Source organism: Protomyctophum parallelum (assembly GCF_964188405.1).
Source record: "Protomyctophum parallelum genome assembly, chromosome: 8".
NCBI lineage: Eukaryota > Metazoa > Chordata > Actinopteri > Myctophiformes > Myctophidae > Protomyctophum > Protomyctophum parallelum.
The window spans coordinates 23046148-23118236 of NC_139703.1; the positions used below are offsets into that span (position 1 = coordinate 23046148).

Consider the following 72089-nt stretch of genomic DNA (forward strand, 5'->3'; position numbering starts at 1 on the left):
CCCCCCCCCCCCCCCGACACGGTCGAGGCAGATGGCCACCCTAGAGTTGGGTTCTGCCTGACCTGACGTTTCTTCCTAAAGGGGAGTTTTTCGTTACCATTGTCGCAAATTCACAATGTTGCTTGACAACTTGTTGTGATTTGACACTATAATAAAATTGAATTGAATTGAATTGTGTCGGAACATAGGGTTTCAGCAGTTCAGATAAATAAATGGGTGCCAAACCATTTAAACACTTAAAAACAAAGAGCAAGACTTTGAAATCAATCCTGTATCGCACAGGGAGCCAGAGGCTAGTACAGGGCTGATATGGTCTTGCTTACGTGTGTACCTGTAAGCAACCGCAGCGGCGTTCTGGACTAAATGTAAGCGAGAGTGAAAACCTGGTTGACGCAAATATACAGGACATTACAGTAGTCAAGGAGAGATGTCATAAAAGCATGAATTACCGTTTCAAACAGAGCGGGATAGACAAGATTTAACCTTTGATAGCCTCCTAAGCTGGAAGAAGCTCTTTCTTACTACCTCATTTATCTGTTTGTCCATCTTTAGGTCAGAATCGATTTTAAAACCTAGATTTGTCACGGTGAGCCAAGGGGGTAGGACCCAAATGCAGGACAGAGAGGCCGAAGAGCTCAAATGCAAACAGTTTATTTAAACAGAGACTGGCACAGAACACTTACTATGACCATTTAAACAAAGATCTCACAAGGAACTGAAAAGACAGGAGAGTATAAATACACACAGGGATAAGGCACAGGTGAACAAGACTAACAATCAACACAGGGATTGGCTGGGAGACTAACAGGACACAGGTGGAGAAAACTAATAATCACAGGGAGGTGAGACAAGACAGGCAAACACAACTAGGCAGAAGAGGAAACACTAGGGCATCACTACATAATAAAAGTACACAAGAACAGAAAACATTAACCAAAACTAGGAACAAGGACCACTAGGTACCACGGATTGTGACAAGATTGGTGGCAGTTGGCTTTAAGAATAAGGGCTCAAGGGGGCCTAAATCACCAGGAGGAGACACATTTGTGGGCCCAAACACCATAACTTCAGTTTTGCTGTCATTGAAGTTTATAAAGTTTAGAGCCAGCCATGCTTTTACATCCTCGAGATAAGCGAGCAGTGGTTTTAAGGAGTCAGGATTGTTACGCTTTAGAGGCAAATACATTTGGTTGTCATCGGCGTAACAGTTGGAAAGAAACACAGTATTTTCTAAACATAGATCCTACGGGGAGCAGATACAACATAAACAGAATTGGTCCAAGAATAGAGCCCTGTGGCACTCCACACACAGTGGAGGGATACTGTGGAGGATGTGGCACGGAAACTTCTCCCTGACAGGTAAGATCTGAAAAACTCTAGTGCTGGCCCTTTAATGCCAACCCAGTGCTCCAAGTGAGAGAGCAAAATACTGTAATCTACAGTGTCAAATGTCGCGATAAGATCCACATGGTTACCAAACCAAGTCAATAAAACTTGGTTTGGTAACCAAGTTTTATGGTTGTTTTATGGTTTGGTAACCAAGTTTTAACCCTCCCCCCCTGCCTCCCCATTCATCCAGGAGCGGCGGATTCTAGAGCCGCAAGCTCCACCAGCAGGGAACGGTGGTGCCACAGGCTCCGCTTACGGCTCGAATGGCCCCCATCTGTTTAGCTCCAAGATAGATTTGTTACATCTGAACTCAAGTGCCACTTGGGAAATGGTACAGTTCGATCCTGGGTTAGTGTTGTCCGTGTCTTTGACACTGACCATTAACTTCCCTCGATGAGCAGGTTGGGACCTTGCATGGTTTCCTCCCTCATCGGTGTGTGTGAATGGGTGAATGTAATGAACATTGTACACTTTGGGAAAAGGCGCTTTTATATGCACCATTCACCATTGATTAACATGTAAACAGATTCACAAATTACTGTATTGTCAGCTAATTTGAATATGGTTCTGTTTGAATGCTTACACATGACAGTCTTCGGAAGTTGACTCAGAAGTTTCCTCTGCCTTATCATTTGCTGAGTTACTTTGTGTCTGACTATAAATAGCAGCATAACATGCTGCTGGGCCATTTTCTTACACAAGAGAAGAAACACCTCGACCGTTTATCCATGAGGAGCAGCAGGTAGCCACATAGATGTGTATGTGACTTTAGTATCTTTTGCCCTTGATGGATTATTAACTAACCCAAACTTTATAGACCTCTAGAAACATCAATGCATACGAGGCTCCTACCAGGAGCGGATAAGGGTTTTCATTGTTCTCAGGTAACCAGAAAGAGCAAGAGCTCTCTACAGGAAACAGGAATTATAACTTCTCTGTTGGACTAATGGAATCAGACTCAACGAACAACGCATGGGATATTGTTGTAAGTATTATACATAATCATTGTATAAACAATGTGTTATGATCTGACATAATGTAAATGCATTTGAAAACAATAATTGTACATTGTACATTTAGTATTTGATTTGATATAGCTCTCTCTTATGTTTATGCGTGTGTGTGTGTGTGTGTGTGTGTGTGTGTGTGTGTGTGTGTGTGTGTGTGTGTGTGTGTGTGTGTGTGTGTGTGCACACGTGCGTACGCGCGCGTGTGTGTGTGTATGACATAGCGCCCTGTTCAGTGACTGTGAAATTCAGTCCCGACACTGAATTGTGAGAAGACTTCCAAGTGGTGGATCGAGGGGAAATTAAACATTAGCAGGATTGCCTCAGACAGCAGACCTGTGGAATCGAAGTAGCCTATCACCTCATTCAGAAGGAGAGATCATAAAGTCGGTGTCGGCACCAGGAGGACCTTTCAGGTGAACTCGAACTATAACCATGGTTGCCACTGGAGGCCCTGTGGCTTCTTTCTCCGTGTGGGACTATGTGGTCTTCGCCGGAATAGTCGTGGGGGCTGCCTTGATTGGCCTGATCGCGGCCATTCGTGGCCGCAAGGAGTCCACCAGTGAGGAGTTCCTATTGGGTGGACGTCAGATGACGGCCGTGCCCGTCGCCATGTCACTCACTGCCAGCTTTATGTCCGGCATCACCGTAATAGGCACACCAGCCGAGGCCTACCGCTATGGAGCCGCCTTCTGGATATTTGGCATTTCCTATGCCATCATGTCCGTCATTACTGCTGAGATATTTGTCCCCCTTTTCTACAGACTGGGGATCACCAGCACCTATGAGGTAAGGAGACATAATTTGCTGGAGAGAAAAGGTTGACAAAACAGGAAAGGGCGCACACCAGTGTTGGTGAGGTGCTGGCCTAAGGCAGTAAATAAGTAAAATGGAGAAAAAGGCCGCACACTCGTAGCCACGATGCTGTATATTTATTATTATCCAACGTTTGGACCTATTGGCCTTCTTCAGGGTTGCCTTCACTGGTGGGTCATGGGAGATTAGAGGTAATCAACTATGACCATATTTGATTGCTTTTACTTTATTGAGACAGTAGAGAGGGGCAGGAATCCAAAGGCGGGGGTGGGTGACACGGGTAGCAAGGGAGGCATACTATCATCCGAATGCTCCGAGGTGCGCTGCGGGTCGGGAGAGGGTTGCGGTTAGGTTTAGGTGTCTGCCCCGGGGGAGGTTAGGGTTAGGGTGAGGGAGGAGGTAGGTTGTCGTTCGGACCAATGCTCCGTCGGATGAAAGTACTGCACTCGGGTAGCAGTAGTAGCACAGATCGCCCACCAGAATCGAACCAGGGACACAACAAGTAGTTGTACGTTTTGACGTAAGTAATGATTGATCTTGAGTAAATCTGGGTTAAAACTGACGAGGGCCTCAAGGCCATGAAGAGTTATTCAGTGTCCAAATGCCATACAACACGTTGTCTACAGTACACACACAAACACACACACACACACACACACACACACACACACACACGCACACACACACACGCACACACGCACGCACGCACGCACACACACACACACACACACACACACACACACGCACCTCAAGGAAATAGTTTGTTGTTTTGGAATTGGGAACATGGTTGAGTCATGGTTTTAGGTTATAAGACTGTTAGCCATGGTTCATGACTCTCGTATTCATACGAGAGTCATGAAGAAACTTCACCCTGTTTTTTGCGCTCGCTGCATTTACAAGATTTCCGTATATATAAACATTCAGATTTCAAATATAAAATACTCACAAAGTGTCCCACGGGTGTTCGTTAGTAGCAGCGCCAGCGATTAGAATTGCTGCGTCCCGCGTTGTTTAATAAAAAGCATTTTTATCCGAGGTGTTATTTTGCCATAGGCTTTCAACTACGCGCCCCTATCGGTCGGGAGGAGGGTGGCACTCGGTGTGTTCGATATAGGTACGCTGACCGCCCTGCCAATACAGACTAATAGGCGAGTGCGCTCCCGGTGTGCAACTGTGGATTTCCCAAACGAACCCCGTTTGAAAAAAGTAGCCGGGGAGCTCGGACAAAAATGCTTTTTATTAAACAACGCGGGACGCAGCAATTCTAATCGCTGGCGCTGCTACTAACGAACACCCTTGGGACACTTTGTGAGTATTTTATATTTGAAATCTGAATGTTTATATATACGGAAATCTTGTAAATGCAGCGAGCGCAAAAAACAGGGCAAAGTTTCTGCATGACTGTCATGATAATCATCATGGCAGTCATGTTCCAGGGCTATAAGACTGTGTGCCAAAAATAAAATAAAAACTACTTTCATCTTGGAAATGTAGATGAAAAAGTGCTATTGAATCAACTCAAAGCATCTGTTTAAATGTGTCTGGGCGCTCCCTTCCTTCCCAGTACCTGGAAATGCGCTTCAACAAGACAATCCGGATGATCGGGACAACCATGTACATAATACAAACGGTAATTAAAGTGTCCAGCTGTAAAAAAAAAAAAAAAAAAAAAGCCTTCTGTGTTTGGAATGAAAAGAGAGGGACAAACCCCCCAGCTCATAATAATGGCACATTTGCAATATTTAACGACATCTGTCTTTTTCCTTGTTGACTTTATAGTGTGCATTTTAATCCAGAAACCCAGAATCCCCACAGCTCATTAATGTGCATGGCATGTTTGTTTACATCCAATCATCTAATGGCTGGCTCTCTTCCATCCCGGGTCAGATCCTTTACACTGGCATGGTCATCTATGCCCCAGCTCTTGCGCTCAACCAAAGTAAGTCTTGAACAGGATTTTGAAGCAAAATGTACAGTATATTAGACATTTTTTCAAGCTAGTAGTACAGTATGTTATTTTTGTCCATTATGAGTTATTCTCAGTTGATGCCCCGCTGCTCTTGCAAACTGCTGAAGAGTTTGTCGAACCCCAAAGAAAGCCTTGTAAGACGATGTAACGATCATAAAATCAAATCAAATCATAATTCTGTCCAATCCTTATGGTACAGTATTTAATGCAATATAACTTTTAACACAATTGGGGTGCTTGTGTTTTTTCTCCCTGCTCTTCAATTGAGACATTTAGATCATATATCAAGTCAAGTCTCACCTACGTATAGACATCAGCACTTGTGCAGGAAACCGGATTAAAATACGGCGTAGACGTGGAAAGTTACATACACTATAGTGCAGCAAGGCTATAGAAAGATTTTTGCAAGTAAAAGTAAATACTGAATCACTGGACAGTTACCAACTACAGTCATGAGGCCCATTCAATTACTGGAAAGATCTTCAATGAATAATTTATCTTGAATGATAAGAAGAGTACAGAACGTACTGTCTTTTTTTACCAAGGCACTTGCTGACCGTCTGTGACTGTATGAGTATTAGTCATTTTGAATTAACATTAAATGTAATGGTTACTTGTCAGTGTCACCACTATTAATTAATTATTATGTGTCCAAGACAATAAAATAGTCTAAAGCCTAAAAATGTACATGACAGTTGCATTGATGAAAGAAATAATCTCTACTGTCTACACTTGTTCAACAATCTTTTTTGAATAGAATGTATTTACTGTAGCCCAGTTTATAGTTGTGTGAACTACAAGTTAGCAACAATCTGCAATTGTCAATCACTCACTCAAGTTATAAACATAAGTTGCAATATCGAACTAATATTTCATGTCAAGACAAACAATTACAATGTGCAGAAGGGCTATATAACAGCACAACCTTGAGTGTATCATTGCTTGAAGTTGTTCTGCAAATTATAAGTCTATGATTTACTTTATTTATTTTTTCACCATAGAAGTATCACTTCCACCTATGTGGCTAACATTTTCGAGCACAGTGAGACATCAGATTAGTATAGGCCTACTGTAATTCACCAGAAGTAAAGGGCAAGAATGAAAAAGCATAGTGGCATATTTCTGTGTACTGACATATGCCAGGTCACTATTAATTAGTGGAAGGAGTCAGAATAAGCATTACTCCTGAAAGTAAACGATAAGAGGACCATGACCATCACTCCCTAAGATGATAAGATCAAAGGCATGGCTCCTGTTTATGGTTTGTTTCTACATACTGTAGCAAGGTCACTTGTTTTGTTCTTTTTTTACAGCTGTCTTTTGAGGCAGAATCTGCTGAGAGATCTTGTGTAGTTTCTCAAACTCAAACTATCAAATTATCTTTCTTTCTTTCTTTCTTTCTTTCTTTCTTTCTTTCTTTCTTTCTTTCTTTCTTTCTTTCTTTCTTTCTTTCTTTCTTTCTTTCTTTCTTTCTTTCACAAAGTAGCCTACACATTGAATGTGGTTTCAAAGGAGTATCTAATTAGTAAAGTGCATCTCATCATGAATGTCATAAGCAGTTTTAACTCAAGCCGTTTTGATTTATTTATTACATTTATTTAATTGTATACTGTTTTCATGTATTTATTCAGTCACAGGGCTTGACCTGTGGGGAGTGTTGGTGGCTACAGGTGTGGTCTGCATCATCTACTGCACTTTGGTTGGTAGTATTTGATTGATTGATTGATTGATTGATTGATTGATTGATTGATTGATTGATTGATTGATTGATTGATTGATTGATTGATTGATAGCCATAGCTGAATAGGTATAGACTAGAGAGCACGCCTGGGAAACAAAAGGTCCCATGAGGTTTGAGCCCCTGAGCAAGACACTTAACCCTCCTCTTTCCCCCCTGTGCTAATTTGAGAAGCAAAATAGGATGGAATATGTATAATTAATATTATTTATTACTAATTATATGACCTCTCAGTCCAAATGTTGCTGCCGGCGGGGCACATACATGCCGGGCACATACATAATTTAGACCTACTGTAACATTGTATGTTGGCTTTATCATTTGAATTGAGCATGACACGATTTCAATCTGTCGATGGTTTAACTATAGTGAATAATTGAGACTGTCATTCTATTCCAGGGCGGTTTGAAAGCAGTGATCTGGACTGATGTGCTGCAGATGGTAATCATGCTAATAGGGTTCATTGCTGTCATAGCAAGGGGAGCCGTGCTGCAGGGAGGCCTGGGGAAGATCTGGGAGGATGCTGGTGACGGAGGCCGACTCAACGCATTCGAGTAAAGTACACACAGCTACACTGGTCAAACTGCTCCCCCCCACCCACAGTGTTTGTTTTAACTAGCTTGTTGAGTTGTGATAAGTGTCAGCGGTGGGGGCAGCGGTGGTCGAACGGTTTGCGGAGCGGTCTTGATATCGGAAGGTCGCTAGTTCGTATCCCCGGACCGGCACGTTAAAATTACCACCGCTGAAGTGCCCTTGGACAAGGCATTGAAACCCTACCATGAAATGTTCTATGAGCAGGGCCTGGCCGTTCTTGAGCTTAGTCCAGTTACCCTGGGTAAACACTACCTTTCCTTTCCTTTTCATATGATCTATACTCATCTTTCAGTTTCATTTCCTGACAACAACAACAACAAAAAACAGTGGAAAGTATTTGAAAATAGAGTATGGTTTCAAAATGAATCAAAATGACCACAGCAAAGGAGAAGGATTGATTGATTTTTTGAATAGTTTATTAGACAGAAATGTATAAACAGCAACAGTCAAACAGATCAGTCCAAAGGGGACAGCACCTTGTTTCCATTTAGGCCAGGGGTGTCGAACTCAACTTGGGGCGAGGGCCACATTGGTCAAAAGGTCACTTGATGGGGGCCACAACCAGTTGCGCACGCATGCTCGATGTCTCAGTCAGTCACTGCTATAATATCTATCTATCTATCTATCTATGTATGCTCAGACCCAGCCAGCAAGCCACACACATAGTGCTCAGACCCAGCCATCCAGCCAGCCACACACATAGTGCTCAGACCCAGCCAGCCAGCAAGCCACACACATAGTGCTCAGACCCAGCCAGCCACACACATAGCTCCGTAAGGGAGTGGTTGCACCACTCAAAAAATCTTCAAAAAACTGGAGATTGGAGAACCTGATTTGGACATGCAGGACAATGTCACTATGACAGAAAGAGAAGATGGGTCTGGCCACATTCGTTCACCCCATAATCTCAGTGGAAATTGGGGAATATGTTGACAATAGTCGACAGCTCTGCCGATTAATAATCGATTCATTGAACCCACCCCCCATATTAATCAATATCAGATAAAACTTATAAGATTTAATATTATGCACATGCCATGGTCACATAACCATTATATGTTGAGTGCATGCTTTTATTTATTTTTTTATGTTCTGTTTATTCATTTTTAGTTTTTTACAAATATAGAGGTAAATTGAGGAATAAAAATATGTTGAGTGCATGCTTTGATGGTTACAGTTTTATAATCAGTTTTGAAGATGAGTAAACCTTTGTGGAGATCTTCTCAGTTCTCATTGTATGCTAGTTACTGCCATTCAGGATGGAAAATAAAATCCATTTGGATTTGGGAGAAGTAGTTTCATAAGGGGCTGGTATGAAGTACTTGATATAAAGAGAACATGTTCAGTTCACTAGTCTACACTCTACTCTACACCTGCCTTCATTTAATCTGATTGTCTGTCTGGCAGGCAATTAACAAGCGATCGTTAACTGTGTCTGTTAGAGAGGGGCAGAGAAGAGTGGTTTTGCTCAACTTGATTTATACTTATATTCTCCACTCTGATGAAGGTACATGTTCGATATATCATGCAGCCTTACTTATTAGCCTATATTTTAGATATTATTTATTTATTTATTTTTTGAGGCAGGCGGGCCGCATAAGACGACGGATCACCAGTTTGACACCCCTGATTTAGGCCCTATGCAGGCAATTGACTTTTATCCCTTTTTGAAGTTTTTATTCATATGTTTTAGAAAATGTGAAGCCTTAATTGTACTGATTTAATAACATTTAACTTATTGATCAATACTTCTAATAGGCTACCTTAAACGTATATAGTTCACCCCGAAATGACTTTTACTCACACCATGGAGTCTTGAATTCATGGATATTTCTTGTTTTTTGTTGCATTCCTAAGCCAATAATGTGATGACCAGCAGTGGTTTCATATGGAGACCGAGACACAAAGAAACAAGAAATATGACATAGTCATATTTGTCAGGTGAAACAAACACTGGCTCTGTTGTGCATCTTTCCTACTCTCCAGTTTGCTCATAACATTAGGTGATGTTATGAGGCGCTCCGCTGAGTCCGCTCCGCTGAAATGTTTATATGTCTACACCTCTACACCATTTGCAGACTTCCGCCGTGCCCGTGTCATAGCTTAGGAGGCAGCCAATGATGACTAGCTCGCTACTACATGATTGGCTGCCGGCGTTTAGGCGGTTCCCATTGGCTTAGGCGGCATGGGGGCGACTCCCATTAATGACTAGGTCGCTATTGAAAACGGGCCTGTTGTATGTCATGTTTCACCTGAAAAAAATGTCCTTTTGGGGGTGAACTACTGTATATCCCTTTAAGCAGTGTAGAAGGCACCATACAGTCCATTTTGTACCATTTTTAAGAGCAGTTCACTTTTCACTCCAGCTTTGATCTAGACCCCCTGAAGCGTCACTCGTTCTGGACCATTGTGGTGGGTGGCAGCATAATGTGGTTATCCATCTACTCCATCAATCAGTCCCAGGTGCAGCGCTATATCTCCTGCAAAACCATGATGCATGCCAAGATGTAAGTGTTTCAACTTAGTCAAGTTGCTGATGTGTCGTGTGTGTGTGTGTGTGTGTGTGTGTGTGTGTGTGTGTGTGTGTGTGTGTGTGTGTGTGTGAGTGTGTGTGTGTGTGTGTGTGACGTAAAGTGTGTACAACATTTAATGCATTAAAACCGGGAAAGGATCTGTCATTTTAGGTTTTCGTATTGGCTATTCAAAAATAGCTGATATAGAAGCTTACAGCGCGTCAGGAAGTGAAAGTGTGAGAACTGCGTAATTTAAGGCCAAATTCCAATACCCCAAATCTCGGCCACTCACTCGCTCACTCCAGCATCCATCCATCCATCTTCAACCGCTTATCCGTAGTGTTCCAGACTTCCCTCTCCAGAGCAACATTAGTGACTTCCTCCTGGGGGATTCCGAGACGTTCCAAGGCCAGTGAGTCGATGTATTTCCTCAAACTGCGCCTTGGTCTCTTCCCAGTGGGACCTGCGTCGAGGACCTCCCTAGGGAGGCGCCCGAGAGGCATCATAACCAGATGCCCGAACCACCTCAGCTGACTCCTTTCCAGGCGAAGGAGCAGCGGTTCTACTCCGAGTCTCTCTCGTGTGACTGAACTTCTCACCCTATCTCTAAGGGAGATGCTAGCCACCCGTCGGAGAAAACTCATTTCGGCCACTTGTATTCGCGACCTTATTCTTTCGGTCATGACCCAGTCCACTCACTCCACTCACCACACTCACTCCACTCACTCCACTCACCACTCACTCCACTCACTCCTCACTCCAGCATGGAGCGGGGAAATTGGTGACCTGCTGAAATATGTGACCATCTTGTGGACTTCACATAACTCACATGGAGGTCCCATTTAGGCCTGACCTAAAAGAAAATGTAATCATCTAAATCCTCCAGTTTTCGATTTAAAAGAAATAGCAGACCTACAAGCTATGAGCTTGTAGATCTGCTATTTTTCAATAGCTAAAGTATAATGCTATCATCAAAAGGGGTTCCCGCCCAAAATGGGTTAAATACGTGGCCTAAATACAGGTTGAACTCATTTTTCTGATTGGCCCCCCTCCTACTAGTGGGAAGTAGTTGGGCCAGCCTGAAAACCAATTCTGGCAGCCAACTCGGTAGCGTTCTGGTCTAATCATTAGTTCTCATGCGTGATTCAAAACCACGGCCCGGTTGCATTAAGACCTGCCTCTGATTGGCCTACCGACACTGCCCGTCTTTGCTCCGTGATTACCAGTCTGTCCTCCGAGGTGTAAAGTCTGGTGACACTGATGGGAAATAAATATTGCTCGGTGTTGGCATTGCCTTGGGGGGGGATCGTGGCTGAGTCGGCGCTACTGAACTTCGTTAACGTCCGACACAGCGGTGTCTCTCATGGCTCAAGTTCACTAGAGACAGCACCCCTCTGTCGTTGTCTAAAACTATACTTTATCGTAAAAAATAACTAGTCCGTGGTTGTTGGAAAAATAGTGGTGGCAGTCAGCACTGGGATTCAAACATCTACTGGTTTTGTAATTTGTAGAATTGGCCTCAGGTTTGTCTTTCATCTGTCAGGTTGCTGTACGTGACCATGGTTGGACTGTGTCTTTTATCTCTCAGGTCGCTGTATGTGAACTTGGTTGGACTGTGGTTGACTGTGAGTCTGGCTGTGTTTTCTGGCCTCACCATGTACTCTATTTACAAGACCTGTGATCCGTTCACTAATGGTGCTGTGAGCACCCCTGACCAGGTAAGTGTGACATCGATGTCTCTAGCCACTTCACAAAAACAGGAATAGAATTCAAGGCAGATTTGGTTTATGTTTTTTTGTTCCCTGGGAAAGGGGAACTCAGGGATTTATGAGCATATTGTCAATTCAAATGTAAGCATACTGTCTTTCAAGTTTTAAATGTCAATGTTTTGTAATTGCCTTGTTTATTGTTATGTTATGAAACCCTGTGCAGGAAAGATGAGGGGGATCCTAATAATCTCAATATAATAAACTGCAGCACATTTGTTTTAAACCAGCTCCTTCCTTACTTTGTGATGGATACCCTGGCCATCTATCCTGGAGTGCCAGGCTTATTTGTGGCTGCTGCATATAGTGGGACCTTAAGGTGAGGCCTGACAAATGAACACGTACAGCTTATCCTTTCCGGGGCATGTATAAGCATAGGCCTACTGTAGTTGTGGGTGAGAGTAAATGTGTTAACGGCATGGAATGCTAGCAGGTAAATTGTTACATTCTTTCCTGGTGGCTCACGCTCCCACTGAAACATTAAAAACTAAAACTTGTGCTATTCTCAATAAGTGTCACTGTGTCTGGTACAGCACTGTGTCCTCCAGCATTAACGCCCTGGTGGCTGTCACCGGGGAGGACTACATACGGCCCTTCTGTAAAGACTTGACCCAGAAACAGCTGTCCTGGATCAACATGGGCCTGAGTGAGTTGTGCAACAGTACTGCTATTCATAATTGATCATATAATCGTAATATGCTACAGAATACACGCACGCACGCACGCACGCACGCACGCACGCACGCACGCACGCACGCACGCACACACACACACACACACACACACACACACACACACACACACACACACACACACACACACACACACACACACACACACACACACACACACACACACACACACACCGTCATAAGGGTTTACCTTTTAAACATCTCGAAAATGTATAAGCTAGATTTCAATGAGAAAAGTTTGTGGCTGTCTTTTAATAAGATAATAATCATGCCATAATTTGCCCACAATTCCCAGGTGTGTTCTTTGGTTTTGTGTGTATTGGGATGGCAGGAGTGGCTTCTCTAATGGGAAGTATTCTGCAGGTAAAGATATACCGCATGATAATGCTTGCATCACTGCAATATTTATGGACATGAGGAATTCAACTTGTTTTACAGCACCCCTGTTGCTGGTTATTAAGGATTATACATTCAATTCCCTCTGACAGTTTTCTTCTTTTAGGCAGCTCTGTCTGTATTTGGAATGATCAGCGGCCCACTCCTTGGTCTTTATTTATTAGGACTTTTATTCCGAACAGCAAACTCAAAAGTAAGTTGTCCTATCACTAGCAGAACACGCACGCACGCACGCACGCACGCACGCACGCACGCACGCACGCACGCACGCACGCACGCACACACACACACACACACACACACACACACACACACACACACACACACACACACACACACACACACACACACACACACACACACACACACACACACACACACACACACACACACACACACACACACACACGTATCATGTATATGGGACTGATGAATGAATGATGAATGAATAACAGCTATAGTATAGTGGTATGACATGTCATGTTCTCCTAAATAGGGAAGTCTTGCAGGTTTAATCTTCGGCCTGATCATAACTTTGTGGGTGGGTATCGGAGCACAGATTTACCCACCCTCAGAAGAGAAGACTCAGCCCCTCCCATTGTACACCACTACCTGCAACAGCACATTGAGCCAGAACTTTACAACCATTGCCCCATCATGGACCAGTGCTCAGCCTGAGTGAGTAACTTAGTTTACTGCAGAGAGCAGTCAGAGCACAATACTGTTGACAGTGGTAATCTAATAGTAATTATTTTGTGTTGTGAATACATAATAGTGGATATAGAATAAGCATTTTGGGTCACATGCAGGAGCAATGGGTGATCCAATGTATTGATCCTTTAGGATCTTGCTGAAGAAGATCCTAAAGGATCGAAACGTTGAGTCAAATAAACCAGTGGAGCTGAGTTTTTCATACCAGTGTTGCAGGCTCTATTTTTTCCTCTTGTACTACCTTTTGTCCAGCACCTGGGCTAGAGTGGAGGTGAATATGCTCTATTTCCTTTGATCCAATGTATTCCCTCTCAGATACAGACCAGCCCTGGCAGACACATGGTACTCTCTGTCCTACCTTTATTTCTGTCCTGTGGGCACTGTGTGCACAGTGATTGTGGGCCTCCTAGTGAGCATCATCACAGGTGAGAAAGAAAGAAAGTTACTATGTTTACCCAGGGTAACTGGACTAAGCTCAAGAACTTGTTTACAGCCAGGCCCTGCTCATAGAACAATTCATAGTAGGGGTTCAATGCCTTGTCCAAGGGCAGGCACTTCAACGGTGGTAATTTTAACGTGCCGGTCCGGGGATACGAACTAGCGACCTTCCGATATCAAGACTGCTCCGCAAACCGTTCGGCCACCGCTGCCAGCTACCCCTCCTCTACCCTATGGAGACGAAACACAGATGATTTTGTTCAATATGCTGCAACTAAACAATTCCAGTTGGATGCTCATTTCTCTGCGTGTACGTGTGTCTGTCTGCAGGTGGCTGCAAGCAGGAGAAGCTGAACTCGGATTTGTTTGTGACCAAGAATGACCTGGTCTGTTTCAAATGGTGTCACAATTCTCAGGTAAAGATATTGCTCCATGTATCAAATCAAAGCTAGTAAATTGAAATGTTTTCACAATACAATCATTGTTTTTGGGTGGAAATTCTGATATACGGGTGCCTCTAGCTCAGCAATTGATTTGCTAATTTTCTTGATTTTAAAAGTGACAATTATGGCACTTTTGAACTTTAGTTACTACTACTTTCTGTATACCACCTGGCACCTGGACATGCCTCTTATGAGTGCGAGCACACAGTGTTTGAATCCAACCCGACTTGACATGTCAAGTCTCTCCATTCTTTCTCTTCTTGTTTTCCTGTCTCTACATGGACCTATCTGATATTAAACACAAAATGCCCATAAAATGCTTTACTGCATGCTCTACTCTATCCCTTACAGGCATCCGAGTTCATAGAAAAGGCTGAGTCAGATGAGAAGATAGGAATTGACAACACTGAATTCACAGACGATCAGTTAATAAGTGATGTGGAAAAAGTCACTCAATTTTGATAGCACAAAATACACCATGGATGAATGTGTGAATTTTAGAATAGTTAATTCTAGTTCTCCTTACTTCAATGGAGGAACTTTTTTAAGCTACACTAGTCTTAATCATGCTGGTACATTTTAATGGAAATTTTACTGTAAATAAATTATCACTTTTAACTTCAATGTATTTATGTTGAAATAAATATGTACAGTATATATTTTTTAAGGAATGCTGCCGATATGCAAAATCTGTGTAAAAAATACATTTCATTTTTGTGTAGCGGTTGTAGCCTGATGTTGGGGCAGCATGTTATGAATTCTATGGCACTTGCTCTGTTCCTGCACAATTTAGTAACAATAGCCTACATTATTTAGTCCTTCATAATTGAATGTTTGTTATGTCGATAGTAGTCCTCTGGGGTGAGGGGATGTGGGGAGGAAAAATAAAAGAGAAAGGGGAAAAACATATTTAAGTTTGTCTTTTTCTTGACCATGTAAGTGTAAACAAAACCTTTTATGAAATAAAAACATTATTTACTCACAATATTTACTCAATGATAGTATGGGATTGTAATATATTACAAATGAATGGTCACCCACTTTTACCTGACAATGTGCCAGGATAATTATTCGGCATAACATACATATGGTATGCCTAGATTGGTGAAAAAGAGGTGAATTCCAGTTCTTCCAAGACTATCTGACACAAATGTGTTAACTACCGTGGTCATCTTTACCAAATTACCACATACTATATATCCCTATCTATTTTTGCTTTGCTGTTGACCTACTATACTTTTCAATAATGTATAAAGTACTGCTTTTTATTGTACAAGACTGAATAGTAAGATAATTCGTTATTTTCCTTACTTTTTATATTATTTACTTTGCTTCACTAGCATTTTGTCTTGTGGCCCCTCCTTCATGATGGCAATGGCATCACTGTCCTCAGGAAACGGGAAGTTGAATATCACAGCTATGTGAAATTTGAATGGATCTATCGCAATACAAAATCCAAGAGCTAACTTCATGGACACAACTGTGATAACTCTAATGGCGTTAAAACTGCCATGACTCTCTGCCACAGTATATATGACTGAAGCCAACATCCCATTTACCACCAGTGCATTGGTATTAAGTACACAGCCTCAAAACCCAGTCACAGACTAGTATTGGACCGCTTTAACACGAGTCATCTGAAATGACCACAGCAGTAAATACTGCAGAATCAGACTTTGACCAATTGCACTCCACTCATTTATCCACCTCTGAGAAAATGTACAGCCACACAAGGTAAGTTCCGTATTATAGTGGTTATTAATGTATTTTTTGGAATTCAGAAACAAACATGACAATTCTCCTCAGCATTACAACTTGGATTAGCAATGTAGGCCTATATGTCTTCTCTATTCAGCAATGTCTTGGAAAGATGGAACCATGTCATTTAACCTTTTTAACTTTACAGGTTATTAATGGCTGAGAATAAAGTGTGTACAATATTGTGTCCAATATATGAAACCATGAGAAATATCAAACTGTAAAGAAAAATGAATACAACCATATGCAGCAACAGCACACATTTGAAATGAACTAATACAAGGTAAATTGGTAGTAACTAGGCAACAATAAATTAATTACTCCATAAAACATGTAGCTGATGTAGTGTCTAAAATCATCTCACACCATATACAGTATGAACTATTGTATTGTATTGTATAGAAATAAACTGAGTTTCTATGCAACACGAGAACTTCTGTAGAGATGTTGAAAACATCTTAAAAGATGACACGAACGCCTATGAAAATATTTCTTCTCCTTCTTTCTTCTTCTTCTTCTTCTTCTTTCTGTCAACTCCCCCAATGACAGCAGTCCAGCCTGCATCTCTCATCCTTTTCATTGCCGCCAGCTTCATGGAGTTGCCTGGTGACTTATGAATGGCAGGGCTCTGAATTGAAAAAACACAAACACAATAAGCAGCTGTGAGTTACAAGTTAACACATGCATATATATATATATATATATAGAGAGAGAGAGAGAGAGAGAGAGAGAGAGAGAGAGAGAGAGAGAGAGAGAGAGAGAGAGAGAGAGAGAGAGAGAGAGACAGACATGCACGCGCGCGCGCGCACGCACGCACACACACACACACACACACACACACACACACACACACACACACACACACACACACACACACACACACACACACACACACACACACACACACACACACACACACACACACACAATTACACTACCTTCTTGAAGAAGTCTTGTTTGCACTGTGGAGCAGATACTCTTGGCTCAGGTGCAAAAGTCTAGCATGGAGAGGAACAAGCAATCTTAAAAACACAAATAAAAAAGGGCACAGAAATCCATCTGAATGCATAAGGACCCTAAAAAAATACAGCTGAAGTCATAGAATTATTACTCTTTACCAGGCTATCACGATCAGAGCTGTCAGACTTGGAGTCAAGCTCCAGGATGTTCATCTTCCATGGTGCAGATTTCTCAGCTGATGGGGGTGTTCTTATTCTGTAGGACTGCAAAGGAATTCAAAGATACTGTAAATACCTCTTAGGAAAACACCTAGGACATGACCTTCAATGGTAGGTCAATCTGAGCATTCACCCACTTGCTCCAATGACACAGAAACCTCCTAAAAACTATGTTCACAAGCTGTGACCATGCTCCACACTGAGTTAACATTTTCTGTCTAAAATCTCGTAAATTGTGAATTGTCTCTTTAATTATTCAGATTCTACCTTGATTTTTGGTGTTGTACCACTCTTGCTAGTGGTGCTCCAAGAGGGTGTTTGGATATTCTGAAGTTCATTTGACATAGGAGGCAGACAAGGTTAAATTGAGCTACAGTATTATCAATCATGTTATGCGGCTTTAGATGGTGGACTTAATCATTGCAAGATATCACACAAATTGAAATAATATATACCATGTTCTTTAGTGTATGTCCATCCTTTATTGTGGTGCCCTGAGAAGGGGTCTTGGTGGCTTCTCTGTCACTTTCCTTAGACACAGATGTACAATGTGAGTCAATTAAATTAAATTAAAATTAAATCGATTATTTAGACAATTATTTATGTTTGCTACAGTCACAAACTATCCATTTTGCGAATCAAAAGGTGTAGAGCAACACATAATGACTGATCTATTGGAGCTTCCACTTAGCCTATAATTATTTGAGCTATTATTGGGCCACACATGTATTTGCATGTGAAACAAAGGGAGATATTGCAAGGCACTGATGGATTCTAAAATGGCTAAATGACCTCCTGGTTGCTGGATATTTGTATTTCACAGACACACTAGATATGACACTGATAACAGCCCCAAATGACTGTATGCTTTGTGAGTTTATATATTAATTTGGGGAACATCAACAAATTATTGATGTCTATAAAGTAAGTAAGCCTTGCCGAGCCATGAGGCCCATAGGGCAGGAGGCTATCTCCTGTTTCTGTAGCGTGAGGCAGCTTGAAGTACAACCCCTGTTGTCAGTCTTTGGTATGACCCAGCTGGTGAACATTCTAACCACAAGGCCAGTGAGCTGGTGATGTCTATCCTCAAAAAACAAATGTATTTGTTCTTACCTTGACCTTTGATGCAGTTCCACTTCCAACCCAGTTAGTGGGGTGCTCAAGTGGGGTTCTGACAATGTTCACCTCAGAATTCTTTAACATAAAGCCATAAATGCAAGTTAAACTACTAATCAAACAAGTTACCAGTACTCAACTGTTAAATTGTTGAACCGTTAAAGTATTCACTAAGGAGAAATGACACCATTTTCTGAATCCATCTACAAAAAAACATGTCTTCAACAGGACAGAGCAAACTTACATTCATCTTTGGAGTTGCAGCATTTATTTGGCCTTTTCTCTGGGAAGGAGTTTTCCTTGTCTTTAATGAGTCAAACGAATGTCTCTTTATAAAAGGTTCCTGAGGAGTCTGTGAACATCATGCTTTGTTTAAGCAACTAACGTTATCATGTAACACTTGATGAGTGGGTAATTTGCAGTAGATATTAGAACGTTAGCAGTGTTTTATTTGCTGGGATCATATTACAGTATGTGTACCTGATTGGACTTTGCAGTCGATTGTTCACTTATTTTCAGTGATGAAATTTCTTTCTCGAGTTTATTGAACTGATTTTGCAGTTCTTCCTAAAGTTCATTGGAAAAATGTGTCACTTATTGAATTGGAAAGATTTAACAAATATATTGCACTCATATAGGTAGACTAATAACCAAAATGACCTTCTCTGCCATCTCTTTCTTCAGCTGTGTATTCAGACAATCATTTTCGGTATTAACATGTGAAAGCTCCAACTCCTAAACAATAAAGAACAGTGTTGATATACAGCGTTGGTATAATGACTCATGGTTAATACATTTTTCATTGTCATACCAGTGATGTCCTACTGGCAACACTCTTCATCTCCTTTCTCTTCTTTTCCTGAAGCTCTGCATCCTTCTCTTCAACCATTCGGTCATACTGACTCTAATAACAAAACACAATTTATACTCATACATAGGGTTATCTCGATACGACGACGTGATTGGAAATTGGGGCCAATCATGTCATTTTCAAATGATCAGAATCGGATCGGGAGCAAAGAAACGTGATTGGGAGTTTGGGACATCCGTAGTATCAATATTATATCAATATCATAAGAAACGCGATATTGTCTGTGATTTCGGATATTATACTATTGTGATATGGCATAAGTGTATTTTTATATTTATATAAAAATCACACCCGTGTGAAGTGAGGGGCACTAATATATTAACGTCTAACTCATGTTGATTACGTATTGTAAAACAAACAGTGACAAAACAAACATTAAATTCTCTTTATTGTTAATGCCATTTAATGTTCGTGTTAGGGACAAGATGACACAAATTTCCCCTTCATTGTCAATGGCGTTTTTAAAACAAACATTTAACTAAAAACTAATTTAAACCTGTATATAGGAGTCAAAAATATAAATATCGGATCGGAAAAATCAGTATTGGCACTTGGCAGATACAATACTCAAAATCAAATGATCAGAATCGGATTGGGAGCAAAAGCAAAAAAACTTGATTGGGACATATCTACTCATAAAGTATTGTTTGATGAATTGACAGCAAAGCTACACAAAACAAAGTTCAGATGGACAATACTGAGACTGAAATAAACTTGAACGCACCTTGTGTTTTTCCATCAGTGCAACCATATCAGCTATCTTGTTCTGACACTTGAGTTCAATGTCCTCCTTATTCTTAATGGCTTCTGTGGCTGCAAGTCTGAGGTTTTGCACCTACACAAGGAGAATTATGTATGATTTCTCTTTTTCTATAAAATAGAAAATCAATGAAACATTAACAAATTTAAACCTGTATATAGGAGACAAAAATATAAATATCGGATCGGAAAAATCAGTATTGGCACTTGGCAGATACTCAAAATTAAATGATCAGAATCGGATCGGGAGAAAAAGCTCCCGCTCCAACTCCTAAACATAAAGAACAGTGTTGATATACAGCGTTGGTATAATGACTCATGGTTAATCTATTTTTCATTGTCATACCAGTGATGTCCTACTGGCAACACTCTCCATCTCCTTTCTCTTCTTTTCCTGAAGCTCTGCATCCTTCTCTTCAATCATTCGGTCATACTGACTCTAATAACAAAACACAATTTATACTCATACATAGGGTTATCTCGATACGACGACGTGATTGGAAATTGGGGCCAATCATGTAATTTTCAAATGATCAGAATCGGATCGGGAGCAAAGAAACGTGATTGGGACATCCGTAGTATCAATATTATATCAATATCATATGAAACGGGATATTGTCTGTGATTTTGGATATTATACTATTGTGATATGGCATAAGTGTATTTTTATATTTATATAAAAATCACACCCGTGTGAAGTGAGGGGCACTAATATATTAACGTCTAACTCATGTTGATTAGGTGATGTAAAACAAACAGTGACAAAACAAACATTAAATTCTCTTTATTGTTAATGGCATTTAATCTTCGTGTTAGGGACAAGATGACGCAAATTTCCCCTTCATTGTCAATGGCGTTTTTAAAACAAACATTGAACTATGGCTTCTGTGGCTGCAAGTCTGAGGTTTTGCACCTACACAAGGAGAATTATGTATGATTTCTCTTTTTCTATAAAATAGAAAATCAATTAAACATTAACAAATTTAAACCTGTATATAGGAGGCAAAAATATAAATATCGGATCGGAAAAATAAGTATTGGCACTTGGCAGATACTCAAAATTAAATGATCAGAAAAGGATCGGGAGCAAAAGCAAAAATAACTTGATTGGGACATCCCTACTCATAAAGTATTAGTAGTGTTTGATGAATTGACAGCAAAGCTACACAAAACAAAGTTCAGATGGACAATACTGATAGACTCAAATAAACTTGACCGCACCTTGTGATTTTCCATCAGTGCAACCATATCAGCTATCTTGTTCTGACACTTGAGTTCAGTGTCCTCCTTATTCTTAATGGCTTCTGTGGCTGCAAGTCTGAGGTTTTGCACCTACACAAGGAGAATTATGTATGATTTCTCTTTTTCTATAAAATAGAAAATCAATGAAAACCATAAAACTACATTTCAAGAACAACCTCGTTCTGAAGCTCCTCTGCAAAGGATGATTTGGATGAGAGCTCTTCAACCAATTTTTGTTGTTCTTCCTCATTCAGGCTTTTAAGATTACAGGTCTTTTCATTGAGATTGTTGATCTATAATTAAAAGGAAAGCCCACATTTGCATTACATTGTGGGAAGAAAGAGAGGAGGGTTCAGCAATTTATGTACTACTGTAGCATAAAGGAAGGGCAACAGTGAAACTCATAACGCACCTCATCTTCAAGGTGACTGGATTTCGAAATCTCTTTTGCCACTTGCTTCTTAAGCATTTTATTCTGAAAACAAACAAATTTACCTTTGAATAAAGTAACTAACAATTAAGTATCTGTAGGCCTATGTATTTTCATATCCACTACAAACCTCTTTGTGGCATTCTTCATATTCTTTGGATTTAGCCTCAAATTTGCTCTTGACAATGGAAAGCTAAAAGTGAAAGTATTTAGATTATTCCTGCCTAACAGTTCAATACTAATAATACAGTATTACTCCAAATGTTCTTACCTTTGACTCAACTGCTTTGATCTGCTTTTCCTTTTTTGTGATTTCCTTTTGCAAATCTTCACACTAGAAATGAGACAAAATTGAAAAGATATCACCAATACTGACAGACCTTCCATGGAATTTTGTGTTTCCTAAGATAGTAATAATCATATCGTCACTGTCGGGTGGAAACCTCCTATATTCAAAACTGTTACTTGGAAATGGAAAAACCTGTGTTTCCAAATGTAGTTATTATTAAGTCAAAAGGTCAGTTTCCCGAGATAATTGATTGAGTCTTTCCCTGCTAAACACGAGAAGCCTGACTTTTGGATTTTGGCACTAAAGTTAGCTAACTTATGAGACATCATACGGTTTTGTTAAGTATTCGTTCACGAAATACTTCACTCTATGGGATGTTTCCCTTTGCGGAGCAAAAGGGCAGAAACTTCATTCATGAACTCCCCAGGGCATAGCTCCTAAAATATGCCCTGTGGGTTTAAGAGCGATGACGTAGATGCCCTGCTTCTCGAAGCATCTAGGCTGCGTCTACGTCACAGCGCGCTCTTTCGCTTTTCCTCTGCCGAGCTGAAAGGACAGACTTCTGTTACTAAGTCAAGTGTTTAGGGCAATTAATACCTTATAAATCGGACAAGAGTGCAACTCGAGTACCGTGAGGTTCCCTGATACTTGGACTTTTCTTCCGACAGAATCTTTCGCAAAAACTCTGCAGAAACAAAGCTCCTAGACGGTTCGTAAGTTCTATTACCAGAACATTTCGAAAAGACCGCCAATTCAGAAATAGGGGGGTAACAACTAGCTTACAGCTAGCGCCGCTTAGCGGTTAGCTTAGCAAGGCGCTACCTTCTATTTTGCTATCTTTCTCGTCTCTGGGCCAACGAGCCCGCTACGGTTAACATAGCCTCAGTCTCACGAAGGTGCTACCTTTTCTAGCGAGCTAGCTCGCTCTCGTAGTGTTACTCACTAGCTTAGCGCTAGCATAGCACCTTCAACGTTAAACTAGCCGGTGTTTTACTGGGCCTGTAAGCCAGTTTTCACTAGTCTAGTTTTTCACCTAGAGACTATACGATAAGCTACCTGGTGCTTTACGAGGCCGGTAAGCCCGTTTTTCGCTAGTCTAGCTTTCACCTAAGCTACACGGCCTAGAAGCCCGTAACAAATTAGCTTTCTTCACGTTCGTGGCCACAAAGCCCTTTCACAAGTTAGCTAATTCCTGGTCCCCCTCTCGACGGAAAGCTACAAGCATGTCTTCCCCGGTGAGGGAGACCGCCGCCGCAGCTAGACGACGCCGAAGAGGCATCATTCTCGAGCCACAGAAGAGGTGCACTGTGGCGGGATGCGGCAACAAGATGTCCGGCACCGACAGACACGAAGTATGTCTGTACTGCCTCGGCGTGGATCATGCACGCAATGCGCTTCTCAATTACAACGACCTATTTGGTTGCGAAAAATGCAGAAGTATGGACTACACCCACCTACGAGGTAGGCTGAGGCGCGTCGATGAGTTCTACAAGCAGTACACACTCGACGACCGCGAGCACGAGCACTATGGACCGAGGCAGAAGCTGGACTATACCCCAGCTCCGCCTCGCACAGCCAGAGGCTCCACTCAAGAGCGACAGGGGCGGCCTATACCGGCCCCCCGTAGCCGCGCTACAGCCACGGTCTCCTCCCAAGCAGCGGCAGACAGGGCCTCCGCAGCCCGCTACGAAGCTGACGGAGCCAGACCTAAGAGCGGCTCTCGCCCTCTGATACCTCGTCAAGTGAGTACACCAGAGGAGCGCTCCGCCAGGCCGATAGCGAAGCCTCGTCTCCGCACTACGGTCTCTACTACCATGGCAACCCGCTGGGCTGCCGCTGAAGAAGGGGAAATCGACCACGACGAACTCCCCTCCTTCCAGGAGAGAGGCGACGAGCGCTATGAAGTCTTAGACGAGGGCAACTATCAAGAGAACGACTCGTCAGAGGCAGACGAGTACACTCGCCGCCCTTTCCAGGATAGTGAAGACGACGAGGTAGAGGAAGTTCCTCCCCCCGTCGACAGACAGGTAACACCCCCACCTCAGCCTCGCTTTGTTCTCCCCAAGGATAATTCAACCTTGATGGAGATCTACAAAAGGGCTGCTATCCGCTGTGACCACGCCTGGGAGGAGATCCCCAGCGAGACGGTGAAATGGGATGGACGCAGTGATGAGTACGTCCCCCCTCCTGTACCAAAGAAGCAGGCCATTCCTCAGGCCTCAGGCTTTGAGACCTTGCTCAGCAAAGCCTGGACCAGCCCTGTAGTCAGGGTAGAGGCCTTCCACCGCCATGGCAAAAGGGCGGCCACCGAAATGAAGGGCATGGAGAAGCTCAACCTGCTCAAAATGCCCTCCATGGACAGAGCCATGGCCTCCTACCTGGCTAACCCCCAAGCCCCAACTGTGATCCCACAGGACAAAGACCCAGTCTTCTCCAGTGCGGCAGATAAAGAAGGGTCTAAGGTCAACAGGTGGCTGTATGACCACATGACCTACGTCGCCAGGGGGCTCAACGCAGGAAGCCTTCTGCATGGATCCATGAGGGCTCTCCTGCTAGAAATGGGCAACACACCCACCCCAGAAGAACTGGCTGAGATGTGCCGCCTCGTACACGAGCTGGCCCAGCTCCAGTATGATGTCACCAAGCACACTGGAGCAGCTCTGGTGGCCTCCATCCTCCAGGAGCGGATGAGGTGGGTGAACCTCGCCCCTCTCCCCGATTCAGTGAAGAGGGACATGGTGGGGAAGAACATATCACACGAGAGCCTCTTCCATGGGGTTCTCGAAGACATGTCGGTCTCCATCCAGCAGGCAGAGACCTCCACCAAAACGATGAAGGCTCTTCAGCCACTGGCTGCCAAGGCTCCACCGGGCCGCGGCAGGGGCAAGCGTGCCCCATGGAAGCCCAGGACGTCCAGCAAGGACCCACCCGGGCCCCCGAGGGACTACTCCGGGGACAGACAGCGTCCACCGCAGGGTCCACGCACCGACCATCGCCGCTCCCCCCCGCCCTACAAGCCCAGAGGAGGAGCGTCCAGGGGCCGAGGCGCTGGGAAGCGGAAGTGACCTACATGGCAGGTCCCAGAGGGGGGTCCTAGCCTCACCCCCCCGTTCTCTCCCACAGAGTTCAAGGCCGGAGGCAGTGGTCACGGACCTCGCCTCCGAGCCGGCGTTAAAGCGCTTAAGGACGAGTGTACAGACTGCCACGGGCAGCAGTGTACACACGTACCAAAATGTTGTTATGTGCAATTCACAAAGTGTCATTGTTTTTGCTTCTATAAAGTTTCAAAAAAACAAAAAAACACAAAAAACAACACAACGAACTCTGAAGGGCACAAGCCCAGCCATGGGAGAGATAACCCATACTGTAACAGCACAAGCTGTTACAGGCAGGGACCACCACGCCAAAAAAATTCTTCACTACCCGAAGAATCCACTAGAGGGAGACATTCCACACAAGGTGAGTCTTCCCCTAGGCAAACCGTCTTCATGTACCCACAGGCCACAGAGAGACGTCACAATACAGGCGGGTCTCCCCCCACACACGGGGAATCCCCTGTCACGTCATCTGTCAAAATGGCGGGAGTGCAAAGCATCATCATGGATCATGCGCACTATAGCGACCGGATACAGGCTCCAGTTCGTGTCGAAACCGCCCACTTTCGAGAGGATCTTATTCTCTCAAGCGAGGGGACAGGAAGCAGGCATCTTACAGGAGGAGATCAAATTCCTCCTGCAAAAAGGTGCCATCACGGAGGTTTCTCACAACCAGGCAATGAACGGGTTTTACTCCCGCTACTTCCTGGTGAAAAAGAAAGGCGGAGGGCTCAGACCCATTTTGGATCTCAGAGCTCTCAACCGCTATTTAAAAACCTTCCGCTTCAAAATGTTGACGCCACCAGTCCTACTGCGATCAATCCGCAGAGGGGACTGGTTCACGTCAATAGACTTACAGGACGCATACTTTCCCGTTCCAATATACCCACCGCACAGAAAATTTCTGCGCTTCGGGTTCAAGGGGAAAGTATACGAATACACAGTACTTCCCTTCGGAATGTCCCTGAGTCCGAGAGTCTTTGTGAAATGTACAGCAGCGGCGATAGCCCCACTGCGACAACAGGGTCTTCGTCTAGCAACCTATATAGACGATTGGCTCCTATCCGCAGACTCTCAACAAGAGGCGCTGTCACACACACACATAGTGCTCAGCCACCTCCGCTCTCTCGGATTTCAAATCAATTACGAGAAGAGCATGTTAACGCCGACACAGTCAATAGACTTCATCGGTATAACGCTAGACTCAGTCTCTTACAGAGCTCGCCTGAGCTGAGAGAGAATAGACGCAATGATACAATCGGCAACGTCTTTCAAGAAAGGACGCTCGATTCCTTTCCACATATGTCTCAGGATGGCGGGGCTAATGGCTTCCTCAATCCATTTAATCCGCCTGGCCAGGCTACACATGAGACCATTCCAGCTATGGATGAACTCTCTGCGTGTACCTATGTACCGTCGCCACCAACGGGTAGAAGTGACGTCACACTGCATACTAGCCCTACAATGGTGGATAAACAGACGGATCCTTTCAGAAGGAGTCCCCATGGGGAGACCTCTGATCAGGAAAGTGGTCACCACAGACGCAAGCATGACAGGCTGGGGAGCCACGCTGGAGGGTGCCACAACCAGGGGGGTGTGGTCAGAGCACCTACGCTCCTCCCACATCAACTATTTGGAACTGATGGCGGTTTTCCTCGCTCTGAGGCAATTCGAACCGCTCATACAGGGTTGTCACGTGCTGGTGAGAACAGACAACACAACGACGATGTGTTACATAAACAAACAAGGCGGTCTCAGGTCCCCCCGTCTTCATCAGTTAGCTCGAGAGCTCATTCTATGGAGCGACTCTCGGCTTCTGTCCATCACAGCATGTCACGTCCCCGGTATTCTGAACACAGGAGCAGACCTGCTGTCCAGAGGACCTCTCCGCTACTCAGACTGGTCTCTACACCCACAGGTGGTCACACAGATCTGGAGCAAGTACGGGACACCCGAAGTGGACCTATTCGCCACAGAAGGGAACACGACGTGCCCCCTCTTCTTCTCGATAGAGGGGCCATCGACGCTGGGACTAGACGCCCTGTCACACCGATGGCCCAAAGGCCTACTCTACGCATTTCCCCCACTGACCCTCATTCCCCCCACTCTGGACAGAGTGAGGACTCAGGGTCTGACAATGCTACTAGTAGCCCCAGCCTGGGGGGTCTGGAGGTCGGAGATAACTCACCTCCTCTACGACCAACCTTGGCAACTCCCTCTACGAGTGGATCTCCTCACTCAAGCAGGTCGGGAGATTTTTCACCCTCGCCCCCAGGACCTAGACCTATGGGTTTGGCCCGTGAGAGGGTGATGTTGTCCGACGTAGGCCTCCCTCCGAATGTCATAGCCACAATTCAGAGGGCAAGGGCTCCATCAACAAGGGCCCGCTATGATACGGCATGGCACGTCTTTGAGCAGTGGTGCTCAACACGGCCTACTCAAGTGGTCCCCTACCGAGCGTCAGTAGTGGACATTTTGACTTTCCTACAAGAGTTCCTAGACAGGGGACTAGGTCTCTCCTCGGTCAAAAACAACTTGGCAGCAATCTCAGTCTGCCATGTGGGGTTTGAAAACGAGACGGTATGGAAACACCCCCTAGTTAGGCAGTTCGTTAAGGGCGTACGAAGGGAACACAGGATCAACAGATCCCTGGTCCCCTCCTGGGATCTAACCCTAGTCCTGGAGGCCTTAACCAAGGATCCCTTCGAACCACTGACGACAGTTAGTTTGAAGAACCTGACACTGAAGGTAGCCCTCCTAGTTGCCTTGACAACTGCTAAAAGGGTCAGCGACCTACACGCCCTCTCGACCTCGCCAGAGTGCATGAGGTTCGATGACAGGTCAACCAAGGTCACTATCAAGCCCAACCCAGCCTTCATCCCCAAGAACGCTCTCTCCGTGTGCGTTCCAGTGGACCTACAGGCTTTCCACCCCCCTCCTTTTGCTTCTAATGAAGACAGGAGGTTAAACTGTCTCTGTCCAGTGAGAGCTTTACGAGCATACGTGGACAGGACGGCCCCCTTCAGGATAGGGAATCAACTATTCGTATCCTGGGGTACCAGGACCAAAGGAAAGCCTGTCACAACGGTCAGCATCTCCAATTGGATAGTGCAGACCATCCGCCTGGCTTATACTAGTCAGGGAGTGGAGCCCCCACAGGCGCTGAGGGCTCACTCCACAAGAGGCATGGCAGCATCCTGGGCACTCTGTAAGGGTGTCCCAATCCAAGAGGTCTGTACCGCAGCGAGCTGGTCCTCTCCCTCAACATTTGCCACATACTATAACCTAGACGTGGCAGCGCCCTCTGTGGCGCACGCAGTGTTGGGGGCTGCCGCACCATAATGGACCTATTAGGCCATTAAACCATGTGTAATCACATAAGTCTAGATGCCCTGGATATACCAGGCCTACATGAAGCATCTACACTGAGAATGTATATCAGCCCGAGGCTACTACCATTCTCCACCGGGACCGGGCTATCAACCAGAGGTTGCCCAGCCCTCATTAGGTTACTTTATATAGCCCTGAACACACTTGACTATTTTCAAGACACGGGAGTTCATAAGGTCCCATAGAGTGAAGTATTTCGTGAACGAATACTTAACAAAACGAAGAGGTTTCTTTAGAAACCAAGGTTTTGTAAGTAGAGTGAGCGAAATACTTCACTCGAAACACCCTTCTGTCTTGGCCCGGCAGAAGGAAAAGTGTTCGAATGAGCGCGCTGTGACGTAGACGCAGCCTAGATGCTTCGAGAAGCAGGGCATCTACGTCATCGCTCTTAAACCCACAGGGCATATTTTAGGAGCTATGCCCTGGGGAGTTCATGAATGAAGTTTCTGCCCTTTTGCTCCGCAAAGGGAAACATCCCATAGAGTGAAGTATTTCGCTCACTCTACTTACAAAACCTTGGTTTCTAAAGAAACCTCTTCGTTTCCATTGATTATCCATGAGAACACCCTGCTATGGGTTTGACTGTATTACTACAGTATGTATAGGGGAGACAATGAGTTTCATCCTGGCATTTGCCACGGCAACAAGACATAGAAAGGTAGACGTCTCATTCACCGCTGCAATTCATTGGAGCAACCTGTATCGAACATAGGGCAGACTCACGTCCCTTCCTTTCATTACGTTCCTTGGCACCAACGCGGAAGCTTGCCCTCACTTGAGAGCATACGCCCCAGAGCCGGAAGAAGCGTCGACCTTTCTATGTCTATGGGCAGAACTGCCCGTAAAAAATCTAAGACTGGCCAATCACAGTGCATCCTTGCCGGACATGCTTGCAGACTCTTTGGTAATGAAGTCAAAGACGTGTTATTTGTGTCCAAAGTGGCCACTGATACCCCAAACTACATAGTGCTGCTTTACCACTTTCAATATGTAAATATGGGAATAGTGAAAATAGCCGATCTACAGTACAAGCTTGACGCATTGTGAGCTTGTAGATCAGCTTTTGTTGAGTTGAAATATGGAGATACAAGGTTTCTGCCTGGCAGCACCAATACATTTGTTTAAGGACAATTGACAATTATTCTTACATTTTCTTTAGTGTTCCTTTGCAAGTTGTCCGTTTCTTGACAATGTTCCTCAATTCTGGTGTTCAGTGAGATGACATCCTCTCTATTGAATGAAACAACTTAAAATTACAACAGCATTCAATGTCTCAATACATAATTAGACAGGATACATAATGCTAGTTAATTAAATGTATGGGTCAAGCAGCAAGCTTACAAACTAACCGTAAACAGTGGTTCTCCTCTTCCAGTCTTTTCATTTCCATTGTGAGGTTCATACCCTTTTCCTCACTCATCTGATTGGTTAAATCAGTTTATATTTTGTTATTAAATTGACATTTTGTCAAAACAAATTAATTAAGAACAATAGACAGTATGTGATGATACACAGGCATATTGAACTTGTTTACACACTTTCAGCTTAGCCTCAAGAGTCTTTACTTCAGATGATCCATTCTCAACTTGCTCCTGAATGGTATCCCTCTCAAGTTGCAGTTCATTGAATCCTGATAGGAGTTCTTTATACTTTGCCCTGGAGAACAAGCCATTAAAGAAATATTCAATGAACATATTACAATCGAATGTATTATCCAATGTGAGACTATGTATGTACAGCATATACTGCACTTACTCATGTAGCATTATGTCACTCTTCAGTTGTTTCATCTGAAGCATGGTGGCTTCATTTCTCTCCAGTTCAACAGATAACCTGCCATCCATTTTCTGTAGTTCTATCTGTAAGTAGGAAACAACATACCAAGAACATGCTTATAGATCTAGGTAATGTTATTTCTTATTTTTTTTAAGAATGGAACGGCCATATTTAATTCACAGCAATCATAGAAAGAACGTCTGTAAAATAAATCCAGCACTATATGCATGGATTGGCTAAAATTCTGCATTTTCAAACTTTTAAATAGGATAGATCTTGCATGATTGATCTATGATTCACATGTCTGAGAAATTTCAAGTATGGAGGGAATTTTTAAAATGAGGACAAATCAAACCTCAGTCATGTTAGTTTTCTCCTTTAAATCACTGCGTGCATTTTCCAGCTCCTCACAAGCCTTCTCCAGCTGATTCTTCTCAGCAGACAACACTACAACTTCATTCTGTGTGGCAAGAAAAATACATTAATCAATTACTAGTATTGAATGACAATATTAACCAAACTTAAATAGTACTACTAATAATAATAATTATTATTATGACAATGAAGTTAGTAATGTATTCATCATTTATAATACTTACAATAATTATGATTCTGAGATGATGTATGCATTTGCATTACCTGCTTAAACTGGGCTTCTTCATTTTTCCTTGAAAGCTCAGCTTTGAGTTCTTCTATTCTGATCTCAAGAACTTCAATCTTCTCCATCAGAGATGCAATGGATTTTGTTTTTATGATCTAAAAACAATTAAATTTAGTCTTCAGCCAACTAACGCATATTATGGGAAATGTTGTAGGAGCTAAACACACTAGCAAATCTTTACCATTTCATCCTCAACGATCTTGATCTGCCCATTTTTCTGTTCACATTGCACCAGGATTTTGCCTAGGAAAAAATTATAATAATTTAAATTTGATAGGTAGAGAAGATAAATGGAAAATATCCACGTTTCACTAAATGTGGCTTACCCAGAGCTATAGTTTTGTTTTCTAGCTCCTTGTTGATTGTTGTGAGTTGAACTTCGAGCTCCATGGCCCTTGAAATAACAAAGAAATATATGTAATTAGTCAACACTGTTAATCCTTGTTTACACAAGCGTAACGTACATTGACAAACGCCTGTGAAGTACAATCATACCTTTCTTTTTCAAGTGTTAGTGATTTTTGCAATTCCTGAGCTGTGGCTTGAATCTCAGTCAGCTTATCTTCTAGTTGATCTTTGACTTTGTTGAGTTCCATCAAGCTTGAGGCTTTTTGGAAAATAAGATCAGCAGATTCCTCTTTGTTCTGTTCCAGTGCTCTGGTAATGGCAATCTGATTTTCCTTTTGAGACAGACCAACGTTATTACAGTGTACCATACAACTTATTTGTAATTAATGCTAAAGACATAACATGACTTACCTCTGTTTCTTTAACACGCTTTTCTGCATGTTTTAGCTTTAGAAGCAGCGAGTCATGTTCCTTTTTAGAGCATTGCAGAAGTTCATAGTGTTGGTCTGTAAGGTGGTTAGAAAATAATATTTAATATGATCCATCATATCTGCCTATGTTTTAGTAGTTTGCAGTAGACAACTGAAATACAATATACTCAGTATAGTATTATAGCACTCTCTGGTGGCCACTGGCCACCATTTATTTCATGATACTATTGCATTTTTATTTAACCACTTGAACTCTAGAAACTCTAATTTGGTCATGCCAGGTGAACATTTGGCAAAAATGGGCAAACATTCTGCAAAAAGAGCCAATCTACAAGCTCATAAAGCATTGCAATTTTCAATAGAGTATAAAAAATGAAACAAAGGCAAGGACAAGCCCTGGGGGAGTAGTAAATAAATAGGATTTAAGGGTTAATAGCAGCTCATTATCTTGAAATATCTTACTTGATGACTCTTGCAGTTGTTTGCAACTCTCCTTGGTGTCATGAAGTTTACCAGAAACTTGTTGGAGTTCAGTTTCCTTATCCTTCAACTTCATTTGAAGTACTGCAGCCTGTGAATACACTCACTTAACTAGCATCATTTAACTAGTCTCATTATCCGCTGGTCATTATAATGATATTTTTGTCCTTCTTTTTACTAACCTCTTCATGTTTCATGTTATATTCTTGCTCAAATGTATCCTTCAGGCCTTCAACTTGCAGTAGAGTCTCTTTAACTGAAAAATGCCAAAATAATTGGTAAGGGCAGGGTCACACCGCACTTTTATTCTACTTATGAGGGCGGATTCTGCCAATGCATTTCAACAGGGATGTTTTAGTTTTATTTTTGGGCAGCAAACCGCTCCATAGCCCATTGAAATGCATTGGAGGAATCCGCCCCCATAGGTAGAATAAATGTGCAGTGTGCCATAAAACAAAAATAATTGGTCTTCAGCTAATTTTAGTCTATCTAATTTACTACACATAATTTCCCTTAACATGACACTATCAATACAATTTCAATGGACACATTTATAATTATTTCAATTAATATGGATTTCATAGTGAGGGAAAGCCTGCAAAACATTCACTAAATAGTACCTTTCTGCATTTGATGTTGATCAGCCTCTGCTTGAACACGAAGGTCCTCAAATGCAGCAATCATTCTCTGTTGGAACAATTTTATTATTACACCAAAATCATCCATTGTTTAAATGTATTTGCGGTCACTTATGTTAGGTTTCAATATCCTAGAAATGTTTACCTGAATATTATCGTTATTTTGAAGTAAGAGATTGTGGGTTTCCTCTCTTTCAGATTCAACTAAAATAGCAAGGAAATGTAAAATGTCAATGTGGATTATTTTAAAAGAAGAATCAGTTGCTTAGGATATAAACTTGATATATTTTACTTACATAAATGTATGTTGTCAGCCGAATGTTCAAAGGTATCCTTCAGTATATTACACAAGTTTCGTGTAACATTATTCCTGCATAGAAAATCCACACCATAAACCATGTATTTAAAGTTGAATGAGCTTGAACTGGGTCAAAACAGTTAAACTTAAAAAACAAAAGAAAAAACGAAAATATACTTGTTCCTCAAATCCTCGTTTTCGTTGATCTGTTCCTCCAACTTTATGCTGAGACCCTCACTTCCAAACTGTACATTTCAGAAAGAGCAACATAGTACAGCATAGTAATTCAGTTGATTTCATTTTCAAAAAAAGGTTTTGGTCATATTAGCATCTACTCAGGCTTATGTGAACACCCCAGACAGTTTATAAGTTGCTTTATTCAGTATGGGATGTTCACAAAATCCTGAGTAGATTCTTTTTTAATTAAATATCTCTTTAATGATTTTTCCTTAATTATTCATTGATATATTAAAAATAATAAAAGGCATTTAATATTATTTAATATACAGACCTGTAATTCATGAATAGCTTTTCGCTGGTTTTCAATCGTTCTTTTGTTTTCTTGCAGTTTCCTCTGTTTTTGCACAGTTTCAGCATCGACGTTGACTTTCCAAGACTTTATTTTCTCAACTTCTTCAAATAACTTGGAATACAGCTGTGCAGGGTTGCAATTATCCTGGGGGATATTCACAATTAGGATTATGAACAAACAAATTGTGGGATACAGTTTCAGAGTAGCCAGTTATTTTTTACCCCTTTTTCTCCCCAATTTAGTCATTATGCCAATTCCTTCCCATACACATTTCTGTGTTGTCACTACGGTTATATCCTGCTGACTCACCTGCCAGTGAGGGGCCGGGCCCCCACCGGGAGGACCTACTACTTCGTCCTACTACTCCCGCCCAACACTCCCCACTGACAGGTGCCGCACCAGCACGTAGAAGTACATGCAATGACCAATATCACCCTCCCCAACCGGCTTCCTTCCGAACACGGGCCAATTGTGTTTGCATAGAAGCCTGACAAGCTGGTTGCACCACGGTGGATTCGAATCCACAACCTCCGTGGTGGTTGGCACTGGGCAGCGACTCTACCACTGCGCGACCCGAGCACCCTCTGTTTCACATTTCTTACCACCTCTTTTTCCATAGCCGGAACAACTCTCATCTTGGGAACATCTACGAAAACGGAATAAACAATGATAATTTTAAAATGTGCACTTTGTGTAGTATTTTATTATGGTAGATACTAGATATGAGATTAACTGCTGTGCAGTGCGAAATAAAATATAAAGTAGGCTACCTGTTCTGATAGGTAGAGTTGGTAAAGCCATGCTTGTATTGGGGAGTAGCAGACTCTGGGAAGGAGCAAGCTCTTTCTCAATACATTTACTGTAACTCTAGTGGGAAAACATATTAGCATTAATGATTTACCTTCATTACTCCTACTCTGGTAACCTTGCTGTTACACTAATTTACAGTATGTAGCCTATTATATAATTTATATATGGATGTATTAAACCCTTCAGGAGAACATGCCTGCTGCAATGTTTGCTTGAACCCTCCACGGTTTTCCACAGGTTCCTGGGGTTTACATCTATTGTAGCTCTAGGGGAAAACATTGGTATTATCATTTGGTATTAATGATTTACCTTTATACTTAGACTAAGGGCCGATTCATACTCCTATTTTACCGCTGTTTCGGCGCTGTAGTGCCGAAATGATTTCGGCTCGTCAGAAATTTTCAGTAGCACCGAAGAGCCGACTTTAGGACGGTACCCGCCCCCCCGAACCTCAAATGACGTCAAATTGTAGGCTTTACAGCGCCGAACCGACTTTTATTCGGCTCTAAAATAGGAGTATGAATCGGCCCTAACACTAACTCATATGTTCCTACTCAAGTAACTGGTTTGGCTAACGTTGCTGTTACACTCATTGACAGTACAGTTCAGTGTGATATTATTGATATAGTGATGTATTAAACCCCTGTATCTCAACGTCAGGTCCAGGGACCACCTAGGGTGACCAGATGTCCCGATTTGTGCAGGAATTTATTATGAGTTGCCTCCAATGCTGACCAATTTTGATTTATATTTCTGGTTTAATTTATTTTATCTTTTATTTATTTTACCTGTATAATTTCAAAAGAATTTGTTAGGAGGAGGATACTTTGATAAAGTAAACATTTACACTTAAAGAATTAAGAAGAATCGTTATTTTCCTAAGGTACCAACATCAATACAACATGGAATTGTTAGTTAAATCTTAGTTAAGTTTTTTGAGGTCTGAGACTGAGAGGCTAAAATATCATCATCAAATAGTGGTCCGTGGCTCAATTAATGCCGAATAAATAATGGACCTTGATATGAAAAGGGTTGAAAACCACCGAATAAAAACCTCCAGGTCCTAGGACAACTTGCCTGCTGCGTTCTGTGCTTGAACCCTCCACAGTCACCCGGTTCCTGAGGTTTAACTGCGTGTCCTGAGCTCCCCCTGGGAGGCACCAACAGAGTGAAGCTGAATGCCCTGTCCTTCTCCATCCTGAACATACATGACAAACAGTACACACAACAACATGGCAATAGCAATACACAAGAAACGAGTTCACAACAACGAGCTTTGTGAGAGTCTGCTATTCGCGACGAGCGACACCATCGTACGACGTTGTACAGTTTTGGTATTAATTTAGTACTGCGTAGTTAGCAGCTGTTAGCTAGCTACGGCGGTGTCCGTCGTGTGACGTACATGAATTAAACGTTTATACTTACACTCTCCCTGTTAAACTAACACTAAATACAATTGTAAGGCTTTCTGGTTAAATGACACCGAAATATTCGCATTAATCTAAACGTTTATGCTAATTACACGACTGACAGCTGTTGTGTTGTGTTAACCCATGCAGCTAGTTAAACATAACGGTGATCATGATCATGATATTTACTGACATTACAAAACAACGACGAAATAGCTCACCTTTATGCCAAATCAACAACTTGGAATGGACATTATATAACCTTGAATGGAATAGAACTTCAAAACAAACGCTAAATTAAAGTTAGGGATAATTATCAATTGTAGTTTGACGGTTTTTGCCGCAAACAGGTCTCAACAGGTCTTTGAGGTGCAGCTCGCTCGCGCAGGCAGGATCCGACCGAGCTGATTAACGTGGCGAATCGCGAGAAGTTGATTTTAAAATGCGACACGAGTGTCGCGTGCCAAAAACAACAGGTTTACAAGATACCAGTGCATCGCGCCGCAACGCTTAGATAGCTTGTAGATCTTTTTTTTTTATTATTCAGTGTTTTTATTCTTAAAAACACTGACATTTATTTTCAGCAATATATATACACACACACACACACACACACACACACACACACACACACACACACACACACACACACATTTTAATTATTTTATTTGGATCTGCACAAGAGGCGTAATACAAATACAATAGACCCAAACACTGATCAGAATTAGGTTATAGTGTACATTATATGGTCCAACCAGATATAGCTGCTGAACATGCTTAACACAGAGGGAAAAGAAGAAAAATAAATAAAATATGTATATATTATTTTTTCCCCCACATTGTTGACATACTATTACTTGACACTACTAGACAGGATGTTTGTTTTGGGGGGTTTTTAAGCCACTTAGGGATAAATGAAACAACGCCTTCTCCAGACAGACAGGCTGCCCATAGTAGCTGACACAGAACAGTAGGCTATTTAGCCAGCTTTTTTGCATTTGTTTTTAGCAATCCACCCAATTGCAGACCCCTGAGCACAAGTTTATGGTCATGGCCCAGACTTCCAAATACAAGGACAATAAGTTGACAGTTATATCCCAAGGCCATAATACGTTCCACCAGAAGCTGATATTTCATAAGTTTGGATGTAAAACAAGTGTCCATATACAAATCAAATGGGCAGCCTATTTCAAATATAGTGACAGTTTTTCTAATTTCATTGATGAACACAATATCTGGGGTATTTGGAATATTTTGTAGTGAATTGACATGCGTGTCATTGTGAACAAACCAGTCTATTTTTACAGTGCTGTGTTTATACATTCTTGTTGTCCTGTCCTGTACTCCTCTGATCTTGTCTGAGACCAGGTCCACCAGACGGTCATGTCTGGCAATGTACAGTCCTTTATAATGGCTGCAACCATTTAAGATGTGTGCGACTGTTTCTTTGTCATGTGGTAGGCTACTGGATGTAGGATGCAATGTGGGTCGTGTGCTGATGGGTACCAGGTTGCCAAGTTGAACTTGGTCGGCAACACCTGTAAACGGGCTTTAATAGTGAAAATAAGAATGTCCTCATGGTGTTATTTGACAGTATAGAGTGTGATAATGAGCGGTTTGCAAAGGGAAGAAGAGCCAGTTTTCCCTGCAGCCTCAGACTGGTCCAGTGTTGTGCACTTTCTGATCACTTCATTCCTAGAATGGTGGCTCTTGCGGTCGCGGATTTGATTGACAAACACTTGACAAACAATGTGGACCCTGTTGTAAACAAGTGTAATGCTTAATTGGGTCGTCCACTCACAGTTAACAGTCTTTGTATTGAGTTTGTGCTTAAAATGTACTGTAAATTCTACAAACTGTTAATAAATATTTCAATCAATCAATCAAAGACAGTTCATGGTGCGCACCGTCCTGCTCGTAGGTCGCACATACACATACACAGACACGCGGACACACACACACACACACACACACACACACACACACGATACAAAAAACATACACTGTAGCCTATACTATTAACTTCAGTGCTCAGCTCACATGTTAAATATTTTTTTGTACCATAGTTGTTGTTGAAACAATATAGGCCTGCAGAACTTTATACATATTGATAATTCAATGCCCAGCACGATTATATTAATAGGATATATACAAACAAACAAAAATAACATTCAGGAAGATATTAAGTTCTTAGTGCCACATGGTCCTTTCAAATACTTTTATTTTTTAACTTTTTACAAAAGTGTCCCGAGGGGTTAGGGGGCGGGGAAGTGGTGCAAATACTGTGATCAAGTGCTTTCGCAAATGCATTAACTTTAAAAAAAGGTCATAGACTGCAATTGTTTGAAGTAGGCTACATCAATTATGTTGCAGGGGCATCTGATACTAAAGCATCAAACAGTAGGCCATAGGCCTATATATAGCATAAAATATGCATTGCAATTATTAGCTGGATACTGCTGGAGACAAGCATCAATTCATATAGGGTCAGGCCTATCATCTCTGCTGTCAGGAAGAAACCACCTAACTCCAAAATGTAATTTTTCTGAAAAGGTGTGGGTTTTTTGTGTGTTTTTTTTCAGGAAATGAAGAAAACAACAACAATACTGCCTCATCAAAGTTGGTATTGTGACTTTATATATTGTCTTCAAGTTGCATGATAGGGGGAGAGGTGGTGGCTGTTTTAGCAGACAATTTGAGGGTCCGGTTCAATATTTTTTTAACCAACACACACAGGGTAAAGGCCTATTCATAGTCTGGGTTTTCGGTGGTGAGGTGATCACCGCAGCTGTGATAACGTGGAGCGGTGGTGAGTAAAAACAGAGAGAAGGGCTGGGGAGAGCGGTGGTTTGCTCTTCACTGCGGCCCTGTGACATCATGTTGTAGTAGTTGCGGTGGTCACCTCACCACCGATAAATCAGACTATGAATAACGCTTGACAGGTACGGTCGCTCCTATTCCATCTCGCTCCCGCTTTTTTTCCACCGACCTCACGGTGCTTGTTCTTGTATTCTTTATTTTGTATTTACTGAGAATAAGGTTAGAAATACGTTTAGGGTTAGACATAGACTGGGGTTAAGACTGGGGTTAAGTTTAGGAATACGGTTAGGTTTAGGCATAGTTTTACTGAGGTTAAAGTTAGGAATAAGGTTGGTTTAACCGTTTAAGCATCATTTACGTAGGTTATACTTTAGGAATACCAGGTCGTGCAGTTCCGCCGGCGCCGGTTGTATGCCCGAGGCGAGTTGGTAAAGGGGCGAGTTGTTTGGTATTCACACACAGGTGTAAAGAGTGTTCAATAGCACTGAGAAATAAATAATAATAATTGAGTTATGTGGTTTCCTCCAGACAGCAACTCATTGGCAACCTATATACAGTATAGCACTCAGTTAGACTGTGTCTTCTGCAGCCTTAACCTCAGCCACCTCTCTGGTAGCACTGCCCTTAGTCGACCCCTCTCTTCTGCCTTTCACCTTGGCCATCCTCTCCTCCTCTTTTCTCTCTTTGTCCAGAAGCCGATAGTTGAGTCCCATTCCTGCAAACAGGAACACACTGGCAACGATGAGGATGATTCCACAGCCCTGGTAGGTGTAGGTGTAATTATCATAGACGTCCTTGAACTTCCCTGTGGAGATCAAAAGAGATAGGCTATTACTAATTTACTATGATTTGTATCATTGTCAGTCATGTTACAAATAATGATAGATATAGATAGATGGATAGATGGATAGATGGATAGATAGATAGATAGATGGATGGATGGATGGATAGATAGATAGATAGATAGATAGATAGATAGATAGATAGATAGATAGATAGATAGATAGATAGATAGATAGATAGATAGATAGATAGATAGATAGATAGATAGATAGATAGATAGATAGATAGATAGATAGATTTACATTATTAAACTGTTCTGAATGTTCTTGAATAAAAACACATTTGTTTAATCACATTAACAATATACTCACCAAGTAAAGGAGGCCCCAGCAATACAGGAACGCACTCCACAATCGTGACTAGTCCAACAGCACTGGAGAAGCGTTGCGCCCCCACCAGATCCATCAAGGTCTCAAACAGTACTGCACTTGCCCAGCCAAAGGCAAAGCCAAAGAACATAGCGTAGATGACAAAGCCTGTGTAAGTCACTGATAAAGGAGCAAACACATGACACACGCCGTTCAACAAGATAGAAGCAGCGAAGTAATACTGGATTCTGGCGCGTACCCCCTTGGTGTTGGCAACCATGCCCATGGTGGGCCGGGCAACCATGTCAACAAAAGCCAGCACAGACAGTAGGAAAGCTGCCTTCTCTTTGGGGATGTGTAAATTCTTTGCAAAATTACTAAGGAACACCAGGGGTGCGAATAGGCCAAAGAACAGGATAAAATTACCCAGGATATACAGCAAAAAGCCACGGTGTTTGAACAGACTGAAGTCAATGAAGCTGTTCATGACCTGAGACACAGTCCTCTTCTCTGTAGTTTTGACAGGTGGAGCAGGCTTTGGTCCTATTGGTCGCATGAGGGCACCAGCGACGCAGCAATTTAGAAGAATCCCCCCTAGGATGAGAAAACTCCCCCTCCAACCAAACTTGTCGAAGAACCAGGTGTTTAAAGGAGCCAATGTGGAAAGACAGACAGGGCTTCCAGCCATGGCAATTCCATTAGCTATGGGTCGTTTATGGTAGAAGTACTTTCCAATCATTGTAAGGGCAGGGTTAAGATTGAATGCCAGTCCTAGACCTAGAAAAAACAAAAGAGATCAATGGAAAAGTGAACTATATAGGCCTATAGACTACATAATATCTCATAATAGTTAAATAGTTACATTCTAAAATATAGGGCACTAGATGGTGACAGAGATCAATAAACCATGGGTGAACTATGAGAAGTATGACAATTATGATCAAAGTCAAGATTACATACCTCCCACTACACCAATACAGAAGTATAGGGCCTGAATAGAGTTGCAGAAAGAGGCAGAAACGAGGCCTATTCCACACAGGCATCCTCCCAACATCATAACAGTGCGACTCCCATATTTATTAACCAGGATGCTACTAATAGGACCTACACCACACACACACACACACACACACACACACACACACACACACACACACACACACACACACACACACACACACACACACACACACACACACACACACACACACACACACACACACACACACACACACACACACACACACACACAGACAGACAGAGAGAGAGAGAGAGACATGGCGAAAACATTGGCAATATAATCAAATCGCTCCGTAAATAATAAAAACGTTACATTTGACCACCAGAGGGCATCAATGCTACAGCTGTTGTGTAGTGAATTTATTTTATACAACTTCTGCAATCATTGCTGTCAATGCTGCACTGCAGTAACTGTCCTTTCCAACCATTACTAATGTGATCGCTCATGTCAAAGAAAACAAGAACAAGAAAACTAAAGTGTAATGGCATCAATATATTATGGTTCACAGGTTCCTACATTTTGCAGGAAAACAAATCCGTTACAGGACCCTATACTTAAATTGAATTCTAAGACATTCGGAAAAGGACACTGAAAACACTGTGTGTGTGTGTGTGTGTGTGTGTGTGTGTGTGTGTGTGTGTGTGTGTGTGTGTGTGTGTGTGTGTGTGTGTGTGCGTGCGTGCGTGCGTGCGTGCATGCATGCGTGCGTGGGTGCGTGCGTGCGTGCGCGCGTGTTATAATAATGTTCGGGTGGAGATGAGAATCAGGATTTATGTAAAAGATATTTCAGTCAGGCTGTCAAATCCCTGCACTGCCCAATGAACTTAAACAGAGTCTGGCAGTTTTTGTTTAGAGGTTGTCCAGACTCATTTGCCATCACAGAGCGAGACAAAGGGTTTTTTAGATTGTAAAGCAGGCAGGCTCCGTTCTAACAATGAGTTCTTTCCTTCCATCGCATAGGGAGAGTTGCTCAGGATAAAAATGTCGGATACAGAACCAATGTAGAAAATTACGAGTGTAATGAATCAAAAGTTGAAGGAGTAAAAGTACTAAAAAAAGTACCAGCAGAACAGCAGGTAGTTAATGAACCTCTCATGAAGAGAAGAGGTGTGCTCAGAAGCTCCAACAGGCTGACTGAAATAGAATAAATGTAATATTGCTTCATACTGTAGTTCAGGGCCAAATTAGCCATTGGGTCGGTGGGGCCGCGGCCCAGTGGCCCCTGGTCCTCAGGGGCCCTTCAGGAAAACTGGACTGCACGGTACTGGGTTTGAGGCCCTGAAAATGGGGACCTTCATTGACTGTTGATTGTGCTAAATTTATGTAAAAAAGGTTTAAAAAAAAAGGAAAACCCAAAACTTTCGTGTGCACGCTCGCAATGGACCCTCGCAAGGACCCCTCGCAAGGACCCCTAAACAAATACTGTCCCGGGGCCCTCATGGGGGTTAATCTGTCCCTGCTGTAATTAAATAAACCCCTAACGTGCAAGGCTTGTTTAAATTTATGCAACTAAACAGACAGTTCATTGTAGTCCATAACCTTTGCTGAGGAGTGAATAGCCATACTGGTACAAATCTCACTGGCACTGTTGTGGCACTGAACAAAGGTCAGAGATAAGCCTACACAATCCTGTATTCATCATGTACCACTCGCTACTCATGTGTCCGGTGCCAATCAAACACGCAATGCACTATTAAAAGAGCAAAGCACTGAGAAAACGCACCAAGAAAGAGGTCCTTCCAACACCTCCAAAACACAAACACAGCTTATACTCCTTCACAGTCGCTTAAAATAAAAAGCAGTTCTGTTATATCGTTAAAAATCGTTAAAAAACCCATCATTTTCTAAATTGGGCTTTACTGTTAACAGTCAGGTTAAGTGTTACTTTTTTTTAAATATATATTTATAATATTGTTACTGAACAAGTTACAATATGCAGCACTGGTGGCTTTACAGGTAACATGGCAGTTACTAGGGTAATGACTCTAATGAGGGCTTATAGCTAAACTTCCTGTTTTGAATGGTGTGGAATGAATAGGTGATCATTACAATTAGTATACAATGGTGGAAGTACTGTACACTTAATTACAATTTTGAGGTATTTGTAATTTACTTGAGTATTTCCAATTTCCAATACTTTTACTTCTACTCCACTACACCTCAGAGGCAAATTGTAGTATTTCTCACTCCAATACATTTATTTGAAAACTTTAGTTACTGTGACTTTGATTATAATTACAAAACACACCAATTTTGTACATGTATTTAAGTAAAACAATTTAGTGCTTTTTCTGCTGAAAATCAGCACCTAGTGGCTGTAAGTGGCTGACGTCATTCAGCATTACATTCACCCCATCAAGCCCAATCATCGGCTTTGGTCGTATTGTCTAGGCAAGTACCTAATCCTCATCATAATGTCCTCTATAAAGGACAACATTTATCTTCTATAATGTCCATTGCTGCTCTACAGATGGATACTGTTGCATTAGGACTATTAAACAGCCAGCATTTAGAAGCCTTGTTTGATTTATTTCAACGGGCAGGGTTTTTTTCTTTTGAAGTTTGAAGTTACAATGAGGTAGGAAGGGGGCAGGGCAGCTAAAATTAATATCACATATCTAAATACTGAATCGAGGCAACTTAAAAACTGTCTGGGGTGCTCACATAAGTCTGAGTAGACGATATTTAAAAAAAACCCCTGAAATATCCCTTTAACTATACAAAGTTAAATAGTGGCATATTTTCTATTCACTTGAATGGTACAATAAGAACACTTAAAGCTCTGCTGATGGGTTATCCCGTAAGTGTACTTAAGAAGGAAGGATTAGTGGTCTCTCAGCTTTCATAGATTGTTAATTGTTAATTTGTCCACACACAACTCAGTCAATTATTTTTGGAAAAAAGCTCAGATGTCCTGTAGCAAAAGCATGTTGCCTGATTTGACTAGCTATAGGCTAATGGGACTGTTCTTGGGCATGAGTAGCGGAAATGATATACCTCAATCTTTAAGTATTTAAATGATCTTAAATGGTACATTCTTGAATGTCCAAACCACACATGTTTGCCTGATTGCACTTTGCCCGGCACAGCTCACCTCCTCCGTACATGACCGCCAGCATGATGGATGATATCCAGGACACCTCACTGCTGGTGCAGTCGAAAATGACCTCAATCTCTTTGAAGAAGACGGTGATGGACTTGGGAAAGGCATACGAGAATCCGATGGAGATGAAGGCCCCGACGACCACCATCCAACCCCAGCCACCCTCAGGAGGCGTGTAGCCCACGGGTCCCCCGACGGCAGGCGCCATTGCAGTTCACCAAAAATAACCCCCTTTTCTGCACTAAATGTGGAGGCCTGTTTCACAAAGAGAGATCCAAGCAGTTGTGGGGGAGAAAAAAAACAGATGATCATTAATCAGCAAATGCCAAATTTTCAGTTGTTAATAATACACTTTATTTATTATTAACTCAAAATGACCTACGGTACCATGATCAACTGAGTGACGGCTCATAGTGTTTGAATAGATTCATTATTCTTCCCCAGAATCCCCACACATGGCTCGAACCAAAATGTGTTCAGTCCATTGCAATTTACATCCTTTCTTATATTACACATCAGTGAAATGAATCTGTGCGGTGTGCAGTAAATTAATGTATTTCATTCTACGTTACGGAAGCAATGCCATATTGAAACTTATTGAGCTCAGCAGAATCTATGCTGTTTTGGTCAGATAAAGCTTGTTCATTTACACAGAAGATGCATCTCTTGCGGAACGATCACTCAACTGAAACAGAACAGGTGAAAATGGGGCATACTGTAGGTCTCAGCTATAATAACTAATGTATTGAGAGGCATATTTTAGTGACTTAATAATCAACATATGCTTAGCCCTTGGAACTGTGAAGAAAAATACAAATCTGCACAACAGCTGCTGCTAGGTTAAATACTAGACACACTTTCTAGGAAAGTGTCAATGTGTCCCCTCCTCCTTGCATCCATTCATTGAGTTTCCCACTGTCTCACTTTAGAAGTGATGAATAGGAGTTTGTCTGCAGAGTCAACTGACTACTACTCCTTACTGTACTGTTTACACGGGGGAGAACGTCCAGAAAGCACATCGATCAGGCCATGAATACAGGTCGCATTCACAGTACTGCTCAATAGCTCAGGGCAATGTTCTTTGGAGGGGCCGATGCTTTGTTTTGCATTTTCTGCCAAGGACTGAATTTGGTTGATGAATTGGAACAGTTAGGTGAAAAGTGTATTTGAGTAGCCAATTGAGTGGCAGAATCTTGAATGTTTAATTAACTTTTTCTTTAAAATTGAACTGCATGGGGTCTAAGCTGCATGGTCTAAGCTGCTGCTAAGCCGCTGTAAATGTACCCTTACCTTCACCCCACAGCACTATACAAATGTAACAGAAGCAAAACCCAGGTGTCTGCACACTGCTGCGTTTTATTTTATTTTTATCTGTGTTTTCCGTCGTTTTTCCCAAGTCTGCAAGTGTCTTTTTTTATATCTTCATTTTTACGATTTATCGTTTTTTTTCCCCCTTTACACAGTAGATAAACAGGAAACGGGGAGAGACGGGGGTGACACAGGAAAGGTCGTCGTGATCGGGACTCGAACCTGGGACAGGCTGCCTGTCAGGCTGCATTGGAGCCTATAAATGCCCGGAGTCCGGGCCCTTTTTATATATTCAGCAAGTCCATAGGTGCTGGATTATGAGACCTTGGGCCCCCTGGGCACGGGCATCTAAAATACCTAACCCTAAAAGACTCGATTGATGATTAGGACTATCGTTGTCGTTATTTTGTCACATGTAATGTATGTATGTCAGGTAACATGACTGACCCAATTAGTGAAATACCAAACAAGAAATAGACTTGGACCATGCTGCATTGGTACCTTTATACAGCCAGTGCATTGATTGTCATATCATGTCAGTCTCCACTCTCCAGTTATATTCAGGCTTCTGAATAGGAAGAACAACGCTTTTCTTTCTTCTTTTTGTCAAAGAACTATTCCGTAATCATTCACATTGCTGTGTGTGTTTTTTCCAGTAATAGGGTCTCCGCATCTTTCCATTTCTTTAATAAACAGAAAATACATGTTCAGGTGGGTTGCCAATTTCAGCCAATTAGGAGAGAGTATCCAATTATCAGCTTTAATGTTATGGTGTTCCAGCACAAATTTTGTCTGTCATTTCATGTGTCATCAGTTCCAATTTGACTTATTTATACTTTGTCCTATGTGAGTTTTCTCTCCTTATTGGATTCTATTATTCTGACCTGAAATTGCAATTACTGTTTAATGTTACTGAATGCAAGGGTTTTCCATGGATGGTGGGTGGTCCATGGATCACTGCTGGTCCGTGAAAGTATTACATGTGGCCCGGACCATGCAGTTACTGATGTAGGAAATTAATTACTTTTTTTTATTCCACGGAACAGTGCACACAATGACCTGGTGACCTATGATGACGCGTCAATGTTGTTCGAATCTCAAGAAGGGGAAGTGTGCGTTCCTTATTTCCCCTTTGCTAGCCTGAAACGCATTTTGTTAATGTGGTGCACTTACTGTACAGTATATGACACGTCACACTGCGTCATACAGGGTGTGTGCAATTGTAATTACACACATTGTGAAAATCTGTTGTTTTGAATTAGCTTTTTGGATTTCTCTCCACAGAGCTGACTGGCCCATATTGCATGGAATACTTTGCCCCTCTAAAGTTCTATATAAACTGAAGGCATAAACATTCACTTCAAAAGGTACGATGAGGGCTTCTTTTCTTTCTTGTGAATGTTGAGACAGTTTTTTCCAGTAGGACTTTTGAGGCTCTGTTATTGCCATGAATGACTAAGTCCTTAATGCGACAATGGGTCAAACTGTACAGAATAATTTACTGTATTTAAAGTATTGGATATGTTTTTCCTTTAGCCCTGGCCAGTTAGTAAACTGACTAAACTCACTAACACATTGGAGGATTGGACCAATGCAGGACGTCTCCTTCATCAAGGGGGTCAGAACATTTTCACATAATGAATTCTTCACTAGAAATACGATTAACTATAACCTGGGGTTTACCGGGTGTTATTAGAGGGGAACAGGAATACTGATTGTCCTCTCACAGCAGACACGTACATCCCCTCTCTGCAAACTATAGGGCTCTGCACTATTGCACTGAAGGTCAGTTCAAAGAAATAGCCTGTCTTAAAAATGTCAACATGTATTCAACAGATAGCCTTGCAAAGAGAACAGTAAGCTGAAGAAAAGGGAATTGGAATGTACCTTACTTGTGTTAGACACTGGTGTAATTTAAATAATTAATGAAGAGGGCTCTAGTGGATTCATCACCAACAGAGATTTAGTGTGTGTGTGTGTGTGTGTGTGTGTGTGTGTGTGGGGGGGGGGGGGGGGGGGGGGGGGGGGGAGTGGGGGTGGCTCTGTTTCTCTGTTATAGATTACATGCAGAAACCAGGTACAGTAGGTATAGGAAAATGAAACACCACTAGACACTATAGGAATGAATGCATTACATTACACGTCATTGTCTAAGTTCTAAATACAGCAGCCAAAGTGTGCAGCATGACAATGTGTGAGCACATCAGCACACACACACATGCATGCGCACACACACACACACACACACACACACACACACACACACACACACACACACACACACACACACACACACACATTGCAGCAGAGCATGGGCAGAGGGCATTGGTGACTGTGTTATAACTGGGTCATGCTTTTTGAGTTATAGGACGCAAGGTTTAATAATCTTCCGCTGTCAATGGGGTGCCAGCTTTCACAAGGCATTGGTACTATTTACATTGCCATTACCTGCAGTACGAGTATTTGAACAATTAACCTGAAGAGACTAAACGTACATATGTCTCTGCAGCAGGAGGATAGCTTTCTATAAGATGGGTCAGTCTGTGTGTGTGTGTGTGTGTGTGTGTGTGTGCGTGCATGCGTGCGTGTGGTCCGGAGTTAATGTCTCAAACTCAAACTGCTGAACTGATTTGAGCCAAACATTGTATGCACACTGCTAGTAGGGGTAACCGGAACGGTTAGGAATATGTTTAGGGTTAGACATAGTTTTACTATATATCTGGTGGGGTGGCCGGATTTGGCCCTCGGCCAATGTGTTTTGGGGCGATCGCTCTTGTATTCCCAGTAGGCCAAAGAAGCACCATGCACTATCAAGATGGGGTCTAATGACGCAGTGGCTTCAATGTGGATCTGAAATGTTTATTTCTGTCACACGGTCTTGGCGGAACATGAAGTGATCGATGAAGTGGTTTGCGAATTGCGAGATTACCCACAAACACGCCGACTCACAAACAGGCAGACAGCCTCTAAGTTATGTTTTGAAGGACCATGAAAATGAGCTCTGGTTGACACAGCTGTGTTTCCTTCTCCTAGCAACAGTGTTCTCATTCATTCTCACTGCACCCAAGCTTTGGGCGTATCATCATGATTACGCTAGAGAGTGAGTAATCAGTGCCACTGATGGGCCCTAATGATTTTGTAGAATTAATTACACGTGACATGGCATGACTAGTACAAAAGTATTCATACAAATATAAAATATTGTTGTAGCACATTGACAAAGTAATCAGATATAAATGTATTTCTAATTATATTTGCAGGTACAGGAAGCTGACTTTTTGTAAAATAAAAATAAAATAGAAAAAGAAAAAAACTCGTACCTTTTTAGGGAGCTCTCAGACAAGAGGCTGACGGGCCCTCGGATTGGCAGGCTCCCTGAAGCACGTCAACACGTGGTGGATGCTCACTTGAACGTCTCGAGTGACACTATGAAAAGGCAAGAGGAAAGATACATCTGCTAAATGCTCCCAGACACTCCAGAGGTGAACCTTGGGTGTACAGTATATCCACGTGCGACGATCCCAAACTTTTGCCTTTGGCACATCCGACCTCTTTTCAAGTAAACCAAAGCAGATAAACAGTTTAGCTCAGTCAGTGGCTACACATCAAAAACAGCTGGTCCAATGCAGACCATATACTGTAGTGGTGTAATGGCGAGGTTCTTATTGGCTGTTCCAATAAGGCTTAGTGCCGTGCCCTTAGAATGCAATCCCCACCCCTGTGTCATGTGTTGGGCAGCTCACACAGTCACACATACTTATAGTACTTCAGTGAAACCTCAAAAGGATATCAGCTACCGTCTGCACCCTAGGAGATAACACGGGATACTGCTTTTCCTGCATGAGTTGACATTATGAACAATATATTCTATTGGGTATTGGGAGTCGCAGATATACAACATCCGGTTTACTTCATGAGCAGGCATTGTTTATAACCTCAGCCACCTGGAGGAGATTTTTGATCACTTCAGAGGTCAGGTCTAGTTGAAGCTTTCTCCCAGCTCTCTGAGGAGCCATTATCAGCTCTGTGTCCAGGCTTGAGAAAGGAAAGTGCACGGGAGGTTATCCAAACAGTGTGCTTTCAATCAACCTTAATATCAAAGGCAAATGCATGCTCTTGACACCCGTGACACACTTGTCTTTGTTTGGTTGTCTTATATCACCCCCCTTTTTTATTGCGGCGGTTCTCAATTGCTAAAATGCATTTCCTGAAACTTTGTTCTTGACCTGAATTAAACTCAAGTGCAAACTCAAGTGCAAAGTCCGCCAACAATCAAAGTGTATAGCACTATATTTCACGTGCAAAAGGAGTACTTCTTACCAAATTGTATTAACTTTTCCTTATCGATTAAAGTTGTTCTCAGTTGCTCAGGCACTTCCTGATACATTGTTCTCATTTATAAAACTCTTGTGGAAAAATATTTTACCATCTAGCAACATATTTCACTTGCAAAACCCAAATGAAACCCTTAAAATGTTTTGTCTATGTATAGCAACATTTTGTAACTTCAGCAATATCTCCCAAAATTCACCATTTACAATTAATAAGGTAAATCATAATTAGTATTACTTGATTATGAATATAATCTGAATGCATTCTGTTTTTGTTTTGAGATGTGTGATGAACAAATTACTGAAGTGATTTGATGTATTATTTGTGTGATCCTCCCAAACCAACTTTCACTGCATCCAGTAAAGACATTAAGCCATGCGGGGCAGGTGATCATTATCACAAGAATCCAGTCTCAATTCTTCTCATAAAAAACATGCCACCACCATACATGTAGATGTAGTGCCATCTGGGGATATCTTTCATGGTCAAGGTCTTACCATACCCATGCAATTAACATTCAAGACACAGCAGTGATTTTCATCCAGTGGTCCTTGGTCCTTGGTGTGTTTCTATAGTTCCAGTTCTTTTATTTAGTTTTTGTTATATTATGTCGCACGGGCGGAAACAATTCTGAGCCTTGAGTGTTGAGCCCCAGGTTGTGAGAGACCTCCATTGCTTCCCATTTCGCATCATCACACAATCGGTTATTGGAGGATCGTTTTGCCTTGTAGGGACGGGATGGAGCTCCCTTGTGGATCGCTCAGCCGACCTCGCCACCTTCCACAGCACACTGGGAAGGGCTCTTCCCATTCCGTAGAGATGGCCTGACGCCCTGGGATGTGTCAAGACATTTCAGGGCCTTCTGTAACACCTTGCATTTCCTCAGTGGCCTGAGGTGGTGCGCAGGCCTTGGGATCCCACCTGAGGTGGTGCGCAGGCCTTGGGATCAGTTGCCTGAGGTGGTGCGCAGGCCTTGGGATCAGTTGCCTGAGGTGGTGCGCAGGCCTTGGTATCAGTTGCCTGAGGTGGTGCGCAGGCTTTGGGATCCCACTTGTGCTATTTTGACTGTAATTATTTGTGCAATTAGAATAATACGTAGATCAAAGTGAGAATGGTCACATTGAACTGAAATGCATGCCATGCTGATTAGCAAGCTATACCCAATTAATTATTTTGTCAAATGTAGATATTTGTATTTATAGTTCTGAAAATGTTCCCAATTGTCTTTTGTATCAAAGCAATTAGATTTGTATTCATATTGTTATGTTCCCTCTTTATTTCATATTTGTATTTATTAATTAAACTATGCAACTATCCTCTGGGCATGGGTCGGTATATTATTGTATAATGTTGTTGTGGATTACAGTACAGTATATGACATACTTTTGAAGATGTAGATTGGCAATGGATAGTGGATACCATGTTTGAGGAAAACAGTATATATTCTGGTGAGTACAAAGGGCAAGGAATGTTAATGCATTTGGGTAAGGAATAAACCTACTGTATATAATCCAATCCAATCCAATCCACTTTATTTATAGAGCATTAAACAAAACAGATTTGAACCAAAGTGCTGTACACTTTGGTTCAACAAATATATACAAAACATAAGAGTAGAACAATACAAACAGGGTGCAACCGTGCAACACACATGCCTAATAGAAACATCAACTCTCAGTCTGAATCATCGAAAGCCTGAATCATCAAAAGGACTGGAGTACAAGTGAGTTTTCAAACGTGATCTAAACACAGGCAAGGTTTGAGACGCTCTAACATATGGGCTGGAAGATCGATCCACAGTTTATATACGCTATAGCAGAAAATGATCCATGTTTCAGCCACGTTTGTGGGACCAGGAGAAAGTACATTTCAAGACCCTTGTAGGGTTGTTGGGAGGTAGAAGCTTTGATGGTGCCAACCTATTTAAAGACTAAATAATAATAATAACAATAACAATAACAATAACAATAATAATAAAATAAATCTCTCTCTCTCTCTCTCTCTCTCTAGTATAGTTCTATATTCTTATAGTGCATTCACCATACATTTCAGTTTCAGTTCACTTTATTATTTTTCAGCACTTTTGGACAACAAAATGCATTTAGAACAAGGTACAATATCAATCTCAAAGAGTCGAAGGCACATATTATCAAGTCCATTTGACATAATGAGGTGTCCAAGATGCAAAAACAAAGGGAACAGGGAGACGCATCATGCTTATTGAGCCCTGCAGCTAAATTAAATTGTCACAGTGTTTACAGCACAGTACACGTTGTTCTCCCTTACGGAGCTATGAGGTAAATGGTGCATTTATATAGCGCCTTTATCCAAGGCGCTTTACATATATTGTGCATTACATTCACCCATTCACACACACATTCACACACCGATTGCGGCGGAAGCCATGCAAGGTACCAACCAGCACATCGGGAGCAATTTGGGGTTCAGTGTCATGTAGACAGGAGGAGCCGGGATTCGAACCACCGACCCATGGATCATTGGACGACCTGCTCTACCTCTTGAGCCACAGTCGCCCTTGTGGGTAGGTGGCTGGGTAGCTGAGTAGCTAGGTGGCTGGGTGGCTGGGTATGAGCACGAAAACACACGAACATATTAACTGTATATATACAGCCAATGGCCAGCTGGGCCAAAACGGATCTAGAAATATGGCGATTTACATCAGGAATTACCATATAATTACAGGCTTCATTTTACGTCCATGTTAGACCCGGGGAACGCTTTGTCCATATTTTTTACAGTCTATGGTGGTGATCCACCTGAACTGAAGCCGCACCCACAGCTGTAGTTGTATGATAAAGGGGGAGGGGTTAGGGGAGAGGCTGATAGTGTGGTGTCACTATATTACTGTTTATTTCATTGGCCCGTTTGACTGTCAAGGGTTTAGCCTCCAGGAAGAAACCCTAAATACAAAGTCAATACACCATTGCACATAAAAACAACTCCAGGGTGTCTAATGAAGTACTGTGACCTCATAGACACATGAAAAACTGGAAAAATACAAAAATTGTGGCACTCCATCTTTAATGTCTCTCCCCGTCTCTGCCCTCGGTTTGCTGCCACCTCACTATCCTGTCTAATTAAAGCAAACAAAATACTAAACTGCCCCAAAAATATGAATCATTTAAGCCCTATCTCCAAAATAGCTAAATTAGCCAATCTACAAACCCATGATGCGTTTGTGCAAGTATATCTGCTATTATCGCAATAAAAATAAAGTTTAGATTTCCTGAAATCTTCAGAAAGTCTTCACCTACTATAATGACATGCCCAACATAGGGGGCGCCACGTTGAAAGAAATGTACATAATGCAAACGACAAAACGTACTGACCAATACCCCCAGAGTCTCCCAAAAGGAGGGGAGGAAGAGACACACGCTGGGACAGATTCAACGACAACAACAATGACAGTGACACAGATGCAGAGAATTAAGGCTCAAACTAACTGCCTTGACTCAAATACACCAGAGTACTTATAAGGCCAAGTGTGGACAAGGACGAACGTCGGACACATGCACACCGCACAGAGGAACAGTCTGGTGAGACGTATAGGAAAACCCTAGGCAGAAAGCAAACCTAATAGTCCTAGAGATGTCTCAGTGCCTGCTACCCTCAAGAACAGAGAGCCCCCTGTTGGCTCTGGCATAAGAGAAAGGATAGCTGGAAGCCTGAATCGTTGCTGACCTGACAACTGCGTTGTGGTTAAGGTTTGAAACACTCTAAGAAGGTCGGGGACCACCTGATGACCTCTCTTCCAGGGAAAGGCTTTATCCATTAGAAATGGATTATAATCACATATTTGATGTATTTACAAACCGAAAAAGAACAGGCTAGAACCTACAAATAGCCTGAGAGTAATAATAATAATAATAATAATAATAGCAATCCGAGAGTTTCCCCGGGAGCTTACTGTGGAAGAGATTAAGGCATTTCACTTCCGGTTGTCAACTTGTCATTCATTCATTCAATTTGAGTAATCTGCCATGATGCCCGTAATTCGTGCAAGGTGTTAATTCGTGCAAGGGCGCTGGAAAATCATGAATAAAGCTAGGGATAAAAGTGATCAGAAAGTTATACTGAACAATGAGGGGGAACTATACGCACAACAAATACATGCTTTCATCAGAGGGATTACATCTAATTGGCACAGCTAGCTACAGTATATGTGAAAACACAGAGGCTTTTCATATAGAACTACAGCATAAAGTAAGTAGCCTCGCCGAGCCAGTCTCAGGGCGGACACTCTAACCACAAGGCCACTGAGCTACAGCATAAGCTCTCAGTTAAAGAATGGCAGTGTGTTTAATATCATGTATTTCTCAAGTAAAACCGCATTCTCATGCTAACCTAACATACAGCGACGTGTGATGATGTAGTCTCGGAGACCACAATATAATGTTCTTGAAACATGCATTAATGCATTGTAGATAAAGTCTGAATTCAGACCTTATCTACAACCTGCTCAGATTTAAAACTATCGACCCGCTCTGTATTGTATTGCAGCCTTTCAGAGAATTTGTTGTTCCTTAGAGACTCATATCTGTCCAGGAAATGCATGCTTGTGAAATATCACGCTTGCTTCACAGCAAAATAATGCCTGGAGAACTCTGATGCATGGAGATCTCTGTATCTGTCAGTCCTGTCCCCTTTATGCCCAATTGCCCATATATGGAGATCACTGAAGTCATCGCCAGTATACACTACGCCCATATTTGGGAATGCCCCCTTTTGTGCCCATGTATGGAGCTGACTGATTTGTTTGTGCCTGCTGCCATGCAATGTTGATTTTGTCGACTAAAACTATGACAAAAAAATGTTCATCAACTAACATTTTTCGCAGACGAAAACTAAGCTATGATGACTAAAACTGTCTAAATGTATTGGCAATTTCGTCAGCAAATACTAAGACTAAATGTATGGTTAAGGCGGGACTAGTGGAGAAGAGAGCCACTACAACTAAGAAAATAGCAGATCTACACACTCACAACATGTCGCAGCGCAGACGACTAAAATGTGACAAAAACTAAAATAAATAAATCTAAAATTGCTGTCAACACTGCTGCTATGACGACACATTGAGGTTAGACAACAATGTACAATAGAGGGTATGCGCATGCTTAAAGTGAATGGCACATCGAGTGGCAAATCGAGTGGCAAAGCAACGAGAGAACATGAAAAGTGAGTTTAACATTGTTTAATGCAATCAGATAGGACTTTTCTGTCTGGATGTATGGGCTGTCGAGGCCAGAAAGTAGTTTTTTGCCACTCAGTAGGCATTCCTGCATAACTTCCAGGTTTGATGATGATTTCACGCGCATACCCTCTATTTAGGCATTTAGCAGATGCTCTTATTCCAGAGCGATTTACATTAAGCAAGAACAATAACATTATAATACATACATAAAAATAGTCATCATGAATCATACGTAAGCTACAGTGGAATATCTATATGAAACTACGTGTAGGCCTTAACGCATGTAAGGTCATCGAGGCTAGGGTGCTAAGTGCTACGGGCTAAGATGGAGTCTGAAGAGGTGGGTTTTCAGACGGCGGAAGATTGGGAGTGAGTCTTGCAGTTCTGATTACAATGGGAAGTGCATTCCATAGTTTGGGAGCCAGAAGGGAGAAGAGTTTGGGATGTGTGGAGCGTTGTCCCAGCGTCTTTTAACAAAGGTACTTCCAGCTTCCCTGCGTTGGCTGATCTGAGTGTGTGGGACGATTTGTAGGGTTCGATCCGACTTGCAAGATAAGGCTTTTCCAAAATGAGCCATCGTGGATGATTCGATGATCTTCTAAAACATTTAAGCATGACAAGATAAACTGAAGTTATATGATGCTGAGCAGCTCATTTTGGTGCACGAACCAGAGGCCACCCAGAGGCCACCCAGAACCAGAGGCCACCCAGAGGCCACCCAGAACCAGAGGCCACCCAGAACCAGAGGCCACCCAGAGGCCACCCAGAACCAGCGGCCACCCAGAGGCCACCCAGAACCAGAGGCCACCCAGAGGCCACCCAGAACCAGAGGCCACCCAGAGGCCACCCAGAACCAGAGGCCACCCAGAGGCCACCCAGAACCAGAGGCCACCCAGAACCAGAGGCCACCCAGAACCAGAGGCCACCCAGAGGCCACCCAGAACCAGAGGCCACCCAGAGGCCACCCAGAACCAGAGGCCACCCAGAGGCCACCCAGAACCAGAGGCCACCCAGAACCAGAGGCCACGCAGAACCAGAGGCCACCCAGAGGCCACCCAGAACCAGAGGCCACCCAGAGGCCACCCAGAACCAGAGGCCACCCAGAACCAGAGGCCACGCAGAACCAGAGGCCACCCAGAGGCCACCCAGAACCAGAGGCCACCCAGAGGCCACCCAGAACCAGAGGCCACCCAGAACCAGAGGCCACCCAGAGGCCACCCAGAACCAGAGGCCACCCAGAACCAGAGGCCACACAGAACCAGAGGCCACCCAGAGGCCACCCAGAACCAGAGGCCACCCAGAACCAGAGGCCACACAGAACCAGAGGCCACCCAGAACCAGAGGCCACCCATAACCAGAGGCCACCCAGAACCAGAGGCCACCCAGCGGTATAGCCACCACGTACACAGTACCAGTTCCATGTGCAGCTGCTCTGAAACACCAGTGCAGTGCGCTGCGTTGCCCCCTCCACTAGGCTCCTCCAGCCACATAGTAAAAGATTCACCAGCACAGCCCTTTTCATAATAAATACACATTACACAAACAACAGAGTTGTATTACAATAAAAGAAAAAAAAAATATATATATATATATACGGAAAATCACAGAACCCGAGGCTCAGTCCGGCCCAACTAATTAGTGTGGATTTTGGGCCCTCCCCCTACCTGAACACGTCGGGTCGGATTTGAGCATAAATGTATAACTCTAGTCTGCTATTTAAAATAGAAGATCTTTTGTGAGCTTGTATAGTGTTTGAAATCATCTAATAAAACGTTTGCCTATTGCTACTCATTGACATGGAATGACAAAATGTTTGGACCCCCAATTCCATCTATACGGGTTCATTTGTACAGCACACGACACGAGTTCTTTAAAAGTTCTAGATACCTTTGAGTAAAGATCAATGTGGAAGGAGGTAAGAAGGTGGCGAACGTTAGAGAGGATCCAAGGCAGCTCTGTGCAGTTGAGGTAGAAAAATACTTTATTTCATTAGATTAAAAAAACAAAACAAGGGTTAAAAAACGACCAAGGCATGATTCCGGGCCTTCATCAGGGTCACCAGTTGATTTCATTTGTCTATCTCAACTGCACAGAGCTGCCTTGCCTCTTTAAAGTTTGCTGCCTTCTTACCTCCTTCCACGTTTATCTTTACTCAAAAGGTATAGAACTTTTAAAGAACGTGTGTGCTGCATTATTGAAACCCTCCCCAAAGAACACCTGCCTGCAGTTTTCTACATAAAGGACCCACAAAGCGCTTCTTCTTTTCTTTTTTCTGAATAGAAGGGTTCATTTGTGTGTTCAGTAAAGTGTATAAGGCTACTGGTCTTGGATACAATAGCCTGTTATCTACATCCACCCCAGTGTGGGAACCCATTGTGAATAGTCAAGCACATTTTAGGCTTGTAGGTCTGCAAGCTCACAGCGCCATTACTGGATGGCGTCTGTAAACACAGTCCCTCAAAAGCACTCCATGGAGGTCAGGATCACTTTTATATTTTTGCACAAAATAGAAGATCCCCAAGCTTCAACTACTTTCGGTAGTGAATCCAAGCAGAGGTCATCATCACAAGTACAAGTCCTCCTCCGCACATCCCAAAAACAGTTGTAATTTACCTCGCACCATAATCACCCAATCCACCACGATTGTTATAATTCAAAGTGGCGCACACTCTTTGAAGTGTCTAGTATCATTGGGTGTATAAATCATGTTTTTAATGTGCCTTTAGAACGATATGGAGAGAGGAGCATGCAGACTTCGGGTAATAATGAAAGCGAGAGAGAGAGAGAGAGAGAGAGAGAGAGAGAGAGAGAGAGAGAGAGAGAGAGAGATAGCATATTTAGGAAACAGAGCAACATAACCATGTTCAGCACCAGGTAATTATGCATACAACTACAAGTTCGGTTTCATTCAGATGCAGATAAACAAATAGTAATGATTGGATCAAGGTTGCTGCAGCTGGGCACTGGTCTACTTGGAACGATGCAATTTGGAAATTAATGCCCCACCCAGTTATTATGTCTGTGTCCCTTGTATGACCATATATGGAGTTATTTGTCAGGCATGCCCAAATATGGAGTCTATATGTGACCAGTGCCAACAAAACATGCCTCATGTCGCCTTTTCCATTTTTCAGATTTTTACAGATTATTAAAGTACAGAATGTAAGCTTTCATATGATGTATCATTCAATGAAATTGGACAATAATTGAAGGAGATATAACCATTTTAAAATGACTGGGGCCTTTCACCCAAAGCTGAGAAAAGCCCTTTTCAATATTCACAACATTTTATCACCTTAGAGCTGGACAGAAGTGGGTGTGACAATGGGAGGGACAAGAGACAATAGGACGTTTTAGCTGTCAACAGTGCAACACTAGAAACACTGACATGTTTAAGCCAGTAGAACAAACAATGCAATTTAACTTATACACTACCTGGTTGTAAATAGCTGCAGTACACCATTTTATGCAGGTCTACTTTAAGCAATCAAAGTCAGACAATTGACCCAGTATTTTAAATAAATAAAATCGACGCATCAGGCTATGATGTTGTGCGCTTGTAGATTTGCTATTTTAATAAACAGATCTGTCCACATGCAGTCACAATGCCTGGTTTCATTTATAGTAATTCCTGTGCATTCGATGGGTGGATTCATACTACATCGGGTGTCTATTTAGTGTGCAAGGCTTACATCCGGTCTAAAGCCCACCCACTGTATGCCCTGATTTATATACACAATACATACACGATCCGTATCCTCCCCTCACCGGATGTTGAATTAACAGTACTAACGGCCGTATTTGAAAAGACGTAGCTCTGCTGGGTGCGCGAGGAAAAAAATTAAGCGATTTTCCTTTTCAATTGATACCGTTTCTTAGAGACGGCCTACACAAACGTTCTATATACCAAATGAAAGCCTGCATTTCATAGTTTACATAGTATATAACCTTTTTTTAAATGAGCAAGAAATGAGCGAGTTGTGATTAAAAGAAAAGACGTGTGATCTCTTTGCTCTTTAACACACGACACAAACGGCTAACTAGGCTAGCTAGCTTCTAGCCTGTTGTTTGTTGGTGAAAGACTCCAAGCTGGGAAGTGTATTTCAGCGAGTAGCTATACGTGGTTTTGTTTATTTTCTGTAAAGTCTAACCCAAATGCCCAGAATACTTCTGTGTTTACAAACACAAGCACGCTAATGGGCGGTGATCAGAGCGTGAAACCTGAGGACAAAGAGATTACAGGACCAATCGTAACCAACATGCAAATCTCGGAACTGCGCTCTTCTGCCTCCAGAAACTTGTTAAAAAACAAGCCCACTTTGACGTATAAATGTATACATTTCATTTGCCCAAATGAACAATCTGTTTGAATGAAAACCTTCTTCAACATTCAAACTGTATTAATATGAAAAAAAAAGAAAATCACATAAAAAAAAAAAACGAGTTTATTTATTGATTTAAGGCATGTTCATTCTGGCGACATGAGGCATATTCTGCTGGCACTGGTCACATATGCAGATGTCAGAACAGGCCAGTCAAGTCAAGGAGAGAGAGAGTGTCAAATTTGAAGCCGGTGGGGCGAACGGTGCTGGAGTTACGTGGATTACAGACGTACTGTACACACAGAATTATGTGTGTGTCTGTATTCCTTTTCTGGATGTCAGAACACCATTGTGATGTCAGAACAGGCCAGCTCCATATAGTATACCACAGACGGAAAACAGTCCAATTTCATTCTGACCCCTCCACGAAAAGGCCTCGTTGTCCTAGCCTCGGAAACCCAGACGTTCGTTGTCCTGACCCCTTATCTACTGTATCATATCATCTATTATGGATAAATAGTGTGGACTTAGACTGTTTTTCGTCTGTGGCATTAATTTGGGCCCTGCATGTCCGAGCCCGGGCAGAATGGTTATGTGGATTACAGACATACACGTACACACAGGTGCATTTATGAAACATACTCTCTGCAGTGCAGCCACCATTTTAAGCAGGTGGGTCATACCAAGAATACTCACAGTAATTTGTAACTTAACTTAAACAAGGCAAACTGTATCACATAAGTCATCTACAATTACATCAATTCTTTTCATTTAATTTTTCCGGCACCACTTCATTCACAAATGTACAGTTAGAAAAACCACAACCTAAAACAGGAACAAATAACACCCCTCGACTCTACAGTACTTGGCACCTCCCAATCAACAGGAGGATTGCCAGCACTGCAGACTAGAGGAGTGAGTGACAGGTGACAAACAAATCAACACACGTTTAAAATCATTGAAATGTCCAATGTTGAGGAATTCCTTCAGATACAGATATACAGAAATATGAAACCCACACCACTCCCAAACAGTCACTTCCAAGCTGGACAGCAATAATGCATTAGAAGCAACTGTGTAATCAGATGAGTGCATTGTCCCTGTTGGTCTCAGGGCACGGGCTGCCACATGGCAATGAGAATCAACTTTATTGTCATCAATAACAGTAACTAACTGAAGACTTCCCTTCACAACTTCCACCTGGACCACCTTTGAAATATTGCACGTGCTGTAGATAGTATTATTCCACTGTATTCAGCAAAAAACAGACATTATGCTCAACATTTCCCAAATAGAATCTCCCCTTACAGGTCAAACGTCAGTAGCAATTATCTTTCCCCCAGCCAGGGCGGTAGAGGTGAGACTCAGAGAGAGGTAAATCCTGCTCCTTTAGAACCCACCTCCACTGTAGGAGGAGCAGGAGAAAGCAGGATAGGATGTGCTGTGTGCTTCACAAGGGTTCAGGGGGAGGTCAGAACACCACAAAAGCCAATTAGCCCACAACAGGAGTGGGGAGACTTCTTCTGTCCCATTTCTCAACTGTGGCGACGTGGTCTTCCTCAAAGCTTTTAGCTTTCACCGTGCATTATAATAAAAAGCTCCTCTCTGTCTTTCTCTTTCCCATAGATAGCCTACGCTACACACTCACTTTTTGTGAAGCGATCGGGTGTGCGTCTGTCTCTCTCTCTCCCACTTGGTCTCTCATTCCATCTCAGGTTAAAAAGGCATCTGTTTACTGTAGTGCAGAGGTTTTCAACTGGTGGACCATCTTATCCCATGGACCACCTGTAAATATTCCATGGACCACTGGTAGTGGTCATCACTACGTAGCTAAATTAGACATTTTCAGGCCAAGGACCCCTTAGCTTAGAGAGAGTTGAAGTAGATATAACATTGTGTGATAAAAACTAAATCACACTTGTGTGAAGTGAGGGGTGCACACTGTGGCTGCCACGTGACGTCACGTGATTGCCGGAAGTACTATTATAACTCAATTGCTCGAGCGAGCAGAAGTTGAGAGCACTCTCAAATTTTAGGTCAGGGTTGACACAATGTTACGCACATGACGCTATTCATTTCAAAGGAAGTTGCTCAGTGGCGTTTTGAAGCACCCGGAAGACTGCCGGAAGTACCATTATAACTCAATGGCTCGAGCGAGCAGAAGTTGAGAGCACTCTCAAATTTTAGGTCAGGGTTGACAGTTGACACACACGTTACGCACATGACGTCACTGAACATCCGTCCACCTCCACTTTTGGCCAGTAGGTAGTGGCAGCTGCAACGTTGGACAGCCGTTCTGGGGGCTTGCCTTGGGGTCATAACGTGACGTTTTAAATTAGAGACGTTTCTACGATGATTACATGCTTTCTTTCATCCTTCCATTCTGGTTCGTTTCCTTCACACAAAAATCACACTCGTCGCCCCTGTTACGTGTTTGTCTTGATGCCATAATGATGTATTGTAATCCATCTGAAGAAAGTGAGGACTATACAGAGACATTGGAGATGGAGTCACTTGGAGGGGGGATGGACCGGGGGACGAGGGGGGAGGGAGGGAAAAAATAAACTGGGAAATGCACTAATGACTTTTTCTATGTCAAAATCACACCTGTGTGAAGTGAGCGGTGCCTTTGATGAGTTGATCTGCTGCACCGACCCAAGTACATGACTTCGGTCATGAGTGACTTGAATGAGAATTGGGGCATGCCATAGACATACACACACATACAGTACATGACGTCACAGAGGGCGGAATAGACACACACAAAGCCACAAGTTGGGACGGTTAGCACTGCTCAAAAAAGTTCTTATATGTCATAAATTAGATTAGTTTGACAGCACTGTTATCAGAGTTTTTGCAAGACTCTTGGCTTAAATAACATAAAAGCAGAGTGTGTGACGTGTGTATGGACAATGGCTGTGAAAACAGAACATACGACATGTGAACTACATCAGATGAAGTGATCGGATATGGTCCCTCACCATGTAATGGCGGTTCCATTGTTAGATAAAGGGGTTTGCCGTTTCAGATGAAGAGAGACCCTCAGTATTTTAAGACAACCATCAATGGACAGACATTTTTGTATTGGGCCCATCAGTGTGGATTCAAAGACATTTTGATGTCTGCTTGTGGTCTCCCTTTCCTTTCATGTTCTCATTCATGTCATAGAAAACAAACACTACATGCTCTTGATCAGCAAAGAACAATAACCCCCAGAATAATGTTTATGTCTTTAAAGGCCTGGTTTTAAATCCACCCCCGGACCGCATGTCATTTCCTTGCTGTCTTTGAAATAAAATAAAGCAGAAATAGGGTATACCTCAAAATAATTACAAACACATTTGCGCAAATGTTAATATTAAATACTAAAAGCACAATACAATTTAATCATGTCCAGGCACCTTGGCCGGTAGCCCGAGTCTGGCAGTGTGCTGCGGGCTCGACTCCCGATCCCGACGGCCTTTACTGCATGTCACTCCCCCATCTCTCTCCCTCATTTCCTGTCAGCCTACTGTCTGTCCCTCTATAAGCCGCAAAAAAACAAATTAAACAAAAAAACATTTAATCATTAGGTGAGGAAATCTTCAAGGTGCTTATATATAACCCAATGAATATGTCACTGCATTACTCATTAATTTGAGAGAATTGTGTTTTGTCTTGTATATCAGAGCTGTGTTGTCAAAGTTACTCTTAAACAGTAATTTGTTACTTATTACAAAAAAGTATTACACTACTTATTACTCCCTGCCAAAAGTAACTAGTTACTTATTACTTTACTTATTACTTTTCCCCCCTCGCCCCCAGTAATTGTCTCCACCAGGCCGAAGGCATGGGGGGAGAGTATGTTTTGCACTCCGTCCGTCCGTCCGTGTGTGTGTGTGTGTCCGTCCGTCCGTCCGTCCGTGTGTCCGTGAGCAGCTAATCTCGGCCACCGTTAACCCGGTCGATGCCAAATTTTGCACACACACTCCCTGGATGCCAACGATGAACCTCTGCCCCAAAATTTCCACAACGGCCTGTTATAGCGCCACCAGGAGGCCGCTTTGTGCAAAACAAGTTTTTGCATGGCAAATTTTGCACACACACTCCCTGGATGCCAACGATGAACCTCTGCCCCAAAATTTCCAGAACGGCCTGTTATAGCGCCACCAGGAGGCCGCTTTGTGCAAAACAAGTTTTTGCACAGTACACCTACACATTTTGTCCAAACATTGCGCAAATTGGTACACAGTCTCTCTACAGCCATTCAACGAAACGGGTCTTTCAGATTTCTCAGACTCCATTCTGATTGGTTAAGATTGGCTTCCAAAGTTCACAGGAGTGCTCAGTTTCAAACAAAATGCTGCAAATCATGAACACATCGCGTGATTTCCGTGAAATTGTGCACGCACATTCCCACTAGGCCGAGGAAGAAATGCCACATGAACAATTTCAACTCAGCCTCAAGGTGGCGCTATAACTGGCCGAAAAGTGCACAACCTATAATGCACAACTTGCATCTCCAACTCCCCCCTGTCAGGTGTAAAGGAGCAACTTGGACACTCAAGCATGAAGGAAGCATGAGTTAAGTCCGTTGCTCTCTCCCCAGGTTGGCGGAGGGTGTGTAGAGCCCAGGATCACATTAGATGATTGACACAGGGGTGAAAAATGGGTTACAAAATCGTGGGATAAAACATATATTAAAAAGAAAAATAATGTTCATCTCGTCAAGTAGTGAATGAAACGCTGATGTAATATTATTACGCAAAATGTGAAAGTAACTAGTTACATTACTAGTTACTGGAAAAAAGTAATACTATCACTGAAAGTAATATATTACTTTAGTTACTTGACAACACTGGTTGTCAACACATTCTGTGCCACACACCTCTAGTGACACTATTCATTAATGTGTTTGAATTTTGTGAAACATGAACGAAGCAGAGGGGTGGAGGTGCTGATAGCTCGAGACCTGGATCCAAGGCAGGCAAGCAGTGACTTGTTCCGCTTCTCTGTCCAACAGCACACACACACAGTACTGACCTTGGGGGTAATGGGGAAAATTGACAGGGGGTAGAGCAGTAACAAGGGCCAGCCATATATCAAGGAGGTAATTTGGAGTGGTCTATCCGATGGGGGTCAATTCCTGCCGCAGCACGATAGATCAGAGTTTCGGAGCACGGGCACACACACTCACTCGGAGGAATAGGTTTGGAGTGATCCATTTTTGAATGACTGAGCCACCGATCAAGCCCCGACAAATCATTCACACAAAACATAGGAGTGCAGGAGTAATCGCCGGGATTTGTGATGCGAGGATGGGGCCCGTCAGCAGATTTATCTACCGCCATTTGTGGCCTTGCTGCATCACCTTCAATCCAATCCACATCCTTTTTAGGGGCCCACATATCAATGTTCCGTACAATGATTTTACGTATCAAGGACACGAAACTAGGTATTATCTATTGGGAGTACGGGTATCAAATGCAGCTTCAGGATTTTATTGCCAGTTTTCTGCAAGACCGCACACAAATTATATAAGACTAGTACTGGTTTCGGCATCAGCAACAAACACCACAAGTGATAGTGAATATATACTCAGACAGTTAGTAATCCCCAACAATATTATCACACTGTATAGGGAAAGCATACAAGATCTAAACCTGTCAGGGGGGTTACTAGCTGTGCTATGGCAACACAGGATGATTAGTGAGATGCCTTCTCTTTGTGTCTGAACACTCTGACCTTTTCTATTAGGCCCACTGCTTCTATTTCGGATCTCTGTACACGCGTGTCTCTCTCTGCACCTCTGAGGCCGACCAGATGGCTGCCTATTGAGTGACAGAATCTGAGAGACAAGAGCACTGGTACGCCACGAGAGGGTTTCGGCACAGGTGCAGGATTCAGTCCAGGCTGGAATGGGCACATAACTCCTCCAAGACACTTGAAATTTCCGTCATTATCTCCCCCTCCTGATTGGGGAGATAATTTGAGAGAGAGAGAGAGAGAGAGAGAGAGAGAGAGAGAGAGAGAGAGAGAGAGAGCAGATGCTCTATTTTCTTTTCTTTTTTTTTCAGGTGGAAGGCTGGCGAGTGCCAGCCCTCTTCAATATACTGGGGCGATTGAGATGGATGAGCCAACAGATCGTTCCAACTGAATGTTGTGTTAGAATCATCAACACCCCACTGAATAAGATTGAAGGACCATAATCAGCTTTCAATAGTTATTATTGAATGGGGACATCATGTGGACGAAACTGGCATTGCAACGTATTCATGTATTTGAAAAGCTAGAACACGTTGTAACAATAATTATAAAGAACACATTATAAATGTGAAATAATCAGAAAGCAGATCGTGACCTGTGGTGAAAGGTCTGTTAAAAAAACAACGGTAAACTACCTAAACCAGTGTGCTTCATTTACGGTGCCTGACATGGTTTTAATCTCCTGCCACTGTGTGTGATTGTGTGGGTCTGGGTCGATGGCTCACTTATTCTAGTCAGGTGTTGGCAGTGGTGGAAAGTAACTAATTAACTGTACTAAAGTACAATCTTGAGGTATTTGTACTTCAACCCATTTATGCCTGACGTCAAATAAGAAAAATGCTCACTCTGAAAGAATATATATTCAAAGATTTGTGCCGCATTTTAACGATTAAAAGAAAATAGCAGACCTACAAGCTCGTAGCGCGCCACTCGGTGGCGCGCTATGAGCTTGTATATCTGCTATTTTTCAATAGCTAAAGTATAACATAATGCTTAGTTAAAACACCAAAAGGGTTTCACGTCCAGAATGGGTTAATGTGAGTATTTCTAATTTCAAATACTATACTTACTTACTACACCGCTACATCTGAGAGGCAAATATTGTACTTTTACTCCACTACATTTATTTGAAAACTTTAGTTACTTAGATTTTGATTATTACTAAACATACACTAACCACATCAGCCCTATAAACATTTCGGCCATTTGAAAGTAGTCACGATGCGACACATTGTGAGCTTGTAGATCGGCTATTTTCAAATGATTTTTATACATTTGAAAACTTGAAATGATACATTCTGCATAATAAGTACCTTCGATGCCAATACCTTAGTATGTTTACTCAAGTACATTTTGAATTACGGACTTTTACTTGTAATGGAGTATTTCTATATTGCTGTATTGATACTTTAAATACATTTGAGTACTTTTTCCACCACTGGGTGCTGGCTTTGACCGCATCCATCAGTACATGTCTTTGCATTGTCACAGTTCTGTCTCCAGCCTTTCTCCCAGACTCAGTATAAATCCATTTGTTTGTGAATCCATGACTATAAAACCTCAGCTTGAACACTAGACAGAAGATACAGGCTAATAACCACACAAAAAAAACACAGCAAAGCAGATTTCTGACAGCATTGATTGGTTGAGCAGGCTGCGTTACCACGGAGATCATGCAGCGAATTGGTTTTGCAAATGGGACTTGGGTTACAGTCCCATTGATAGTCCACAGGATTTCCACTGTGTGTCATCATAAAGCAGATATATACGTTCACATCTTATCTGCTCTCCACTCATTTTCCGCTTGAGAAATTATGGAAAATTGGCTTATATATTGCTCCATGCAACGTCGTTGTACTTTCCATTTACATGGCGGGGCACAAGGGGCATTAGAGTGTGGTGCAGGTATACTGTATGGTTCTCAATGAGCCTCCATTTCACAGCACAGGGACACCCAGAGCTCAGCCGTGGTGCAAATAAACACTGTGGCTCACTAACCCCCTCATTAATGTACTATGTAAAGGGCTTCGGGACGCTGTGTTCTCTCCCACGGAGGAGAAACAAATGCTGTGTATGCTAATGTACAGTTCACTGCAAAAGTGTCTGCTTTTGAATCAGAGGCTTAACACTATAATTCAAGAGAATATAGCCTAGACTTTTGAAGGTGTCTTTTTTTGTGTGGAAACAAAGTGCCATCCTTGAAAAGGACAAAGAAATGAGTGCACAGTGAATTCACCTACGATATCATATATTTATAGAACACCCTCTATATCTGCCATTTGATTTAATATTCAATCCAATCATTGTGTATGATTAAAGGATGAATAGTGTGCTCGTCTCTATGGAATCACGTGTTTTGTTCTTTAGTGAAGACTTACACCATAGGCTAATAAGGCTACAGTCACATCCATCAGAATAATTATAATTATTTCACCATACATAAAATTATACAGTGCATCCAGATAAGAAGGGAGTAAAGGACGTGTTTGAGTGAAGAAGAGAGAGCGACAGAATAACTCCATTCCCAATAATATTACATCGGTTTCCATGACATTATTCTGTACATTCCTGCAGACCTTCCCTTGAATCGTAATTCAGCCTCGACATCACAGGCTTTGTCAGGGGAGGTATTTATATGCAGGCCTGGGTTGTCTGAAAAGCTCCTAATGAATAATTAATTGGTGCCACCACAGTTAGGGCGTAATTTACCTCAGCATTTAACACTGATTTTATTAAGCACAGGGGCAAGACTGACCAGTCAAGTACGGCTCCATGCAATATTCATCACAAAGAGGTGTATGGGACATCACCAGCTCATAGCCTGAGGATTTAAATAGAGAAGAAAAAGAAAAAAAAACAACATGACATCAACAAATCCCCCCCTCTACGTCCTCCAGCACACACTTATAAAACCTGGCATGCGTTTTCTTCTGCCTGCGTGTGGTGGCTGCAACCTTTCTCCAGGAGGCCAAATGGCTGGAGAGGAGCTACTCTCATGCCTCATAATGTTGGCCTCTGGGGATGATGGCGGGGTAGAATACGTGTACAGGCCTGCAGGGGAAGACTGTATGTGGAACCACAACTAACTTTACCGCAGTGTATATGGAAAGGAAAGGAAAGGTACTATGATTACCCAGGGTAACTGGACTAAGCTCAAGAACTTGTTTACAGCCAGGCGCTGATCATAGAACATTTCATGGTAGAGGTTCAATGCCTTGTCCAAGGGCACTTCAGCGGTGGTAATTTTTACGTGCCGGTCCGTGGATACGAACTAGCGACCTTCCGATATCAAGACCGCTCCGCAAACCGTTCGGCCACTTTCAAATGACTTTCAATTGAGCCGAGCTGAATGGAGGTCAGTCTTATAGTCATGTTCAGACTGACAGCCCAAATTTAAATGATGCTTTGATCAAATTTGAACATCAGAACAACACATGGAAACACATTCATATTATAATATATATTAAGGTAGCTTGAAATGCGATTCAAATCAGATTCCGTCTGGACGCCTCTAGCCACTCAAATCAAATATCAAACTGTCCTTTACAATAAATCACTCACAGCACAATGCATAATGCAAAGTTTGTATACTATTGTTCATTATTGATGGTGTTTCTTTTCTGTGGTACAGTACTTCTCTTACCCTGTAACTCTATCTGCATTTTCCCCAACGTGACCAATAAATGTATTGACTGTGAACTCTAATATGCTTTAAACCACTGGTTCCGAAACACTGGGTCAGGAGGACCCATGTGTGGGTCGCGGACACATTTGTACGGGGCCCTTTATTTTTGGTTGCCTACATTTTTTTTTTTTCATTTTCATTATTTCCAAAACATTAAAGAAAATAAAGAAAAAAATAAGTTTTTCATGATTTATTTTATTTTTTATTAATTTGCTTTAATTTCAGATCTGCTATTTTCACTAGTTTGGGTCCCTGGGAGACATCATATTTCTCTTTTGGGTCACGGCCTGGGGACAAGATATAATTAATAATAAACAAAGCAAGGGGGATTGCGCACATTAGCTAAACAGAATGTTGATCTGCATGCAAGGCCAACAGGGAGGCCAGGCTGTCTTCTTCACTCTCTAAACCACTGGGAGGGAGCATTATGTGCTGTACTAAATGGACTATTTTGATGTATTTGGTGTATTACCATGTTTTTGTTCTTGCTTACTGCAAATCGCTCTGGATTAAGAGCGTCTGCTAAATGCCTAAATTGTAAATTGTACTACAGCCAAACCTGAATTAAGTAAATACCACATATATCACATTCACCAGACTTTACACATGGGGGTTAAGAGTATATCGTAGTGTCACTGTCAACAACATTTTCTTTCTTCCTATACAGAATAGCAGAACAGAATCATTGACACAACGCAATGCATTATAACGGAAGAATGCTTCTAAAACATTACCTTTTCTCTCCGCCTATAAAATACTGAAAGACATAACTCTGTCGCCTAACACCCTTCGACACTGAATGCATAATTGCACAGGTGATATATATGTCTATCGTCTCGACATTGCTCAATTCTTTTGGATTGTGCACCGCAGTGGGTAATAATTTGGCATTTAAACAGCACTCATGTTGCAAATTGAAGTAATTGAGGGCATATTATAAGCTTGTGATCTACTTAGACAGCAAACGGTCCATCACTGTCTGCAGGGCAGGACACACCAAGGACCTGCACCGAGTTGCAGTGAACATCTGTATGCAGGCGGGGAAGCTTCGAGCAGGCAGAGGGGATGAAATATTCATCAATTGCCGTCGTTTTGACAATGAAGGTACATGACAATGGTCTCACTTTCAAATGTCTGAGGTGTCCAGAGCCAAGTGGGAACTTGGCTGACATCACTTTCTGCTTGTTTCATTCAGCACTCGAGCGCCACAAGATAAGCCAGTGCTGACAAGTCAGCGTCGCAATTAAATGAGAGGTTAGTGAATCACCACAAAAAAAAATGTTGCCCTTGAAGAAGACTCACCTGAGAGAGAAAGAGTGTGTGTGTGTGTGTGTGTGTGTGTGTGTGTGTGTGTGTGTGTGTGTGTGTGTGTGTGTGTGTGTGTGAGTGAGTGAGTGAGTGAGTGAGTGAGTGAGTGAGTGAGTGAGTGAGTGAGTGAGTGAGTGAGTGAGTGAGTGAGAGAGAGAGAGAGAGAGAGAGAGAGAGAGAGAGAGAGAGAGAGAGAGAGAGAGGGAAAGAGAGAGGGAGATAGAGAGAGAGGGAGATACTGCATTTAAATTCTGCGAATGCATCATATGAATATTTAATTTGCTGTCTGTGTACCACAGAAGATAAAAATAATGCCGGCTTCTACTAAGGACCTCTTTATGTAGTCGAGGTAAAAGCTATTCTGTGTTATCAGATGTCCTATGAGGCCCTGCATTTCTTATGAATTGCAACATCTTTTTTATTTGGCATCTTTGGCAGAGGCCTAAAATGTAACTTTTTAGAGGCTATACTTGTATTCCCCCACAGGCTGTTGATAGATTGTACATATTTTGTTCCAGATACTCACTGTTGTCAGTGTTGTGGGTCTGTTGACACTGACAGACTATGGCTATTACATAGTAATATATTCATTCTCATATTTACTGTTGATATACTGTACACATATTATCCATTCTTCTATTCATTGGCGACAGTTTGTACATACAGTATATTAATATCATTGTTGATAGACTGTGCGTGCGTGCGTGCGTGCATGCATGCATGCGTGCGTGCGTTCGTGCGTGCATGCAGAGTTGGCTTTGAAGTTGCCCAAACTGCAAGTGCACATTTGAGTGAGGAGTCTGCTATAAACACAACACAAGATATATACCGGTATCTGGATAGCTATAAACACAGCACAAGATCACAACACTGGTATCAGTATTCGGTATCGGCTAACACTGAAATTGTGGCATTGGATCAGAAACAAAATCGGGACATCCCTAATCATCAGTTGCTTTTAAAACAAACAAAATCTATGGAAATCACTTCAGACCAGTTCTCCTAAATTAAACAAGTTCTCCAAAACTGTAGAAAAGCATCTGTCAGGAATGATGACATCCAAGAGTGGAGCAAGTTACATTTACTGTACTTGGCTGTTTACAGCATGAATCTAATCGGCCTGTGTCACATAGGAGGGCTGTGAACACGTCACATGCCCACCAGTAACATTATGTTAGACAAATTATTTATTTTTTAGTGGTGCAACCACTCCAAGGAACAGCAATATGTCCGGCGTGTTGGTTAACCTACCTATGTGACTATGAGCACCAGTATGACTATGAGTACCAGTAGGGGCGCTGTTGTGCCAGAAACAGAGAGAGATAGTGCTGCACTGTTGCCTGCTAATGAGAGAGAGAGAGAGAGAGAGAGAGAGGAGAGGGTGGGGGGGGAGGGGAGTTGCAACACTCAGTTCACACGGGTGTGATTTTTTCTTCTTTTGGAACGCTACAACAATGGCCATTATAGCATGCTAACTTTCCAGGAAAGACTGCAGTTTCTATAGCTTGGATTCCCCTGATTTCACTCGTAGGCACGTAGATTATGGGCACTGATGTGGAGGAGAGAATTAGCCCCCATCCACAGCGTCCCCAGTGGGAATCAAACCCAGGACCTTCTAGCTGTGTATCTTGTAGGCAGGTTTCTGAACTGTCCACAGTCCTCCTTTGAGACACAGACCGAGTAGATAAAAATGGTACCATTATTATAATGGCCATTAGTCTCGCTGTCTCTCCAAATATATGAAGTTAGGTTGAAAATGGGTGATGTCGTCCAAAATGTGGCCCAAATCTCACTGTTATTTAAAATCAATCCACATCTCAAATAAATAATTAAGGGCAGGATAGTTAAATAATGTAATGCACAGACATGTCGGTTTTAAAATTATAAGTGTAATATAATATAGATTTATGTTTTGGGTCTTCAAATCATGCTTGCATGCATGCAGATAAACTGGATGAGTGCAACGCCGGAATATGGGAGAAATATAGTGGTGAAGTAGTGAAGGCTAAATAAGAGCAGAGCTGCTGTTTATGGCAGATAGTCCCCTTAGGCTTATCAAGTCACAATGTTGTCAGAGTCTAACCTGCCCCCTTAGATAT

The 72089-nt window shown here is 42.4% G+C and overlaps 3 protein-coding genes across 5 annotated transcripts; 1 reads left to right on the forward strand and 2 right to left on the reverse strand.

The window, feature by feature from the left end:
• Window positions 1-2831: 2831 nt before the first annotated feature.
• On the forward strand, window positions 2832-14934 carry slc5a8l (solute carrier family 5 member 8, like; the record flags this gene model as incomplete). Its single annotated transcript, XM_083771077.1, has 15 exons — window positions 2832-3185; window positions 4777-4842; window positions 5100-5151; window positions 6813-6880; window positions 7319-7473; window positions 9880-10020; window positions 11615-11744; window positions 12023-12111; window positions 12326-12438; window positions 12780-12847; window positions 12987-13073; window positions 13377-13558; window positions 13907-14016; window positions 14360-14445; window positions 14824-14934. 15 exons carry the CDS (start codon window positions 2832-2834, stop codon window positions 14932-14934), a joined length of 1812 nt encoding a protein of 603 aa, XP_083627203.1.
• Window positions 14935-16227: 1293 nt separating this feature from the next.
• sycp1 (synaptonemal complex protein 1) lies at window positions 16228-34835 on the reverse strand. Of its 3 annotated transcripts, XM_083771753.1 has the most exons (37): window positions 34771-34835; window positions 34535-34631; window positions 34367-34410; window positions 33744-33908; window positions 33410-33477; window positions 33231-33304; window positions 33080-33138; window positions 32917-32983; window positions 32479-32552; window positions 32279-32387; window positions 31797-31891; window positions 31533-31717; window positions 31364-31431; window positions 31219-31280; window positions 31016-31132; window positions 30732-30836; window positions 30356-30459; window positions 30139-30256; window positions 29950-30020; window positions 29749-29830; window positions 22098-22160; window positions 21957-22019; window positions 21809-21871; window positions 21573-21689; window positions 21376-21486; window positions 20501-20593; window positions 20120-20230; window positions 19336-19428; window positions 19185-19259; window positions 19005-19091; window positions 18769-18876; window positions 18522-18602; window positions 17864-17938; window positions 17676-17735; window positions 17349-17453; window positions 17169-17228; window positions 16228-16858 (listed from the first exon to the last, which is right to left on the reverse strand). In XM_083771753.1, the coding sequence occupies exons 2-37, from the start codon at window positions 34563-34565 to the stop codon at window positions 16709-16711; spliced, it is 3213 nt and encodes a 1070-aa protein (XP_083627879.1). In that variant the 5' UTR covers window positions 34566-34631; window positions 34771-34835; the 3' UTR covers window positions 16228-16708. The 3 variants fall into 3 exon arrangements, with proteins under 3 accessions (XP_083627879.1, XP_083627880.1, XP_083627881.1); XM_083771754.1 differs by lacking the exon at window positions 20501-20593; XM_083771755.1 differs by lacking the exons at window positions 19336-19428; window positions 20120-20230.
• A 4530-nt stretch (window positions 34836-39365) lies between these two features.
• Window positions 39366-44328, reverse strand: slc16a1a (solute carrier family 16 member 1a). The gene is made up of 4 exons (XM_083771758.1): window positions 44070-44328; window positions 40915-41058; window positions 39958-40731; window positions 39366-39608 (listed from the first exon to the last, which is right to left on the reverse strand). The coding sequence occupies exons 1-4, from the start codon at window positions 44284-44286 to the stop codon at window positions 39373-39375; spliced, it is 1371 nt and encodes a 456-aa protein (XP_083627884.1). The 5' UTR covers window positions 44287-44328; the 3' UTR covers window positions 39366-39372.
• Between the last annotated feature and the right edge of the window lie 27761 nt (window positions 44329-72089).

Coding starts and splice junctions, on each gene's coding strand:
- slc16a1a (XM_083771758.1), bottom strand. CDS start 44,286: ATGGCGCCTGCCGTCGGGGGACCCGTGGGCTACACGCCTCCTGAGGGT. Junction 41,059..44,069: donor GGCGGTCATGTACGGAGGAG/GTGAGCTGTGCC, acceptor TGTGTGGTGTAG/GTCCTATTAGTAGCATCCTG. Junction 39,609..39,957: donor GCTGGGGCCTCCTTTACTTG/GTGAGTATATTG, acceptor TGATCTCCACAG/GGAAGTTCAAGGACGTCTAT.
- sycp1 (XM_083771753.1), bottom strand. CDS start 34,565: ATGGCTTTACCAACTCTACCTATCAGAACAG. Junction 30,837..31,015: donor AAGAAGCCCAGTTTAAGCAG/GTAATGCAAATG, acceptor CTTGCCACACAG/AATGAAGTTGTAGTGTTGTC. Junction 17,454..17,675: donor GTACAACACCAAAAATCAAG/GTAGAATCTGAA, acceptor ATTCCTTTGCAG/TCCTACAGAATAAGAACACC.